Raw genomic sequence first — 72089 nt, 5'->3', positions numbered from 1 at the left:
GGTGCTGATGGCTGTCCACCATTTTGGCTACTGTGCCTCTCATGTAGTGTAAATACAGAGTAAATAGTCCCGCCATGTGTCGTTTTACGTAAAATCTTTGTGGTGGAAGTGCTGTGTAGTTCCGTGTTTCCATCACGGTGCTCCGCAACGGCCGCCTCATCACGCTTCCGACCATGTCAGTCGGTGTAGGCACATCGTCTTCACTCCCTGCCCCTCCGGTGGCTCCCACCTACATCGTTCTGCCTCCTGCTCGTGATCCTGGCGTCTTTTCCGGCCAGGATGGGGTTGACGTCGACAAATGGCTCGACCTTTACGAACGGATCAGCGCCAGCTACCGGTGGGACCCGACCGTTACGCTCGCCAACCTGCCTTTTTTTACCTCGATGGCCCACCGCGGGTGTGGTTCGAGACGCACGAGGCGGACATTACAAGCTGGGACTCTTTCAAGGAGAAGATCCGCGACCTTTTCGGTGACAGCACTGGTCGGCAGCTTGCTGCACGGAATAAACTAGCGACCCGTGCGCAGACATCATCCGAGTCGTACGTCTCTTACATTCAGGACGTTATCGCTCTTTGCCGCCAGGTTGACGGGCACATTCCCGAGTCCGAGAGGGTTTCCCATGTGCTCAAAGGTATCGCCGACGATGCTTTTAACCTGCTGGTGTATACCAACGTTGATACCGTCGACACAATTACAATGAGTGCCGGTGGTTTGAACACGCCAAGAGCCGCCGTATAATCCAGAGATCCACCCGGCTGCCCAATACAGCTTCAACTTCATCGTGGGATGCCGTTCGCCTGCCGCCCAGCTGTGACCACGTTACGCCCATTGTTCGTCGCTAGATTGCAGCTGCCTTTCCTGCACCTATTCAACCACTGGTGTTTACATCCCACGCCAGTGACACATCAGAGCGATCGGTGTCTCTCATTCAAGCAGTAGTCAGGCAGAAGTTTGCCAATCTCGGCGTTCTATCAGCCTGCCCATTGACTCGTTCTGACGCTTGGCCTTATTCCTTTGGACCCACTCGACGATCCTACACATCTCCCGTCTCCTTCCGCAATCCTGTGGAATGACGAATGCCCGACGATCAGCCATATGCTTCTCCTGTCTTCAGGCCGGGCAAATTTTTCGTTATTGTCGTTGCCGTTGGACCTACGCATCTCGCCAGACCTCCATGCACCCTACTCCTTCTAGGCGTTCAGCCTCTGGTTCCTCTACTTACTACTTGTCGTCCTTCCACGAGCCTCTTCCCTCTGACGTCACTGCTCCTGTTCGCCGCTTCTCCCGCTCCCCGTCGCCGCAACGCCACCAATCTCGCTCTCCGCAGCCTCGCCACATTTCCTCGCCGTCTTTCACTGGACACTCGCCGCCGGAAAACTAGATAGTGCAGCTTATGGAGGTGAAGCTGCAATGCCATCGTTCCCCGCAAATCCTCTGCTGACTCTCACCACTCACCATAGGCTCCTAGAAGTCAAAATCGACAATGTTCCTATGACCGCCCTCATCGACACTGGCGCACACTTGCCCATTATGAGCGCCCCTTCACGCCGCCACCTGCAGAAGATTATGACGTCGTCTACGAAACATACAATATGTGTTGCCGATGGTGGTGCTGTTCAAGTGATCGGAATGTGCACCGCCCATGTCAGCATTGCGGGTCTTCACACTGTTGTCCTTCTTGCCGTCCTTGCTCACTGCCCCGTGACCTTATCCTTGGCCTTGACTTTCGTTCGGAACACTTGGCCTTAATTGATTGTTCTTCTGAAACACTCTGCCTCGATCTTCCACTTGTATCATATACCTGTGAAACACCCGTCAGCAACTAAAGCCCCTCCGCTTTTGTTCGCCTACCGCCTCGTGCCGTCACGTACGTTTGTCTGTCATCGACCCCTCCCGTTCCTCACGGCGACTATATCGTCACTCCGATTACAGACGTCCGCCTGACACGCAATGTTACTGTGCCACCTGCCATCGCCACATTGGCTGATAACTGTGTGTTCCACCCGCTATTAAACTCTGGTCTGACCCCCCAAGTGTTGCCCCACAAGATGTCGCTTGCCCACCTCACCGCTATAACAGACCATGACGTCAAGGTGGTCGCCATCCCTGCTCCTGAAGAAGCTGAAGTTTCCCCGTCACCAAGTTTTGACGACAGCATTTTGCGCAACATGACTGGATCAAACCTTTCGCCTGACCAGGTCGACGCACTCTGCCGAGTTTTGGCCTCGTACAGGGACATTTTCGACATACGTGATCGACTCCTGGGCCAGACTAAGATTGTCACCCAGCGAATCAACACTGGCGACACTTTGACCATTCACCGTCCACCTTACCGTGTGTCCGCATCACAGCGCGAAGTGATTCAAAAAGAAGTGGCTAAAATGCTTGCGGAGGACATTATTGAACCATTATCTAGTCCTTGGGACTTCCCCGTCGTATTAGTAAAGAAGAAAGACGACTCATGGCGTTTCTGCATTGATTATCCGCACCTCAACAAAATCACCAAGAAGGGCGTGTACCCTCTTCCACGTATTGACGCCCTTGACTGCCTCCATGGTGCCAACTTCTTTTCATCCCTGGACCTTCGATCTGTCTACTGGGAAATCCCTGTACACAACCTGGATCGCCAGAAGACCACCTTCATGACCCCTGACGGCCTTTACCCATTCGAGGTCATGCCTTTCGGTCTCTGCAATGCACCAGCCACCTTTGAGAAAATAATGAACACACTGCTTGAAAGATTTAAAGGGTCCACGTGTTTATGTTACCTGGGCGACGTGATAATTTCTCCGCCACTTTCGCAACACACCTTGAGCGGCTTTCGACCATTCTAGCAATTTTCCAACGAGCTGCCCTGCAGTAAATTTCTCGAAGTGCCACTTCGCTCTTCACCAACTTACTGTGCTGGGCCACCTCGTTCACGCTTCCGGTGTCCGACCAGACCCAGCGAAGGTATGGACTATCACGAACTTCTCCGTTCCACAGTCTGTCCATGACGTTCGTAGTTTCGTGGGGCTGTGTGCCTACTTTGGCCGTTTCGTGACAAACTTTTCGGTGCTCACACGTCTACTCACTGACTTTCTCAAGCTATACGTCCCGTTTTTTGAGGTCCTCTACAAGCTGACACATTCTCTGAGCTCATCGCCACCCTAACGACTCCACCTAGCTATTCTTGCCCATTTTGACCCAGCTGCTCCCACAGAATACTCACAGACGCTAGTGGTCACGACATCGGTGCTGTTTTAGCCTAAAACCAACGAGGCATTGATCGTGTTATTGCGTATGCAAGTCGTCTCCTTTAGAAATCTGAACGCAATTACTCGATAACGGAACGGGAATGTCTTGCCCTTGTCTGGGCGGTTTCGCAATTCCGTCCTTCCTTGTATGGCCGCCTTTTCCATGTTGTCACTGATCATCACGCTTTCTGTTGGCTTTCCTCACTGAAGGTCCCGACTGGACGACTTGGTCGTTGGGCGCTGTGCCTTCAGGAGTGCACTTACTCAGTTACCTACAAGTCTGGCCACCTTCATATGGACACGCACTGCTTGTCCCGCTATCCTGTTGACCAACCACACGGATCGGAAGTCAAACCTAGCCCCTGCGTTATGTCCATGTCCCAGTTTCTCCAGATTGGTGACGAACAATGTCGTGATGCTTCTTTGCGATCGCTCATTGAGCGGCTGGAATCCACACCTAATGACGCCTCACTACGCATGTTCGTCCTCGTGAATGACACACTTTACCATCGTACCGTCCAGTCCGATGGCCTCGAGTTGCTTCTCGTTTTGCCTAAACATCTGTGTTCGACGGTCCTGCATGAGCTTCACGACGAAACAACTGCTGCTCACCTTGGCGTATCCCGCACGTAGGACCGTGTCCGGCGCCGCTTCTTCTGGCGCAGTCTCGTCCGGTCTGTTCGACGTTACGTGACTTCCTGCGATAAATTCCAACTTCGGAAACGTCCTGCCCCACACCCTGCTGGACTGCTTCAACCACTGCCCATCCCGACCGAACAATTCTTCCATGTTGGTTCAGACCTTCTCGGTTCTTTTCCTAAGTTAAGATCTGGCAAGAAGTGGGCCGATGTTGCTATCGATTTTGCGACAAGGTATGCAATCGCTAGAGCACTCTCCACCAGCACTGCTAATGACGTTGCCGACTTTTTGCTCCACGGTGTTATTCTGCACAATGGCGCCCCTAGTCAATTGCTCACAGATCGAGGCCGCGCATTTTGATCTCAAGTAATCGACGATCTTTTGCGCTCCTCCTCAACGCAGCACAAGTTGATCACTGCCTACCATCCCCAAACAATGGCCTCACCGAGCGCCTATATCGCACCCTCACGGACACGCTCTCAATGTATCTTTCATGTGACTACCGTGACTGCGACCTGGCGCTACCTTACGTGACCTTCGCCTACAATTCATCGCATCACGAAAGCGCCGGTTATTCACCCTCTTATATGCTCTTTGGCCGTGCACCAACGTTACCTATGGGCACCCTACTTCCGGCTGCTGCCGCGCCGCCTAGTGAATATGCACGTGATGCCATCCCTCGTGCCAATCACGCGCGTCATATCGCCCGCTCTAAGCTGTCGGCTTCGCAAGCGACCCAGAAGCGCCTCTATGACGACGTTCGCTTCGCCACGTTGCCTTAGAACTCCTGTTGTGTCCGATCCGCCGTGTTGGCTTGCCCGTGAAGTTGTTATCTCGGTACACGAGTTCTTACCGAATAGTCCGCCAGGTCACGGACGTCACCTACGAGTTTGTTCCCGTCTCTCCGACTTTGCCACCTGCGATCGCTCCCAGTGACATAGTTCACGTCAGCAGACTGAAAGCATACCGACCTTCTTCTAACGACAATGTTTGAAGTGCACCGAGATGGCGCTTCTACAGCCGGGGGTAACGCTACGAGAGAGATATTCTGTCTGGGGCCGGCGACAAAGAAGACGGTTCTGTCGGGTGCTGGTGGCTGTCCACCATCTTGGCTACTGCGTCACTCACGTAGTGTAAATAGAGTGCAAATAGTCCCGCCTTGTGGCGTTTTTCGTAACAATATTGAAATGAGTAAACTCAAGTGGTACAGACATTCGCGACGTGGCTGGGACGCCACGCCGCCTGCACGCCTCGAGGGAGTTCCCATTGGCTGTGACGCCATGGCACGAACGCACTTCCACGGCGCGGAGCAAGCGAAAGGTAACACCTGCTGCCGCAGTAGCGCCCCAGGTGTTGCTTGAGGAAGAGGGCTTAGACGCAACACCACATAACCCTCACTCTCGGAATCCTGGGTTATCCGCACGTTTCTTGTCAGTGCTAGCTCTCGCCTGTATTATAACTTGGCCTCGGTAAGGTCAAATCCAAACGAGCCAAGCGTATCAATGGACTCGCATGCCCGCAAGGAGATTATATCTCGAAGCACGGCTCAGCGGCGTCTAAAGGCACATTAATGCTTCCGCAGTCACAACTCAGAAGAAGTGCTGAGCTTGCCTGCGCTTTTTTTACAGCGAAGCTGTTTATCTGTGCCCCTTGTATGCATCCCCTGCATGCGCTCCCAGGGGGGGGGGGGGTACCTACCCTAGGCGGCTTGCGTCCGTATCATAGTCAGGAATGGAGATGATACGTGTTGACACGAACGGAACATTCAGCTTCGACCATTCGGGCGCCATAGGTGTAGTCCGTCATTTATTGTGCGTTTACAGTGCGCATATATTCAAGTGTGCGCCCATTCACTTATTCTTGATACGTTGGCGATATAGTGGGCGTAAGGTTTCCTGCCATTGGGGACAGATGTGTAGAGATAACGTGCACGAAACTTACTATGACAAGAAGCGGCGCTACTCCCTTTGTCATTGTTTAACGAGTGGTACTCACTCTTGCCGACGTTCTGGGGATAAAGCCCTTTCTTTGAAGGTAACGATACAAGGCTGGCGGATGAGCAAATTTCTGTATCCTCGCGGAAAGCCGTACATCGCGAAGTATCACGAAGTGCCGGTAATACGTTCGGACAGTTGCAGCAGCGGTCCGCGAACTTGGCCACACAGATTCATTCTAGTCCTTAACATGTCTGTCACTATTTTTGCAGCCAACTACTGCACACGTCTTCAATCCACATGATTCAATCTAGCATGATTGGAGCACAGTGTGTTAGCGAAAACTCAGATGCATTTCCGACAGCTGATCGCACAGAACCAAGGTAGAAGCGGTAATAGTTTCGTATTCGTGCGCGGTCGCGGAGGAGAGGTATTGCGCGCGGCCGTGAGCGCATCACGTTTCTCTAAAACAAACTGCTCCGCGAAAAGTGTCAATAACGCAACGCGTGTCGGAGGCGCGGGGCTGGCAGCAGCGGTTGTGGCAGATGCATGGGAGGCCCAATGACCGTGGCGGCTCTTGTGTCATGCCTTATGAAAAAAATCTATATTGTCCTTAATGCATGCAGCCCATGTATGCAGCCTACACAGCTTCGTTGGGAATCCGTCGCCATATGAATGCTGCGGCGCCACGATGTTTTTTTTTTCTTCATGCCACTTTCCCGCTGCCTCAACTGCAGTGAGAAAGCCGGCGAACGTTTGAAATATATTCAAATTAATAAATTGAAGCGGTACAGACACTTTGCAAACAATCAGTGATGAATTATTCGCATTTTTCTGCGAAGCTGTGGATGACAAGGATCCCGGGATTTCTTCGTCTCCACAGGCAAAAACAACCAATCACAGCGGGAGGCACGCAGTGCACACACCACTGCGTTCCTTTCACCACCACCAGATTGCGCTCGTCTGCGCGCATCCGCGGCAGCGGTGGCGTCGGCCGTGAGGGGAGAAGGAAAAAAATTCAGTGCCATTCCATTCTGTGAAGGTGGATGACCAGCGAAGCTGTTTGTGTGGTGATTGACCGTTGCTACGCTGAAATGTTCCAAGTTTGCGGGATCGGGGATGCAGGATCGCATTTTTTTCCGCCTCGCGGTCCTGGTAGGCACCACGCTTACGCTTGGTGTCCGCGACCCACTCATCGTCAGAGGTCTCCTTCCGCCTCCACCGCGCCCATTCCCTTTTCTTCGCGAAACCCTGGAGATTTCAGCGGGCGCCACTAGTTGGTGGAATGCTTTGTAGCGATGTACTTTTCGCTTTGGAGCGATGCAACTTTCAGCCGGCACCGCAAGGGGCGCCACGATCCAAAGCGACGTGCGCTAATGCGCTGACAACAAACCTAAACAGGATATAGGAGAGACTATGACGGTTTCTTTCTCGCTGTTTTTTTTTAGGGACAGAGACGCCAAACACAGCGCGCGTACAAGCATTTACGCAATCACGTGGACGCGAGGGTGAGCTACGTCACGTAACGAAGAAGCAAACATAAGGTCCTGCAAAAAGCGCCGTGTGGAGCACAAGTTTTTTACGATACAGAAGCTTAAAAACGCCGCCATCTTGACGTTTTCATACGACGCCACAAGGTGCCGCGTACGCCACCATCCCGGTATTTCCATAAGATGCCACAAGGTGGTGCGATGCGTATGAAATTGTTTTAGAATCCCGAAATATAAAAATGCCGGCATCCCGACGTTTTCATACGACGCCACGCGGTGGCGGGACGCGTCTGAAATTTTTGATCTACTTTCGGTTGCCGGCCGCGATCTCCTGGAACCTAGTCTATAACAGCTTCGCTGTAAAAAAACAACCAGAAAGGTCGCCTTCACACATAGCGTTTCCCGGTAAAGGTTACGGTTGCATAAGCTGCAGTTGTCGGGAAGCGGCAACTGTAGCATACGAAACAGCGAGTGACATCACTACACTTTCATATGTAAACGAGGAACACGCCTATAAATCCATTTCATCTGTGTTCTTGTAGCTCTATGGAAGGGCCGCACGCAGTTAGGACTCCCGAAGGGCAACATGAATACGATGAGTGTAGACGAGAGCAGCAATGTCTGTATCTACAACGGAGTCGTGTTCAGGCTAGGCAGGACGCAGCGGTTCCTGCCCAAAGCAAGCCACCCACATTTAGGACGCCTGAAAAGCAGCAGCAAAAGTAGCAGCGAAAGGATAAGCAACGTCAATATGCGCAACGCCAGGGTGTTCAGGCTCGGCAGAACGCTGTTCTAGGCTATATCACATTGGTCTATCAAATCCGGTGATATCACTGCGGTGCTGGCCAACCAACTTCACAGCGTGGATTGGAGCCCATTTTTTTTTACTTCATTCGGAAGTATTACTGCGCATTGCGTCTTTACTAAGTGCTTACTAAACAGCACTACAGCACTTGGGAACTTAGTTTTCGAAATTGAACCATCATCCCTATTCACAAACCAGCAACGGTAAAAAGGGTCGATAAAGGCGTCGAAATTTATTATACTATAAGATTCCGAGAGGCCGCTTAACGTCTACCACAATGATTTGCCTAACCAACCCTTGAGAGCAACAGTACCTTCCCAGTGATCTCATTTTTTCTGGACATTAGCTGACAAAGTTGTATAGAAAGACGTTCATCAATCATGTAATATTATAAGCCGATGGGTTACCTTCGGCCAGTGAACGTTAATCATCATGCCCATTGACATTGCTCAGGTTCTCTATAAGTTCGTGCCCTCCATAAGCTATTCTTCATAACACGAATTTGAAAATGGCTCGTGACGAGTGTAAAGACCCCTAGCGCTTTGCGGAACACGCACATTCACCGTTTACCCTTTCTGACGTTCCAGCACTGTCGCTAATACAGGTGCGCCATTTTGAATCCGTAAACATTTGTATGCCAACCCAACGAGAAAATCTTTCCGTCCGCCCACCCGTCCGTCCGTCCTTCCTTCCGTCACGTAAGGCGATCGCTTTGAAGGTAGGGCCCGCAGCAGGGAGCTAATTCTCCTTCGTGCTGCCGCTCGCTTCAGCGCGAACTTAACAGCTTCCCAATTGCAGATCGCTTTCAAGATAGTGCGCGCGCGTCCGCGTCATAGGCAGCCACCGCTGGAGTATTTTTATCATGGTTCATAATCGTTCGACGCAGGTTGATAAGGTGATCCATAGCGATAACGACGTGTCATGATCTGAACGTCATCAGCGCACCTGGCGCGCCACCTGCAGTAGTTTGCTTGCGTCATCAATTCACCTTGCACCACCGTCCGCAGCAGTTCTTGGCGCCACCGCGCTGTCGTTAGTATTGGTCGAATCAAGTTTCATAACATTGATAATGATGCCCATGGGTGTTTCTGCGTGAATTTTTTTCTTTGCGGACACTTGTATAAAACTGTATCACTTTTGAATTGAATAGGGTTGTCAGAAATCAATGTAGCTGATTATAGGCATAGCTTTAAGAAAGGAATATTAGTTGATCTCACTTTCAGAGCAATTGATAAAAATTAAATTATCGGGGTTTACGTGCCAAAACCACGATCTGATTATGAGGCACGCCGTAGTGGGGGACTCCGGAAATTTGGACCACCTGGGGTTCTTTAACGTGCACCTAAATCTAAGTACACGGATGTTTTCGCATTTCGACTCCATCGAAATGCGGCCGCCGTGGCCGGGATTTGATCCCGCGACCTCGTGCTTTGCAGCCCAACACCATAGCTACTAAGCAACCATGGCGGGTTTTCAGAGCAATTACTCATAGTACGAAACTAAACATGTTGTCTAAGATGCAGTTGAAGCTTCTTGCACATTCACAAATACATAGTCATAAACGAGCGCACGTTTTTGATGCGAAAGAATCAACTGGCCCATTAGGTGAAAATTCCGGCGTCGGTAGCAGAGAAACGGCACCTAAATTCCCATTGGCTACGACGCCACGTCACGAGCACGCCTTGATGGAGCAGAGCAGCCGAAATGGAACGCCAGCTGCCATGAAAGGGGGCCAGGTGTTTCGTTGGGGGAGAGGGCATTACCGCGACGCCGCGTCACCAGCGCGCCGTATCTCTCTCTCTCACCCCACTGGGCTTAGCTGCTGCGCGCGCCTGCCGGCGTTGGTGGCCGCTGCTGCTTCCTTGGTGTCTGGTCGCACAGGACGCCGGTGGCATGTGGCGTTGGCACCACAGGCTGCTGCTGCATGCTGACTAGGGCAGCACGTACCGCTATGGAGTCTGAACCATCTACATCGTCTGCGGCCGCGACCTCGGCAATAGCGAAACGTGGCCGTCCACGCCAGTACATCGCAGACGAAATAAGAGAGCGGAAGAACGCAGCAAAACTGAACTCGAGGGCCCGCTCAGCAGCGTTCAAATGAAAATGAATGCTTTGGCATTCACAACTCATAAGAAATGCTCTAAAAGGACTGCTGTGGCTGCACCAGTGAAAGCAGAGCGTACTGCGAAACGTGATGTTGGTAACTTCATACTTTTTTCCGCTCTTTTGTGTCTGTTTCCTCCCTGCATTTGGTAAACGTGTCACACGAGTTATAAATAGTAACCTCAGCATATTTGAAGGGACTAAATTGGAGAGCTGGACGAGCTGCTATAAAAAAAGAATTTTAAAAACATCTCGACATGTTGTTGAGGTGCGCATTGTCAACAATATATCTATTTTCATGACCGAGTGTTAGACCAATGCGGAATATTATGCGGTGAATACTATTATAATACGACGAGAGGCCCAGGGCTGTTGGTGCCGAGCGACTTTTCACCGCGATCTCTGGCGAGCCTGCTCTTCAATATACGCTCCAAAAAGAGTTTTTTTCCCTCCTCGCGTAATATTTTAGTCGATATGGCAACTGCCACACCGCAATGGCAACAGCCACATCGACATTGCAACCGTGCCTTCCGCAAAAGATAACGCATCAGCAACAGCTACGAGTCGTGAGACTCATCCAATCACCAGCCTTGGCCGGGCTCGCAATACTGATGTGTTCTGTGGCCTGCACGGTGCAGAAATCGACGTATAGATAGTGGGACTTAACGATTATCCTCACCAACGTTATGTTTCACCTGTTCGGCACCCAAAGCGTTTTGTTGCAAAGGCATGGCGACGAGTTAACCAGCTATAGGACATTTTCACAGAAAAGCTACCCGAGAGGTTCGGCGACCCCTCTGGGTTAAATCTTGCCAAGAAAATGGCTCCAGCGGGTATCTGCAGAGCCCTACGTTTCATACATAGATGTCGACTTGGACCGTTTTCCTAAAGCAGACGACATGTCTGAAACAAAGTGGCGGGCATACGGAAAGGAACCGCACAAGACGCTTTTCACTGGCTTGTTTTGGGCAACGTATCGAATATCGGAAACATTATAAAACATTGGCTGGGGTTTAACAACTGTAAACCCAGTTATCACGAAGGAAAGGTCTGTTTGGCTTGGTTTTTCAAAGGCTGCACACAGTGTTTCATTAATGCACGCTTACGCGCTCGGTAAGCTTCTCTACAACGTGCTAATCTTGCCTCCCTTTGCTCCGGTGTTTCAGTAGCCAACTTTGCGTTTGCTTGAGATTTCCCAGCCTGCCATCTAACTACATCTACTGGATGATTGGATTCAGCCGGTCGCTTGCGCTGAAGCGCACGCACAGACGGCCCAGCCCGTGCGCCATCAATGACGAGACTGAGCGACCGAGCGCCGGCGAAGCAGCCGTTACATACTTGCCTAGTCACGTGGTACCGCAGCGGCGAGGCTTCTAGCGAGCGCAGCTGCGACGCCTCTCCGCAGCGGATCACGTGGCGTGACGTCACACCTCCCACACTTGCGTTCCGGGGGCTCAAGGTCATTGCGACGCGATTGATGTACTTGCAACACACGGTGTAGTAGAGCTGTCGCTCTAAATATGCTGTTGGGTTGGACAAGCTAAGAGCCGTCACATAACGCTTGCCCAATACTGCCCCCAATATGGGTCTGTTCCGAACCTTCGCTGCGGTTGGTCACCTCACCCGATTACATCACTCTCATTTTCCCCAGCCCCGTCACTTTCCCTTCTGAACCATTCCTTCTCGCGTCCAACCTAAAAACTAGGCATCGCAGATTGTGAATGTGAGCCTGCACTGTCAACCTTGACCTCAGATCCTCTGCTGACGTTATGCCCCAACGAAAACATTTTTCTGCGCTTACGTGGACGGCATTACAGGCACTGCAGTAATCAACATATCTCCACACCTTTCCATTACTACTTCTGCCTTCCAAAAACTATTTGGAACAGTTGCTAGAAGGCAGCACCCTGCCCAACACGAGCAATTTGCGTTGCCGATGGCATTACTACTACAGGAATTGCACATTTAGCGGCACGTTAAAGAAACAAAGGTTGGAATAATCAATAGAGTCCGCCACTAGGCGTGCCTGATAATCGGATCGTTTTTGGCACGTAATAGCCCACAATTTACATTTCAAATATATTTTGGCGCGCATTGCTACATATAGAAAATATTGGCGACGCATATTTTACCTGCGCAAGCGGAAGTCTATTGTTGTTTGGTCGTGCTACTGCGACAAGTTCGTCTTAGACTGTCACCTCGTACACCAGACGCTCGGTGTCAAACTTCGCAATTTCACTACCGACGCTAGCCTAATTACTGACGTAGATAACGAGTATCTCCATCGGAACACCACGTAACTCAAAGTTAGCGAGCCTACAGTGCTTGCATGTAGGCTCCCTACTCAAAGTTAAAAGGAGGCTCCATCATAACATCCTGGACCCTAGTTCGTCTGCCTTGGCGTCACCAGTGGTTTTGGGTAAGAAGAAGAGTGGAACATGGGGCTTCTGTGTGGAGCACCTTCATTTGAACAAAGTTACTAAGAGAACCGTGTACCCTCTACGAAGTATAGACGACGGATTTTACTGCACTTACGCTGCCAGCTGTATTAATAGATCTTTTCTCAGAATATCTCAGGTGGCTGTCGACGATATGGACTGAGAAAAGACCGTATTTATAAAGCCTGACAGCCATTGCAAGTTTAATGTGACACCCTTATCATTGTGCGACGCTCTAGTCACCTTGCTTTAGAACTTTAAATAGTCCACATTACTGTGCTACATCGACGACGTCAACATCTTCTAGCGAACGTTGAATACTCACTTTAAGCGCGTCTCAGCCATACTTGATGTTTTCTCGCAATGCCAGCTTGCAACTAAATTGATCACAATGTCGTTTTGGCCACCACCAAATTACTCTCCTGGGCCACCTCGTCGAAGCGTTTTGAGTGCAACGTGACCGTAAAAACATTTGTGCCACCAGAGCTTACCCCTCTTTCACGTCAGCCACATACGCTGACTTGTGTTTGCTAGTCTGTTAAAGAGGGGGTTTTGTGTTCATGTCGCAGACATGTTTTCACGAGCACGCGTGTGCTGCTGTGACTAAGAACTATGTACACTCAAATAATACTGCAACGAGGGTGAAGATGCCAGTGTATTGCATCTTGATGGCACCAAGAAGCGTATGTTAGCCACGAAGACCGACATATTGAAGATATTATTTCCCGCTGAGTTGCATAAAGTGGACGTCCCTCTGAGAGCCATCGTAACTGAAAAAGAGCCTTGGCAAAGGCAAATGTTAAAATCTCTTCACAAACACCTTGAAATATTACCTGTCAGCAACCGTTCTTGTGACGCAATTCTAATGAACTGGTTAACTGCCCACCGGCACATGAAAACACCGGGGACAGTTCTATGCCTTCTCAATTGAGGTGGAAGAGCTTTTGCACTCTCTCTCTCAGGCTGAGCTTTTAATTTCCGTCAGAGAGCATATCGAGTAGTCTGGTCCCGTTCACATTAAAAAAACCGCTGGCCTTACTGTTGACAATTTCGTGGGGATGCGAACATTGGATCTTTCTTACGCCCTTGTTTTTTACCAGGGCACATTTGTCCAAAAACATTGCGTCTGCATTGGTTCGCGCATAGCGCCTCTTTTAAGTGATTTGTTTTTATCTGTTGTTGATAGTCGTTTTTTTTGTTATTTGACAATGCTTGTATAGCGAAGATTTGTGGGCATGTCGACGACTTTCTTATTGTGCTGAAAGGACTACAGCCGGAGCGTTGTAGCGTTGCTGTAAGAAGTGTTCTGTGTGTTCTTTTTTTAAATTTGCATATAACAAGTTCACTCATGAATTGCCAGAAACTCGGTCGCCTATAATTATTAGAGATTCGTATAATTCTAAACTATAGTTTCGCGCATTCGAAGTTAGTAACAAGAAGCACAGCTACTAACTGCCTGAGAGCTGCGCTGGCTAACTCCTGTGAGCACCAGGTTGCCTCCAGCATTCAGCAACAAATGAGCCGACGACGTACAGCCGAGTATGCCGAAAACACATTGGTGTCAGTCACAGAGAGCTTCATAAAATACGTAAAAGCTCACCCGGCAGCCGCTCGGTGGAATATAACGCACGTGCCAGTGGGCGCCCCGTGGCTGTGCCATACATACAAGAGGTGTCCCACCATCTAAATAAGGTGCGAACAAGTGCGGTGTTGGTATTATTTTTCCAGCACCACAAAGTCTCGCAAGAATGTGCAGGTTGGTCAACAATGGCGAAAGAAGAGAGACATGCACCAAGAAGCGTGCCACTCGCTTTGTTAACTGCAATGTGGGGGTGGACTACAAGATTCCACTTTCTTGTGCGAAATGCTATATTGTACAGACAAGCAGACGCCCGAACAATTCGTTTATGGAGCACTGGACCGCTGTAAGCACTCTAGCAGGCGCTGGCCACTTGGCTGACCACCGCCAAAGATGTAATTGCTCCCCGTGTTTACATAACACGCATTTGCTCAGGGTGTTTGCCAGGCAGTTAGATGGGGAACTTTTTGTGGCGCTGTGCATTCTGCTGATGAATGAGTAAGTGCATCACATCTGGCACTCACTGATAAAGTCTTGTGCCTTCTTGAAAAGCTTGTCAATACTTTGTAATGGCTCGTTGTGGGCGCTTATCGGCTTCCCTTGTGGCACATTTGCTTTCGCGTTTTTCTGCGCACTTATTTAAGCATACGGTGTCCTCTTTGCATCAATAGCTGAATAAAATATGACAGATGAAGTCTATTTCTCTGTCTTGTCCCACATTTTGTTCCGTCAGCCTTGATCGAGCGAGTAACTGTCACAGCAAATGTACATACGCTTGAAATTTTGTTGAAGATTTTGCTGCAATTCCTCGACACCATACTGATCTCACTGGACCCTAATGACATTTAATATTTGCGTACAGATGCCAGCAATCATTGCCTAGGCACTGCCCTAGCCCCGCGTCAACACGACCACAATCGCGGTATTGCTTGTTCCATCAGCGTTTATCATCATCGAAACGCGTGTTCTGTTAGAGAACGGCAATACCTTGCTGTTGCCTGGGCGGTTGTGAAGTTCCGACCCCACCTCTGCGGTCGACATTTCTCTGTAGCGCACTAACCATCATGTTCTCCGCTGAATCTCATCCATAAAAGGCTTACTCATCGGGCTTTGATGCTCCAAAAGTTTTCGCATTCGCTTTTTACAAATCTGGGCGCCTGCACCAGGACGCTGACAGTTCGCCGCGTTAACAAGACGACAACCCTGAGCATTTTAACACCGACAGCAATGCTTGCATATTCTCCGTGTCGTAGATCCTTCGTACCGTCGATGAGCAATGTCGTGACGCCACTGTCAAAGTACTCGCCGATCGTTTTAAATACTGGACGGCTGATGCTATCCTACTTCCTCTTGGTCCTGCGTGACGGTATTCTGCAATGCAGCATTTTTTGTGTCGCAGGCTCTGATTCTTTCTATCATGCCTCAACTTTAACACCGGTGCTAATCTGTTCTAAAGGGGCGTCGCGACGTTACCGCTTCCGGGCACCGAGGCCTATCGTTTTTTTATATTTTTTGTAGACAACGCCTTGCTCGTCCCCTACGACGATACGTCGCCTCTTGTGCACTATGTCAAGGTCGTAAGTAGGCAGCCCTGCTTCCTGCAGGATACCTGCTGCCACTCGACATCCCAAAAAGATTTTCCATCGTGTCGGCGAACACTTACTTGGGTCTGTTCAGGAATATAAATATAGAAATAGGTGGCTTTCTTTCATTGGTTCTTTAGATTCCGAACATGGGTTCTTCCCATTAGTAGCGCTGCTGATGCAGCGGACTTCCTTCTACAAGATGTTATTTTGATGCGATGGTGTTCTCGTCAAGTACTCACAGATCGTAGCCGTACTTTTTTACCATGGCCCTCAATTGAATCATCGTGTTCTGCTAAATCCATCACAAGCTTTCAACGTTCTACCATGCACAAACCAACGGCCTCGCTGAGCGTTCTAACGGAAATCATAGATATGCTCTCAAAATACGCTGCAGTTGCCCGCCGTGACTAGGACCTTAAGGCTGTTTCACATGCTGTGACTGGAGCGACATAAATTGTTGCACTCGCACGCGTCGCAATGCGATTTTTAGAGGGCTCATTTCACACGATTGCGTTTCAACGATCCGGCTGGTGGTACGCCCAGGGTAGCTTGCTGCCAAATTTTGTGGCATACCTCGCATAATTTTTCAAATTTAATGAAAAAACCTGTGCGTTACAAAATTATTGATCAGTCTTTAATAGGAGCAAATTATGCGCGTGTTTTGTGATTTAACAACAATTCCAAGTTTGATTTGTCCATCGGTTATCCATCCTTCCCTTTACCCGTAGGTAATTTACCGAGATATTCATCTCAAGAGTACTCAAAATGCTCTTTTGAAAGGGGCAGATATTTTATTTCCAACAGGAGATACTGGGTATACCTGACCTTATTAGATAACTTCTTCTGCTATGGTTTGTATTTACAGGCAACCGCTGACATTAATAGGGGCAAAAAATATTTTTACAAAAAGAAGAAAACAAAACCCATTACGCAAAAAAGTTGCCTTTTTAGTGAAGCAACCGCTTAAGATGCAACCGCTAACATTGATCTGCGTCTTCAGCTTCACTGCCTTGTGCGGACTTTTCTCAGCCTCTATTTGAAATGAGAAGCCAAATCATAACTCACCGATATTTTTTTACAAAAAAAAACCACAGCAAGACAGCAGCATGGTAGAGCTACACTAACCACGGCGCCAACAAAAGCCAGCAAAAGTCGCCTTGGCGATGACGTAGGAAACTCGAAGAAGAAAGGTGCTAACAGTGACGACTGTCGTGATGTCACTGAAATTAGCCAGTCGAATTCATTCTCGGCAATATATTTAGTTCTATTTACTTGGAGTTGTATACAATGCGGTGGGGCTTAAGGACCTTTTTTTTGTATTGGCCGCAACGCAATACCTACAGACTATAAGGCTGGTGTTCTGTTTCAACGATTCTGTAATAAATATCCCTCTCTCTTCAAGAAGCGGTTTTAAGAGGGTCTTATAGGCTGTAAGAGCTGCGGCTCAATTCGGAACTGTAAACATTGACATTTTTGATACAAGTAATTGTAATTGTAATTACCCGTTTTCTGATTTAACCTGTACAAGGCTGCGCTAAAGAAGATAAGTGCGACGTATTTAGTGATAGAAACGATTTCATGATTAAATATTGATTATATCTCTTTGTTCTATTTTTTTCTGTAGGTTTCTTCTGTTCTTTCTCAGTAATTTCGTAACTCGTTCACACCGTAATTCACGCAAAATTACGTCGGCTTCGTTTTCTTTGCCGTTGACGCACGGTTGACCAATTTTTCTTTTTTGTTTTACTCAATCGGCCAGGTCTGCCTCCCACAAATAGTGCAATGTATGGTGGTGTGAGTAATTATCGGCTATAATGGTGCTAATTAGGCTCGTCCCGTTAATTTTAATTGCCCTGCAACAAATTCTCGCTTCATGTGGGCAACGCTGTAGCCGCCATTCATACCCCTATTCCTCACGCGAGCTCCGCTTTGCTCATGCGAACTCATTACATTTTCCAAAAGTGTGCCATGCGGCGGCTTTGTCTCAACATTTCGATACCTGCAGTGGTGCACCTGTGCAGGGGTGCAGCAATATGGTTAGGTTTTGACATTATGGTGCTGATGAAGCCTGTACCATTGCCTTTAGGTACTCTGCAACTAAGTTTTGTACCTTGTGTCATTGAAACCTACATTATGATATCTCTTTCTATTCTGTACGACTGTTTGGAGGCGCAGAGGGCCGTTTCTCTTTTCGGGAAGTGGTTACAAGGTACCAAGACCCTAGATACGCGAAACCTTATGCGAAGTGCGCTTAGACGACCTTATCTTCAATTTTCACCGAAACGCAAGACTCTTCGAAGAATGGTTGCTATCCCCACAAGTGTCCAAGCGGCGGGCAAAGTATAATACAGAAGTATTACATGTCTCATTACGCGGAATCCGGTCGTTGTGGCCGACGACGCATTCCGCGAATGGCCGACGGCGCGAAGAGTAAAACCACGTAATAGATGCTCAGATTCACGTCAAATTTCTCGGGGAGTTTCCTGCAAACAAATTAAATAAATTGCTTTGAAAAGAAAAATTCCTAAGCATTCGTCTGGCTAGGAATTGAACCCGGGCCTCCGAGGTGTGAGATGAGCACGCTTCCCTACGCATGATAACGATTGCGTGACGTACGTGCATCGATGAAACCCTGCGTAAAACACTTTCGTATTAAACAAATTATTAAATTCAGCAGTATGAATTAGTGAGAAAACACTAGTGTCGGAGATCTTATCTAATATTAAGATTAAACTTTAGCTCCGGAGAAGCTCCAATGTGCATTTTACAAATACTTGGTAGATGCAGAAATGCTTTTGAATACCGTCTGCAGAAATGCTTTTCAATGCCCTCTGTTAGATTGCCGGAGGATTATATTGCTCTAATTTTACCTACAACTTTATGAGTTAGGAGATGCAACATTTTACGAAAATATCCCAAACACGGCAAGGTATAAAGAAATTGATGCGGGAAGTTTCAAATTCGTAACTTGGCGCCAATAACAGATACCGCAAATCTGTAGGTTGCAGTTTAACACCAAATAAAGCAGAAAAATTGAGTATATCAATTTACAAACTTCGTAACAAATGCGCAAAGTCCTATTCACAAGTTAGTGGTATGTTTGACATGCTGTATACACATAGATTCGTGAGTTTTTGAAGTCGTAATTTCTACAATTTTCAATAATTTTATGATTGCTGCCTCAATAAAAAAGCCGGGAGATCCCACGCCCTGTGGGAATCGATGTTATGCGAAGCAGTGTGCGGGGAGCATAACCAGTTAACGAAACGACCGTGAAAGCACCAAGACGTAGGCGGCTCTTTCATGACCTACATGACGTGCATGTCATGACATTATAGTCATTAGTCCTCAGGAGTCCATTTAGCTACACCTAAGAGACCTTAGCGCGGAAGCCTTAGTCATACTCGTGCCTAAGGCTTCTACCACCATACTTTAGTGTTTCCTTCACTTAGTACCGATGTCCGAACCCATTCCAGGGGTTTTTGAGTGTTAATGTTTTTTGCTGAGTCATGGTCATTATTGCTGAATAATGCTCTTGACTATGATTTGTATCATCATCATTTAGTGTTTCCTTTACTTAGTGCCGACGTGCGAGCCCACTTCAGTGGTTTTTGAGGTTTAATCTTTTTCGCTGAGTTATTGTCATTTTTGCTCAGTCATACTCATGACTATGATTTATACCAGCATCCTTTAGTGTTTAATTCCCTTAGTATCGACGTTCGAGCCCATTTCAGTAGTTTTTGAGTCTTAATGTGGTGTCCCTGAGTCATTGACGTTTTTTCTGAGTCATGCTCATGACTATGACTTCTACCAGCATCATGTAGTGTTTCCTGCGCTTAGTATCCAAATCCGAACCGATTTAAGCGGTTTTTGAGTGTTAATCTCTTCGCTGGATCATTGTCATGACCTACACGACACACATGTCATGACATTTATGTCATGAACTGTCACTTATGTTTGTCATACACTCCTGTCATCCTATACCAATTTTGGTACCTACCAAGTTAACGAAACGACCATAAGAGCACCAAGACGTAGGTGGCTGTTTCATGACCTACACGACAGGCATGTCATGACATTCACCATGACATGACATATCATTTATGTTCGTCATATACTCTTGTAATAGTATGCCAATTTGGGTACATATACAGTTAACCAAACGACCATGAGAGCACAAAGCCGTAGGCGGCTAGATAGATGGATAGATAGAAAGAGAGAGAATGTTCGCCAAGAAATGCTTCGCATTTAAAAAATCTCCTGCTACAGACACTAACTTTTTAGCATTTTTTTCACATGCAACAAACCTCACTAAAACCGGTGCAGTAGTTGATGAGAGAGAGAGACAAAGAATCTCTTTATTATGAGGGCAGAGATTATTGGCGGCCTGTCTACAACCGATGAACTCTCTTAATATTGAGACGGAAGGGGACTAAATTAATCGTGTACTTTGGACGAAACTTCGTAAACCTAGCTGCAAAATAAATGGTGGCAATATCACACCAACTGTTACTCTGTCGTGGCGCGTCCTCGTAATTGTTATGGCATAAGAAAAAGGAGCACTATCCCGAAGTGCCGACGTCAATAAAGCCAGCTAGACTACTGGCAAACTCCACATTCCACGCTACAAACTCTTCACAAATGTCCTAGAAACACTGACTCATTTGATCAACATTTTGTGATTATTAATTGCCGGAAGCAGCCCTTTGGCAATTTAATTGCGATTGTTTCTATCTCAGCGCATTGTCTTTAATTTACACTGTCATAATTTTGCAGAAATACTGGAAATAGGGCTAATTTTGGTTGGCCATTTATGTCAAGCGCCTCAGCATATTGGCGTTAGAGAACAGTAACCCGGCACAAGGCGTTTCAGAGAAGGAGTTCTTTGGTTTCAGACGCGTTACCAGATATGAGTCACCGTTTTTCATGGGTGCGTGAAACAAAATTATCCGTACCGCGATTTTACAGCAAAGACGGCTCGGCGAAGTGGTTGTCGGAGAAACAATTTATGAGTTCCGAGGTATTTATTATGTATACCAAGATTTAGGCATTTCTTCAGTTTCCGCAACAAGCGTTATCTATGCCTCCACATTCAATCCTAGTGCGTTGCGGTGGAGCACGCCTTAGTGAGTGGAGCCAGCGCTAATCGGCGTCCTCATAACTGCTGCAACAAACGCTGCATTTGCTTGAGTAGCGTAATTTAGCGCTTTCACAGGAAGAAAAACGGTTTGATTTGGTGCCTCTCGACGCGATACAAGAACAGGTGTTTCTCGCAAGTGTACCAATGACACGATTACGCTCCGTTACCGATTGATTGGCGTGATTCATGGAAATGCGTCCGTATTGCTGCATTTGACAATTACGAACATGTCGAACTGCGATCCATAATTTAACAGACACATCAACTAACTGATGCAGAGAAGCTCCTAATAGTTAGCTTGGTTATAGCTCACTGTAACTTAGCTGACCGGCTTTCAAGTCACCTTCAGTTTTCGTTCGCGAAAAGGTGAAAGTGACGCCTGTCGACCACTTGCTTTGTCGCTCGCAACGATTTTTTCTTTGACTCTTCTTCGGGAGACTGTGGTTTAAACATGAAGAAATTCAGACCACTGAGAAATGCTTAGGAAAATTTTACGGCACATTGCCGTGTCATACATAGCAAATATCTACAAGGATTCCACAGCTACCTTGGTTCTCCACAAGAAAAGTGGAAAGATACCTATCAAGAAAGGGGTCAGGCAAGGAGACACAATCTCTCCAATGCTATTCACTGCATGCTTAGAAGAAGTATTCAAGCTCTTAGACTGGGAAGAATTAGGAGTGAGGATCGATGGCGAATATCTCAGTAACCTTCGATTTGCAGATGACATTGTCCTATTGAGCAACAATGGAGAGGAATTACAACAAATGATTGAGGACCTTCATCGAGAAAGTGCAAGAATTGGGTTGAAGATGAATATGCAGAAGACAAAGATAATGTTCAATAGCCTGGCAAGCGAACAAGAATTCAGGATCGCCAGTCAGCCTCTAGAATCTGTAAAGGAATATGTTTATCTAGGTCAATTACTCACAGGGGACCCTGATCATGAGAAAGAAATTTACAGAAGAATAAAATTAGGTTGGAGTGCATACGGCAGGCATTGCCAAATCCTGACTGGGAGCTTACCACTGTCGTTGAAAAGAAAAGTGTACAATCATTGCATTCTACCGGTGCTAACATACGGGGCAGAAACTTGGAGGTTAACAAAGAAGCTCGAGAACAAGTTAAGGACCGCACAAAGAGCAATGGAACGAAAAATCTTAGGAGTAACGTTAAGAGACAGGAAGAGAGCGGTGTGGATCAGAGAACAAACGGGGGTAGACGATATTCTAGTTGACATTAAGCGGAAGAAATGGAGCTGGGCAGGCCATGTAATGCGTAGGATGGATAACCGGTGGACCATTAGGGTTACAGAATGGATACCAAGAGAAGGGAAGCGCAGTCGAGGACGGCAGAAAATCAGGTGGGATGATGAGGTTAGGAAATTCGCAGGCGTAAGTTGGAATACGCTAGCGCAAGACAGGGGTAATTGGAGATCGCAGGGAGAGGCCTTCGTCCTGCAGTGGACATAAATATAGGCTGATGATGATGATGATGATGATGATGATGATGATGATGATATATCAGATGTCGTGTTACTGCATGCGTTTAAAGGCACGCTTGGCCTTGTCCGTTCAACATTATAATCTGACGCTGTTTCGTCTACTTAAAGTGGTGAACGCTCTCGGTGCAAACGTGATGCGGCAATCACGACACGCAGTAGATCACTTCGATGGCAATCAGTGCCAGCGTCCCCGAAGGCCTTTGGCCGGCAACATGAACGGAACTCGGTCGCAATAACTAGAATGCTGCTAAGCCGAGCTCACCCACCAGAATCAGGCAGGGCCACTTGGCAAGGCTTTCACTCACTCAGGCTGTCTCGTAAATTGAAAACATCGATGAGAATTCATCGCATCAGCAATTGCCGAAATGCTACTTTGCATGGGAGGTGGAACAAAATATTCCTGAAATCGGTTTACCCATTCCCATGTATATCGATAAGAGCTATATAAATGAGCTTCGAAGTAAATGTTGCTACGTGATCAATTATGTCTCTGCCGTAGTGCAACTACCTTCTTTGATCGGCTTTGGTCCCTTTCGAGGGAGTCATTTTCCTCTCAGTTTACTGCTAATGCCACTGTGCACGCTCTTACCCATTGTCTTATCATCACTGATTAACTTTCACTTATTCAGGTTTTTTGTGACACATAATTGTGCGAAGTAGTTTAGTAGCAAGGTATTTCCAATTGTTTCAAACACATTGCATGGCCGTTAAATTAGTTTCTCGCACATTGACGGAATAATGCCATTGAACCTTTTTTTTTTCTCTTGGCGAATGACTTATGGCAAAAGCCTGAGAGAGGAGGAGGAGGAAAAAAAATTATTAAATAGGTAAGAGGTTTAACGGCAGGTCTGGGTGGGGCCCTCAGTCCAGGGCTTCACTGGCTGAGCTGAACTTGGTTCAGGAGGGCCAGTTGGCTCTCCCGCTCCTCGCTTGCGAGCATTGCCTTCCACTGCAGTACGAAGTCTGTAAGCCTTAGAAGGGGTGAGTTGATATATCTCGGTCTAGCCCCACAGTGCCACGTTGTGTGAGCCAGCGTTGATTTTGCTCCAAACCACAGGCAGGTGTCTGTGTAATGCGCCGGGTTCATGTTGCATAGGATATTTTTGTGTCAGTATGCGTTTGTTTGGATGCGATGCCAGTTCCGCGTTTGTATTCTGGTTAGTTTGGAGTGTGCAAGGCCGAATGTCCGTCTCTCCCTTCTCTGATTTTCGAATATGTTGCAGACTGCGGACGGAGGTTCCTCTAGGGTTCTGGCCGCCGCTCGGTTGTTACTTCCTCGAGCTATGCGGTCTGCCCTTTCGTTCCCATACAGTTCGTCGTGCGCTGGGCACCACATCATGCCGTGATCCAGGTTGAGGCGTGAACCAAGTATTTTTGTAGTGCTGCGCGGTATACTTCCCCGCATGAACAGTCGACACGCTGCCTGCGAGTCTGTAAGCACGTAAGCCGGTTGACCCTTAAAGCCGGCGTCCCGTATGGCCAGCGCTATGGCTGCAGCCTCTTCTGTGCATACCGAGGTCGTCTTCTTCACTGTGGCAGTTATCGTAGTGACTTGGTTGGTTGTGGTGATTGTGTAGAAGTCTCTGCGAGTAGTTGCACTCGCGTCCATGTAGTAGGCGACCGGATTATTGTCGAATCGTTTCTGCAGAAACCTAGTCCTGGCCTCTCTGCGGCCAGCGTGGTGTTTAGCATTCATGCTTCGTGGAATGGGCGCCGCAGAACAGGGGTCGAGGTTCGTATCCCAGCCATCGAAGGATAGACCGGCCCTGCGGCGTAGAGCTCAGCCTTTCTCTTTGTGATATCAGAACTGCAGTGGCATGTTCTTCATATTTGTTGTAAATTCCAAACCACTCCAGGCGATCCGTCCTGACTGTGTTCGGCAGACCCAGAGCAGATTTGTATGCCGTTCTGATAAGGGTTTTCACTTGCCTCATTTCAGTTTTGTTGAGGTTTTGGAAAGGGAGGCCGTAAGTGATGCGGTTAATCACAAACGCTTGCACCAGTCTGATAGTTTCGTCCTCCACGAGACCGTTGCGGCGGCGTCCCACTCGACAGATCATGCGTGCCACGTTCTTAGCGCTTGGTTTTAAACTCCGAATTGTGGCATTGACGTTGGCGTTATCTTGTATAAGTAATCCCAGCACTCTCATGTGGGCGACTTCGCGAATGGCGCGACCATTCAGATTCAGATCCTTGGGGTGGCAATTTTCTTACGACACTTGCTACGTACTATCGCGAACTCAGATTGTTCGGGTGCGCACGTCATAATCGCGTGCTTGGTAAAGTTTACCACTTTGTCTATGGCCTCCTGTAGTAGGTCTTGTTTCTCTCCATAGGAACCCCGGTATACACAGAGCATTATGTCATCGGCATAGATTGTACATCCGAGGACTCGTACTTGTTCAAGTTCTAGGGCTACTCGCCTCATGCCAATGTTGAAAAGAAGCGGTGACAAGATTGAGCCCTGTGGAGTCCCTCGATTGGGCATTGCAAATATGTCAGAGAGAGTGCTGCCCAAACCAATCGTTGCCTTCCTCTCGCGAAGGAAGGTAAGGACATACCAAAACATCCTCCTTCCGCAACCTATGTTTTCGCAACCTATGTTCATGAAATATTGTATCAAACGCTTTCTTGACATCAAGTGCCACAACTATCCTGGCATTCTTGTTTTGTAGCGGGTCCAAAATTTCGTCACGGAGCATGAGGAAGGCGTCCTGTGCCGACACATGTGACCTGAAGCCAAGCATAGAGTCAGGAAAAAGTCCATGCCGCTCGATGTAGTTGCTCAGTCTGGTTTCGTTCACCTTCTCAAAAAGCTTCCCAATGCACAACGTGAGCGACATTGGCCTGAGGTTATGTAGATCTCTAGGTTTACGCGGTTTTCGTATGAGTATGATTGTAGCCTCTTTCCTGTCTTCCGGTACCACCCCGCCGTCGAACCATACGTTATCATCGAAGTAGGTCGTGAGCTGCTTCAGTGACTCCCGGCTCGGGTTGCGCAGCATCGCATTCGTAACCTGGTCCAAACCCGGTGCGGTGTTTTTCCGGAAAGATTGTGCAGCTGCATAGAGCTCTATCGTTGCTATGGCCTCATCCAGCTCGGCGTTGTCAGGTCTCTTATAGCTGTATTGCATTGATTTTATGTCATGTGCTCCTATGTATATAATTTTAATGTCCTCAATGAGGGCATCGGTCGTGCCATCGTATTCATGTTCGATTAACTTCAGTGTTAGGCTTGTGGTGGTCCTTGTTCCTGGGGAATCTATCATACTGCGGAAAATAGCCCACGTTAACTTTGTGCTAAGCGTTCCTGTAAGTGTATCACAAAGCTGAAGCCAAATGGTGTCTTGTAGCTGCCGTGCGTGCTCATTGGATTCCTGCGCAAGCTGGGCTATCCTGATCCTGAGCTTTCTGTTATGTCTGTCTCATCCACCGTCTGGTCAGGCTTCTCCGCACTTCCCACAGGTGTAGTAAGTGCCCGCTGACTGCCGATGTTTCGACCGTTGTCTCAATTTCCCGTGTAGCACTTCTGTGTATGGCCTTGATGAATTCGGTCCATTCTCAAGTACTATCACATAGTGCGGTTTGCCTCTGTTTCTCTCTGTAAGCTACCAAATTGGTTATGGTGACTTTCCCTAATCTCTGCCGAACCCGCGTTGTAATAACTGAAACACTGATTATACAGTGGTCATTGCCGAGGTCTTCCACTAGGTTGGTCCAGGTGACGCTTCTGCCATTGTTGCCTAAAGTTAGGCCCGGTGACGTGTCCTTTGCTACACTGTTTCCCGTTCTGGTTGGTTCGCCAGGCCTCGTGAGCAAGACCAGCTCATGCTCTTCCGCGAGGTCGACTAGCCTTTGGCACTGGGGTGTATCTCAATTGTAGCACCAATCAGACTGCGGAGCGTTAAAGTCACCTAGGATAATCGCCCGGTCGTTTCGTTTCACTGTGCGCAAAGTGGCCATAACTGGCACGTCAAATTTAGACTTCCTGTCCATAGGTAGGCTGTAGACGTTGGCAATAACTGTTTTCGGTTTGCCGCGCTTACATGGCCAGCCCGTGAGGACTTGGTGTTGGATGCTGTAGTTAGGGACGTAGTCCACGCCCGTGTCAGCATTGCTATCTGAGGATTGTCAGGGGGCGTGTGCAACTTGTATCCAATGAGGTTCGGTATCCCCTTACGGGGTTCTTGTAGGCATATGATATCCGGGGGAACACGCGTCGCATCTATGAAGCGCGAAAGTGTTGCGTGTTTCGTTCTAAGGGTGCTGCAATTCCACTGCCAGACCTCGAGGTTTTCAGCTACTCTCGTGTGGTGATTAGCCATCGATAGTTCTTTCGCTGTCGGTCAGCACTATCTGTTTGGGCATGGGTGTCGGAGTTCCTGGGCTGGCATTTCTGCGTTTGTTCGGTCCCTCTTTCGTGGTGTGGGAAGAGGAGTCTTCTACCTGTCATTTGAGCTTGTACAGCTCCGCAAAAAGAAGCTGTATTTGTTCCGCTATACTGTCCAGCTTATCGCCTTTTTCTGTCGCCTGTGGCATCGTGTTCGTGGTTTCTGTTGTGGTTTTTTTAACACGAAAGTGTTTTATGCCGGGGTCCACCAAGACTTCACTGACGTATTTCCGTCACGGAAATACGTCATACGGAAATACGGAATGACGTTCTTACAATGTACACGAACATAATACAAAGAAAGAAACCAGAAGAAAAAGTTCCACAAACATGCAAAATTTGGAAATCGAACCCACGACCTCTCGGTCCGCGACGATAGATCGCCGAGCGTTTAACCCATTGCGCCACAAACGCATTTGCAGAGAGCTACACAGACGCGCCTTATATATCTAACACTCCTCCGTGTACCCGCGCTCTTGCTCGGGGCGGTGCCGCCGCCTACGAGCAGAAAAGAGAAGTACTGCATTATGACACTAACGCGCACCGACAGTGAACGCTTCGGTGGTCTCAGCACTACGACGCCTCGATGCCAGCATTCGAAGGGACGCTGGCATCAAGAATCACTACCAACGCCACCTAGGTGGCGGCGTTCACCGTACTCAGCACAGCGGAGCGTGGCCTCCGCAATTAGCTCTGAAAATGTTTCTGAAGTTGATCGCGGAGGCTGCAATTACGACGCGCTGTACGCGCTGATTTGACTCGGTGACGATTCAGTTACGTGCTTTGTCTTGCGCGTTGTATTAGTGTGTCAGTTACGTGCTTCGTCTTTCGCGTTGTGCTAGCGTGTGCAGCGTAGTGCAGCTTCCATATGCACGACGGTTGCTCATGGTCATCGACGTTGGTAGTCGTGATGGAGGAGACGTGCCACCAGGCGTCAGCGTGGGTGCATCAACGCCTAAGGGCGCTTTAGCCACAAAACACCAATAGACATTATATATCAATGTGCAATAAACATTACACTACTTCTGTGAAGACACGTTTCACTTTCGTGTTCTATACCGATTCCTATATAAGAGGGATCAACCACATTTTTTTTGTATAGGAGCCATTCCTTTGTTTGAAATCAGCTAGCTCCCTTCGATTTTCTCCAATACTAGCTTTTAACATTCTGTTCTTCTCTAAAAGTTTTTGATATGCTGGACTCTGAGGTATTGGATCGGCAGTGGGAGACACTACTCGCGCCCAGCTTACCTGTTGTATGCCTGTGGCCGCTGTGTGATGTTTAGCCTGTGGAGCCCTCTTCTGTTTGGGTGCTGGAGTCTCGATATTGCGCGCCCAAGATGTTGACCTAGATCTGTGATGATTTCGTCGTCTGGTACTCGACGTCGATTTTGCTTGCCAAGGGTCAGAGCGGGACCTTTCTTGCAGTTGAGGGAGCTCTGGGAAATCGCTGAGCTTTATTCTTCGTCTTCATTTGCAAACCACCGTGAGTGGTGTTGTTGAGCAGATTCGTGATTTTCGCTCGTTTGTCTACCTTTTGCTCGCATTCGCTTGAGGCGTTTCTGGCAGCTGCAGTCGCCCGTGAGGTGCTGCTCCCTCCAGACGGCACATCGTGATGAGCAGTCGTGTCTGTCTTCAGGCTCACGAACCTCACAGAGTGTGCACACTTACGTGTCCGGTTGCGGGCAAACGTCCGTGTGATAGCCGACACTGTGACAAGTCTAGCAAACTTGCACCAAGTTGCGGTATGGATGGCATGTCATCTCCCCACCGTAAGAGTAGACGAACCGTGATAGGACCGTTCCAAGGAAAGTGATAGCTGCGCTCTTCGAGTCCCCTAGAATTCTTGCTTGGATTATTTCTATCCCTTGTGTCCGGACTCAGAGGTTTGCCTTAATTGTCCCTCCGGGCGTATGCGGGGGTAGTCCATGAATGACTTCTTTGACGGCGCCTTCTCCGGTGGCAGCGTTGGCATTGAACGCGTGCTTCTTGCCATTGACTGTGAAGGCTGTGATCGTGCGCAGGAGATCAGCAGTCTCTTGCTCTAGTGTTGAAACTATTGCGATGTTTGAGCCTTGTTTTATGCGCAGTATAAATTGCTCATCCCTTACTTTTTTGTCGCAGGCTGCGATCACTGCTTCTGCTAGCATTGGGCTGGTCAGAGTCTTCAACGGAAGTCCTTGGTGTGGACGGAGAATAATCTTGCAGTCGTCCCGCGGCAGTGGTGGGAGCTTGTTCTGTCGCGCCCTGCGTCTGCGGTTGGGGTGTGATTTCTTCTACCCTTTTATTGCGATAGCAATTATATGGACACTCAAAAGCAGATTTCTGCCGTCGGCGTCGCCGTCGCCGTGAGGTTCCGTATGACGTCAATGGAGATGAAATCGTTGCCGCGCGCCGAACGTTGTATGTGCGAGTGAAAGGGCGCGAGGGGCGCGCGCTTTCACGGGGAGTGAACGGACGGCGGAGAACAAACGCGCGTTCTGCGCCGTGCTCCCTTACGGGCTGCAGAAGTAGGCGTCTCTTTCCTCCTTTACAATCACCATATATGTAGAGCAAACGCGCCTTCTTCCGACGCGCGAGAGGCCGTGGGGGAGGGGGGGAGGGAAGGGAGGCGACGTTTAGCTGCGGCACCAAGTGCCTATTTATATCAGAGGCTCCGGCAACAGTCACCAACGCCGCACGCATTTTGAGCGAACGCGGGCAAAACGCCGACGGCGTCGACAACAGTTCTGCGTGTTGCCGGTGCTGCTGCATGTCCAAGTTTATACAGCTGATAAAGCTAATATCAATACTCTGTATAGCTCTCTACAAATTTGCTATCGCAATTGATGCTTCGCCTTTTAGGTGAAACTGCGACAACTTTTTGCGAAGGTTCGTTCCGTTTCGCCTGTAGGCGTTCCTTCGCTTGTTGTCGTTTTATTGCGATAGCAATTATATGGACACTCAAAAGCAGATTTCTGCCGTCGGCGTCGCCGTCGCCGTGAGGTTCCGTATGACGTCAATGGAGATGAAATCATCGCCGCGCGCCGAACGCTGTATGTGCGAGTGAAAGGGCGCGAGGGGCGCGCGCTTTCACGGGGAGTGAATGCAAAGCGGAGAACAAACGCGCGTTCTGCGCCGTGCTCCCTTAAGGGCTGCAGAAGTAGGCGTCTCTTTCCTCCTTTACAATCACCATATATGTAGAGCAAACGCGCCTTCTTCCGACGCGCGAGAGGCCGTAGGGGAAGGGGGGGGGGAGAGGGAAGGGAGGAGACGTTTAGCTGCGGCACCAAGTGCCTATTATTGCGATAGCAATTATATGGACACTCCAAAGCAGATTTCTGCCGTCGCCGTCGCCGTCGCCGTGAGGTTCCGTATGACGTCAATGGAGATGAAATCACCGCGCGCCGCCGAACGCTGTATGTGCGAGTGAAATTGCGCGAGGGACGCGCGCTTTCACGGGGAGTGAATGCACGGCAGAGAACAAACGCGCGTTCTGTGCCGTGCTCCCTTAAGGGCTGCAGAAGTAGGCGTCTCTTTCCTCCTTTACAATCACCATATATGTAGAGCAAACGCACCTTCTTCTGACGCACGAAAGGCCGTGGGGGAGAGGGCGAGGGAAGGGAGGAGACCTTTAGCTGCGGCACCAAGTGCCTATTTATATCAGAGGCTCCGGCAACAGTCACCAACGCCGCACGCATTTTGAGCGACCGCAGGCAAAACGCCGACGGCGTCGACAACAGTTCTGCGTGTTGCCGGTGCTGCTGCATGTCCAAGTTTATACAGCTGATAAAGCTACTATCATTACTCCGTATAGCTCTCTACAAATTTGCTATCGCAATTGATGCTTCGCCTTTCAGGTGAAACTGCGACAACTTTTTTGGCGAAGCGTCAGCACCGCCTGCCATCCCTCTTCGTCGGGTTCTCTCGTAGTTCGCCGCGGATAGTCAGCGTCCGGGAGAAGCGTTGGAGAAGTATGTTTTCGAGAAGTCAAAGACTCAGAGAAATCCATGTCTTCTTCCTCTGTGGGAAGTTTCCGTTAGGCCGACGCACCGTTTGAGTCGACTGCCACAGCAGAGGCGAGGAGTTGAGACGCCATATGCGTCGGTGTCGTGTGACGGACGCTGCACCGAGGCGGCGTGGCGGCAACCGCCGCGCCTTAGCCCTCATTCGGGCTATCGCCGACACTGCGTGGCTGATATCTTCTCAAGGTCCTGGAGCCGTCAAAAACGTACCTAGGCCCAGAACGATGGTGTGCCTGGGTTCCCTAGAAGTTCACGGTGCCGATGAAACACAATTTCAGTCGGTTACTGGAACTATAACCAACGAAAACATGGATATTGCGGAGCTCGATGTGGGTGCTGCTTTACTCGTCGACGCCCGCGAAAGACCCTCTACCTGAGCGAGAATGCGTCAGGATATGGAAAACCGCCAAACGCACTTCCGACGCGTTTTTACCACGAACTTGTGAATAAACTTTATTGCAGTATCGTGGAGACCAGTTGTGCCTCGAAGGTGGAGCCCTTAGCTCAGGGTCCCATAGGAGCAGCCACTGCCTCGGTACGGTCGACCAGCCATTGCTGGCCATTCACCGTCGCGTCGGTCAGTCGCTCCTCCCGGGAGGTGAGGGTGGGGTTTGGAACGAGAGGGACGTTGGGAATTTCTTAGTAAAGCCAGACCACATGCAGTTGAGTTAGAAACCATTGAGTTTTCAAGGTACACCCTTTGCGGCGTAAACTGCGTCTCTTCGTTTCTCTGCAGTGTCTTTATGAAGTTTTTAATGCGTAAGCATATTTATGGTTACCCAGCGAGACAATTTGCCGAGCGTCCGCCCGTCCTTCGCCTAAGACGATCGCTTCCAAGGAAGCTAGAAGACGGCGACGAACTGCGAGCACTTGCACGAGCGCGAGAAGCAGTTTGGGAATGCTGGCATGATCAGCTCCATCGGATCCGGCTGTGGAACAAGACAACAAAGAACTTGCGAGCAGTGGCGCGAGTGCATCTCTGTGACTATGTGACGTGTGCAATGAAGCATGCACAAGGAACAGTTTCCTTTGGTAAGCCAGAACTGTGGAGCAGCCGTGGCTTCCGATCGGAACGTCTTCAGCGCACCTGGCGCCGCCGCCTGCAGTAGTTTGCTTGCCTCATCAGTTCACGTTGCGCTGCCTTCCGCAGCAGTGCGTGTCGCCGCTGCGCTGTCGCATTTACCGTAATGGCGTCAGGACGACCGCAGCCGCTGACCGCTGCTAGGGTTACCATCAGTGTAGAGTGTCATGTCAGCACTCAACACCACGTCGTTACTACGAAATGCTCACGCTTCATCAGATAACTCCCTGAAGAGGTTGTAGGCTAATCTTTAAATTCGAAGCAATTCTTGACGAACATTTGCTACTTTGACAGTATCTATCGATCTATCTATCTATCTATCTATCTATCTATCTATCTAGCCGCCTACGTCTTTGTGCTCTCATGGTAATTTCGTTAACACCGTATGTACCAAAATTGGAATACTATGTCAAGAGTATATGACGAACCTAAATGATATGTTATGACATGAATGTCATGAGATGCGTGTCATGTAGGTCATGAGGACGCCGATCAGCACTGGCTACACTCACTAAGGCGTGCTCCACCGCAACACACTAGGAATTAATGTGGAGGCATAGATAAAGCTTGTTGCGGAAATTGCAGAAATACTTAAATATTGGTACACCTATTAAAACCACTTCCCCGAGCCGTCGTCGCTGTAAAATCGCGGTACGGATAATTTTGTTTCACGCACCCATGAAAAACGGTGACTCATATCTGGTAACGCGTCTGAAACCAAAGAACTCCTTCTCTGAAACGCCTTGTGCCGGGTTACTGTTTTCTAACGCGACTTCGCTGAGGCGCTTGACATAAATGGCCAGCCAAAATTAGCCCTATGTCCAGAATTTCTGCAAAATCATGACAGTGCAAATAAAGACAATGCGCCGAGATAGAAACAATCGCAATTAAATTGCCAAAAGACTTGTTCGGGCAATGAATTATCAAAAAATGTTGATCAAACGAGTCAGTGTTTTTAGAACATTTGTGAAGAGTGTGTAGAGGGGCATGTGGAGTTCGCCAGTAGTCTAGCGGCTCCATGGACTCTGATTAATCTGGTTGATAATCTCATGCGCTCGTCTACTACAGCGTTAGCTACGTTTTGTGGTGCTTCCGCAACATTGCAGAACGATCCCGGCAGCCAAATAGAGCAATGTACCCCAGAGTGCGCAAACTAAGGGTGATAGTATGGGGTCATCTTGAAGAACAGCTCTTCAAGCTCAGTGAAGCCGAGTTTCTTCGCCGCTGGTCTACGCGGTACCTAACCGTGTCTCGAGGCAAAGTTTTGCTGTAACCAGAATAATGCCCAAACTTTGTTTGCCTGAGTAGAAACTACCAGTCTGTGCTTCGGATGTCATTCATGAATCCGAGGCTGACATTTATGATTTTGCATGTACACTGTCGTAGTGTTTGTGATGTGTGGCAAAGTTAATGTCAAGCAGACGCAATTTACTGTGTTGTTTGCTCATCTGTTCTGTTTATATGAAGTAGGATGTATTGCATGTGTGGTACGTTATATTGCATTGTATACGTTCATACAACAGTTGTACGCGTGCCTACGGGTACATAAATTTCCTTGTCAGCTATTTTGCATGTACACTGTCGTAGTGTTTGTGATGTGTGGCAAAGTTAATGTCAAGCAGACGCAATTTACTGTTTTGTTTGCTCATCTGTTCTGTTTATATGAAGTACGATGTATTGCATGTGTGGTACGTTATATTCCATTGTATACGTTCATACAACAGTGGTACGCGTGCCTACGGGTAAATAAATTTCCTTGTCAGCCATAACATGAAGTACGATGTATTGCATGTGTGGTACGTTACATTGCATTGTAAACGGTCATACAACAGTTGTACGCGTGCCTACGGGTAAATAAATTTCCTTGTCAGCCATAACACTTACAAGGACGCGCCACGTTAGAGTAACGGTTGGTGTGATATTGCCACCATTTCTTTTGCAGCTAGGTTTACGAAGTTTCATTCAAAGTACACGATTAATTTAGTCCCCTTCCGTCTCAGTATGCAGCGAGTTCATCGGTTGTAGACAGGCCGCCAATAATCTCTGCCCTCATAATAAAGAGCTTCTCTGTCTCTCTCTCTCAACAACTACTGCACAGATTTTAGTGAGGTTTTGTTGCATGTGAAAAAAAAGATACTAATAAGTGAGTGTCTGTAGCAGCATATTTTTTTAATGCGAAGCATTTCTTGGCTTCATTTGCTACTTTGAGAGTATGTATTGATCTAGCCGCCAACGACTTTGTGTTCTCATCGTCGTTTCGTTACCTTGGTATGTACCAAAATTGGCATACTATGAGAAGAGTATATGACGAACATAAATGAGATGTCATGAAGGTCATGAAACAGCCGCCCACGTCTTGGTGATCTCATAGTCGTTTTGTTAACTTGGTAGGTACCAAAATTGGCTGTGCTTGCGTTGTAGTGCACGTTAAAGAACCCCAGGTGGTCAAAATTAATCCGGAGCCCTCCACTACGGCGTGCCTCATAATCAGAACTGGTTTTGGCACGTAAAACCCCAGAAAAAAGAAGAAGAACCAATATTGGCACAGTATGACATGAGTGCATGACGATCCTAACTGATACGTCACGACATAAATGTCATGACGTGCGTGTCATGTAGGATATGACAATAGCCCATCAAAAAGCATCAACACTTTAAAACCACTGCAATGGGTTCGGACGTGGGTACCAAGTGAATGAAACACTAAAGGATGGTGGTAGAAGTCATAGTCATGAGCATGACTCAGATAAAATGAAAATGACTCAGCGAAAAAAGATTAACACTCAAAAGCTACTGAAATGGGTTCTGACGTGGGTACTAAAGTGAAGGAAACATTAAAGGATTGTGGTAGAAGTACTATTCATGACCATGACTCAGCAAATATGAGAATCACTCAGCGAAAAAAGATGGGTTCGAATGTGGTACTAAGTGAAGGAAAAGGCTAAGTAAAGGGTGATGGTCGAAGTCCTAGTCATGAAAGGTCTCTTGCGCATAGCTAAAGGCACTCCTGAAGGCTCATGACATGAATGTCATGACATCCATGTCATGTAGGTTGTGGAAGAGCCGCCTACGTCTTGGTGCTCTCTTGGTCATTTCGTTAACTTGGTAGGCTTCCCACACACTGCTTTGCATAACATCGATTCCCACAGGGCATGGGATCTGCCGGCTTTTTTTTTTCTTTCAACTAATTTCTGTTCGTTTTACTATCAAATGCGGTCGGAAAGTCGGTGATGAAAATGGTAAATGTTTCAAATATATTTCTACGAGAGATACATTCTGCTTGGGGCAGACGACAAAGAAGATGGTTCTGTCGGGTGCTGGTGGCTGTCCACTATCTTGGCTACTGTGTCTCTCAGGTAGTGTAAATACAGTGTAAATATTCCCGCCTTTTTTCGTTTTACGTAACACGTTTGTGGTGGAAGTGCTGGGTAGTTCCGTGTTTTCATCACGGTGCTCCGCAACGGCCGCCTCATCACGCTTCCGACCATGTCAGTCGGTGCAGGCACATAGTCTTCACCCCCTGCCCTTCCCGTGGCTCCCACCTACATCGTTCTACCTCCTGCTCGTGTTCCTGGTGTATTTTCCGGCCAGGATGGGGCTGACGTCGACAAATGGATCAACATTTACGAACGGATCAGCGCCAGATACAAGTGGGACCCGACCCTTATGCTCGCAAACCTGGTTTTTTTACCTCAATGTCCCACTGCGGGTGTGGTTCGAGATGCACGAGGCGGACATTACAAGCTGGGACTCTTTCAAAGAGAAGATCCATGACATTTTGGGTGACAGCAGTGGTCGGCAGCTTGCTGCGCGGAATGAACTTGCGACTCGTGCACAGACATCCTCCGAGTCATACGTCTCTTACATTGAGGACGCTATCGCTCCTTGCCGCCAGGTTGACGAGCACATGCCTGAGTCCGAGAGGGTTTCCCATGTTCTTAAAGGTATCACCGACGATGCTTTTAACCTGCTCGTGTATACCAACGTTGACACTGTCGACACAATCACCAAAGAGTGCCGGTGGTTTGAACACGCCAAGAGCCACCGTATAACCCAGAGATTCACCCCGCTGCCCAATACAGCTGCAACTTCATCGTGTGATGCCGTTCGCCTGCCACCCAGCTGTGACCACGTTACGCGCATTGTTCGTCAAGAGATTGAAGCCGCCTTTCCATCTATTCAATCACCTGTGCTTACATCCCACGCCAGTGACCCTCTAAGCAATAGGTGTCCCTCATTCAAGCTGTAGTCAGGCAGGAGTTTGTAAATCTCGGCATTTCATCAGCGTGCCCGCTCACTCGTCCTGACGCTTGGCCTTATTCATCTGGACACACTCGACGATCCTACACCTCTACTGTCTCCTTCCACATTTTGCTGAATGGAGAACGCCCGACGATCAGCCCATATGCTTCTCCTGTAATCAGGCCGGGCACATTGCTCGTTATTGCCGTCACCGTTGGACCTACGCATCTCGCCAGACCTCCATGCACCCTACTCCTTGTAAACTTTCAGCCGCTGGTTCCCCTACTTACTACTCGTCGTCCTTCCACGAGCCTCTTCCCTCGGATGCTACTGCTCCTGTTCGCCGCTTCTCCCGCTCCGCGTCGGCGCAACGCCACCAATCCCGCTCCTTGCATCCTCGTCGCTTTTCCTCGCCGTCCTTCTTTGGACGCTCGCGGCCCCAAAACTAAATAGTGCAGCTTATAGAGGTGATGCTGCAATGCCATCGTCCCCTGCAAATCTTCTACTGACTCTCCCCACTCACCATAGCCTCCTAGAAGTCAAAGCCTACAATGTTCCTATGACCGCCCCCATTGACACTGGCGCACACTTGTCTATTATGAGCGCCCCTTTACGCCGCCATCTGCAGAAGATTATGACGCCGTCTACGACACAGACAATACGTTTTGCGGATGGTGGTGTTCAAGTGATCGGAATGTGCACCACCCATGTCCGCATCGCCGGTCGTCACACTGTTGTCCTTTTTTGCTGTCCTCGCTCACTGCCCCCATGACCTCATCCTTGGCCTTGACTTTCTTTCGGCACACTCGGCCTTAATTGAGTGTTCTTCTGCAACACTCTGCCTCGATCTTCCTCTTGTATCAGATGCCTGTGAAACACCCGTCAGCCGCTTAAGCCCCTCCGCTTTTGTTCGCCTACCGCCTCGTGCCGTCGCGTACGTGTGTCTGTCATCGACCCCTCCCGTTTCTGACGGCGACTATGTCGTCACTCCAATTACAGACGTCCGCCTGACGCGCAATGTTATTGTGCCACGTGCCATTGCCACATTAGCTCATAACTCTGCGTTCCTCCCGCTATTAAACTTTGCTCTGACCCCCCAAGTGTTGCCCCACAAGATGTCGCTTGCCCACCTCACCGCTTTACCAGGCCATGACGTCAAGGTTGTCGTCATAAGTGCTCCTGAGGCAGCTGAAGTTTGCCCGTCACCAAGTTTTCACGGCAGCATTTTTCGCAACATGATTGGATCAGACCTTTCACCTGACCACGCCGACAAACTCTGCCGGGTTTTGGCCTCCTACAGCAAAATTTTCGACATTCGTGATCGACCCCTGGGCCAGACTAAGATTGTCACCCACCGAGTCAACACTGGCGACTCTTTGCCCATTTACCGTCTACCTTACCGTGTGTCCGCTTTAGAGCGCAAAGTGATTCAAAAAGCAGAGGCTAAAATGCTTGCGAAGGACATCATCGAACCATCATCTAGCCATTGGGCCTCCCCCGTCGTATTCGTAAATCGGCACCTCAACCAAATCACCAATAAGGACGTGTACCCTCTTCCACGTATTGACGATGCCTTCGACTGCCTCCATGGTGCCTTCTTTTGATCCCTGGACCTTCGATCTGGCTACTGGCAGCCGGCAGATTCCACGCCTTGTGGGAATCGATGTTATGCAAAGCAGTGTGCGGGGAGCCTACCAAGTTAACGAAACGACCAAGAGAGCACCAAGACGTTGGCGGCTCTTCCATAATCTACATGACATGCATGTCATGACATTCATGCCATGAGTCTTGAGGAGTCCCTTTAGCTACACCCAAGAGACCTTTCATGACTATGACTTCGAGCATGAACCTTTTTTAGCCTTTTCCTTCACTTAGTACCACTTCCGATCCCATGTTATTTCGCTGAGTCATTCTTATATTTGCTAAGTCATGGTCATGAATAGTACTTCTACCACAACCCTTTAGTGTTTCTTTGACTTTGTACCCACGTCCGAACCCATTTCAATGGTTTTCGAGTGTTAATCCTTTTTCGCTGAGTCATCGTCATTTTTGCTGAGCCATGCTCATGACTGCGACTTCTACCAGCATCCTTTAGTGTTTCATTCACTTTGTACACACGTCCGAACCCATTCCACTGGTTTTTGAGTGTTAATGTTTTTCGCTGGGTCATTGTCATGACCTACATGACACGCAGGTGATGACGTTGATGTCGTGACCTTTCAGTTATGTTCGTCATACACTCCTGTCATACTATGCCAATTTTGGTACTTACCAATTTAACGAAACGAATGAGAGCACCATGACGTGGGCGGCTGTTTCGTGACCTACATGACACGCATGTCATGACATTCATGTGATGACATATCATTTAGGTTACTCATATACTCTTGTCATAGTATGCCAATTTTGGTACGTACGATGTTAACGAAATGACCATGAGAGCACAAAGACGTAGGTGGCTAGATAGATAGATAAATAGATAGATAGATAGATAGATAGATAGATAGATAGATAGATACTGTCAAAGTAGCAAATGTTCGCCAAGAAATGGTTCGCGTTTAAAAAAAATCCTGCAGATCCCATGCCCTGTGCGAATCGATGTTATGTGAAGCAGTGTGCGGTAGCCTACCAAGTTAACGAAACGATTATGAGCGCACGAAGACGTACGCTGCTCTTTCATGACCTACATGACACGCATTTCATGACATTCATGTCATGAGTCCTCAGGAGTCCTTTTAGCTACACCTGAGAGACCTTAAGGCGAAAGCCTTCGACATGCTCATGACAATGACTTCTACATCATCCTTTAGTGCTTCCTTCACTTAGTACCCCATCTGAACCGATTCCATGGCTTTTGAGTGTTAATCTTGTTTTCACACTGAGTCATTGTCATTTTTTGGTCAGTCATGGTCATGACTATGACTTCTGCCATCATCCTTTAGTGTACCCACGTCGGAACCCATTTCAGTGGTTTTTGAGTGTTCATGTTTTCTCACTGAGTCATTGTCATTTTTCCTCAATCATGGTCTTGACTATGCATTCTACCATCATCTTTAGCGCTTCCTTCACTTAGTACCCACGTCCGAACCCATTTCAGTGGTTTTTGAGTGTTCATGTTTTCTCACTGAGTCATTGTCATTTTTCCTCAATCATGGTCTTGACTATGCATTCTACCATCATCTTTAGCGCTTCCTTCACTTAGTACCCACGTCCAAACCCATTTCAGTGGTTTGAGAGTGTAATCTGTTTTTTTGCTAAGTTATTGGCATTTTTTCGGAGTCCTGGTCATGACTATACCATCATCTTTAGCGTTTCCTTCACTTAGTACCCACATCCGAACTCATTTCAGTGGTTTTTGAGTGTAAATCTTTTTTCGCTGAGTAATTGTCATTTTTGATGACTCATGCTCATGAAGATGACTTCTACCAGCATCCTTTAGTGTTTCCTTCACTTGTTACCCACGTCCGAACCCATTGCAGTGGCTTTTGAGCGTTAATCTTTTTCGCTGGGTCATTGTCATGACCTACATGACACGCATGTCATAAAACATTTATGTCCTGACCTATCAGCTATGTTATTCATACAATCCTGTCATACTATGCCAATTTTGGTACCTACCAAGTTAACGAAACGACCATGCGAGAACCAAGGAATAGGCGGCCTTTTCATGACCTACATGACACGCATGTCATGACATCCATGTCATGACATATGATTTATTTGTCATATACTCTTGTCATAGTATGCCAATTTTGGTACATACCAAAATAACGAAACGACCATGAGAGCACGAAGACGTAGGCGGATAGATAGATACTGTGAAAGTAGCAATGTCCACCAAGAAATGCTTCGCATTTAAAAAGGCGAAAGCTTGCCCTAGGCCGCACAAAGCTTAAGACACAGCGAAGCTGGCCTATTGATATCGAGCGGCTAGCCTCCAATGCATTCGGCGTCGCCAAGCAACAGCGTTCTTGGCACTTTGTCAACCTTGATTAGCCTGCCTGCGTTTGTGCCATGCCAGGAACGTTGTCGCTCGTTGGCGCCGACGCGCCCTGCGCTAGTCACGCGAAATGTCACGAAAGGGAAGGTACCTACGAAAATGATCGCTCGAGAATACCTTCCTACATGCGTAGTTATGTTAAACCAAGTTAGCATCGAGCAGCAGCTAAGTTAATACCTAGCATTAGCAGGCAGTAAGACTTCAGGATCGACAGCTTCACGGTGCCTAAGCTTTCCATGACCGACTGCAAATTTGCCCGTTTTTTTCTACACGCGCACATGATCCTGAAGGCACTAGCCCTTGACAGCTCTGGTTTAACAATCTGCTACTACGATCACTAAATTTTAAGTGTTCTTATTTTCAAATGCAACTAACCTCATCTAAGTCAGTATAGTAGTTTCTGAGAGAGAGACAAGATCTTTATTTAGAAGGCAAAGTTTTTTTTCAGGGTTTTATGGAACCGATGACAAGCTACTCTGCAATTAACGATTTAACCGTTCCCATGTACTATGAATTGAGCGTCGTAAGACTAGCTGCCAAATAAACGTTGGCAATCCTCGTTAGGCCTATGCCATCGCAGCACATTCAGGGGCAATGCGCCGTCAATGGCATCCTCTTGGTATCCTCAATATCCCTCTCTACACACTCTTCACAAATTTCCTAGCAACAATGACTCATTTGATCAACAGTTTTTAATTATTTTTGCCCGAAACAGTGCTGTCGCAATATATTTGCTATTGTTCGAACTTGGTGTATGGTCTTTATTTAGTCTCATAACTTTGGTGGAATAATGCAAATAAGGGAAATTTTGGCCCGTCATTTCTGTCAAGCGTCTCAGCGAGAAGGCATTAGGCAACAGTAACCAGGCGCAACGCATTTAAGACGCTTTGCCGGCTATAGGTCACAGGTTTTCACGTGTCTATGAAACAAAACCATACGTTCCTCAAGCCGTACCGAAATTCTACAGGAACGATTGCTCTTCGAAGTGGTTGTAAAAGAAACTAATTTATGCGTTCTCATCTATTTAGATAGGTATCAACAAGATTCAGGTATTTCTGCAATTTCAGTAACCAGATTACGCTAGGCGTCAACATTCATTATTTGTGGCTTGCGGTGGAGCACGCCTTAGTAAGTCTAGCCGGCACTCATCGGCATCCTTATACCTAATGCAACAACTGTCGCATGTGCTTGAATAGCGTTATTAAGCGCTTTCAAAGGAATGTAAACGGATTTCAATTGGTGCTTCTCGACGTGACACTATGACAACGTGCGTTTCTCGCAAGTGAACCAATGACACAATAACGCTCCGCCACCGACCGAATTGTGTTATAGATGGAAAAGAATCAGTATTGCTGCATTTCACAATTACGAACATGTCGAAGTCGAAAGCTGTGATTAATATGTTAACAGATATGTCAACTAACAAAGCAGAGAAGCGCAACACGGCGCCAAATAGTTAGCTACGCTATAGCGCTATAGTTCACTCTAACTTAGCTGACCGCTTTTCAAATCACCTTCAGTTTTCGTTCATGAACAAGTGCCAGGGACACTTATCGACCATCTGCTTTGTCACGCACAAGTATTTGTTCCTAGATTCTTCTTCGGGAAACTCTGCTTTAATCACGCTAAAATTCACACGACTAATAAAGATTACGTGAATTACGCGACACGTGAACTTTCAAGCGCAGCGCATCCATGTAAACGAGGCTAATGCACTAGGAAAGCGCGTCACAATAATGCCCCCAACAGGGGTGGATTGAGACGAGCAAGTCGACTTTCGGAGTACATGTAAACGCCATCGCTTCGCATTAGCAACTATGGGAAGAGAATTGACGCTGCGCCGTGCTCCCTATTGGGCAGCAGAAATAAGCGTCATTTTTCTTCCTCAATAAAATCACTACTACTTCTAAGAGAATTTGCTGGGGATCTGCTGCACTAGCCGAGCTGCGGGAAATCAAGATCGCTGCGAACACGGCGACCCCGAAGGCGACACCAGAAGCGCTGCTTTGGCTACGACGTGCGACACCATGTGCCGCCACCATCGCATAACCTGTAATGCGCTACATGTAAACGCTGGGGCATGGCATTACTCGTGATGCGCTAGGTAGTGTAACGCACTACTGCCGAATTCTGTCGCATTCGTGGAAACGGGGTTATCACGAGCGCGTCTCTGTGGCGACGTGACACACGCAGTCAGGCACGCACAAAGCACGTCTTTAGCAAGCCATAACCGTGGAGCAGCCGTGGCTTCAGGGAAGCGTGCTGTTCTCGCACCGCGAAGGCCCGTGCTGGATTCCCTCCCAGTCCGAAATTCACCAAATTTTCTTTTCAAAGCCACTAATTTACTTTGTTTACAACAGCCTCCCAGAGAAATGTGACGTCAGTCCGAGCATTTTAGTCGTGTTATTACTCTTTGCGGCGTCCGCCATTTCACGTCACGGCCCAGTTTCGCCAAGGTCCCTGCAAGGGTCACCGCAAGTTCATGGTTTTTGCCTTAATAAACGAGCTTGAAAGGAACAGCTCCTTTGTAATGAATTATGTCTATGCCGTATCTTAACTACATTCAGTTAAGTGACTCACGGAGTTCGAAAGGAGCCAGCTTAGCTCTTAGCATCCTCCAAGTGCCACTGTACACGCTTCGTCTTTTCAGCACGGATTCATGTGATTAAGATTTTGCGATACCTTTAAACCCGAAGTTGACTTGTAGCGAGATGTATGCAATGGTTTCAAACACGGTGCATGCCCTATAACTTAGTTTCTCGCAACTTGGCGAATTAAGACCAATGAACCTTTTACGGTGCTAGCACCTTACGACATTATGTTTCTCAAGAACCACACCGGAAGTCGGCCTCAGGCAACCGGAAGTTGATGTGTGCGCTAAACCCCGAGATTAATACAAGCCCCTCTAAAAAAAGGTAATGGTTCAAGCTAAGAGTTGTGCTGGATAGATATGATATGGGAGCGTAAGTTTATTTAAGGAAAGGGCCATATAGCTGTCAGGTCTCCCTCGTCATTATGATAGTTAACTATCATCAGCAATGGCACGAAAGTGATATTCTTCGTGCACAGCCGGTTCGTTGGAGCCCGTCGGCTTAACCGCGCGAACGCCCTCGTGCCACTGCTCAAGCATTCGCCGTCGTCTTCCACAGCTGGCTCTGTTGTCGCTCATCATCCCATGATAAATGGGGAGGCTGCATTTAGAGGAGTATTAGTCATTAGGTGGTATGAGCCATTGACTGTTCGTGTCCTAACGCCTGCACCGGCGGCGCGTTAGCACGCGTCGTCAGTTGCTCCTCTGGGTTTGGTAGGAGAAGGACGTTCCTTAACCTAAGGCCTAGGGTCTAGCACCATTAAAGACCCTTTAAGGGAACAGTTAGGTCGCCTACAGTTTTTTCTGGTTTTTTTTGCATATCACTTATGGGAAACGCCTGAGTGAGGATGCATTAGGAAACGGCCACCTGCACAACACATTTCTGATGCATTTGAAGCTACGAGCCACCAATTCTACGAGGGTGCGTGAAACACAACTATCACTACCGCGATCGTAACGCGAAGCTTTCTTGCCGTGAGGTCATACATTTTCATAGCGTCTAGTTGAGACTAGCAAATTGTTTATCGGTGAAGCGAATATATATTATATGCTAAAAAGAGCAAAATAATTGCCTTTAAAAGTTTCGACCACTGTCACTGCGCAACAGTGGCCTGAATACGAAAATAAAACAAATCCTTAAATTCACGACGTCATACTAACATACCGGGGCGGCGATTTCGGCGATAAACTGGAAAAATTCATGTTTGGCTTTCATTTTCGCGGCATACAAAATCAGTTGTGAGACGTTGACCGATGCGACACCTTCATTTCAGAGCAGCCGCCCGAGACAGAGCTGAAGTACAAGACGAGCCAAAAGGTGTTGATGAGTCGTATGTACAAATGATGAGGACGATACGCACAAATGGCGCTCGCACAAGATGATAGGTCGTGTGTACAGATGATGACGACAATATGCACAAAGATCACTCACACTAACTTCAAGCCCTTCACGAAAGCCATCAGCAAGACCGTAACAAAGAAGGGTAGGTATGGCGAATATATGGTTTCAGGCGAGAGACGTGAACTATTTCTGCAGGGCGGTAGCGGCGGTCAGTAGCTGAGCTGACAGGAGTGACGCGATAGGTCACAGCCAAAGTTCTTTGCAAAACTTTGTATGGGCCTAGATATCTATGAACAAAGTTTTCGCAGAGCCCCGGTGGGCGAACTGGTGTCCACAAAGGAACTTCATCGTCTGAGCGGAACGAAGCTACACGACGCATCGCTTCTAGAAAACTTTCCTTTGGCCCTGAATGGTAGCGGTGTTTCGTGGCAGCGGGCGATGCGAGCAGAAAATTCTTCTGTAAGGGACGTGGATGGAGCAGCAGGTGCTGAAAGGAATGTAGTGTCCAAGAGGGAAGGCTGACGGCAGACCATACACAACTGAGAAGTGACTGTTAGTGGGACAGCAGTATTATAAGCATACGTCACGAAAAGTAGAACGGTGTCTCAGTTTGTGTGATCGCGTCAAACATACATAGACATCATGTCCGACAAAGTTCGATGAAAATGCCCTGTCAGACCATTTGTTTGCGGATGGTACGCTGATGTGGCCTCAAGGGCGGTGTCACAGGCCACGGTGTTGGCGTCGCAGGCGACGCCAACACTCCGCGGGTTCCGGCAGGCCTATCGGGTTCCGGCAGCGGGTTCCGGCAGGACGCGCGCGCACTATCTTTCAAGATAGTGCGCGCGCGTCCGCGTCATAGGCAGCCACCGCTGGAGTATTTTTATCATGGTTCATAATCGTTCGACGCAGGTTGATAAGGTGATCCATAGCGATAACGACGTGTCATGATCTGAACGTCATCAGCGCACCTGGCGCGCCACCTGCAGTAGTTTGCTTGCGTCATCAATTCACCTTGCACCACCGTCCGCAGCAGTTCTTGGCGCCACCGCGCTGTCGTTAGTATTGGTCGAATCAAGTTTCATAACATTGATAATGATGCCCATGGGTGTTTCTGCGTGAATTTTTTTTCTTTGCGGACACTTGTATAAAACTGTATCACTTTTGAATTGAATAGGGTTGTCAGAAATCAATGTAGCTGATTATAGGCATAGCTTTAAGAAAGGAATATTAGTTGATCTCACTTTCAGAGCAATTGATAACAAATTAAATTATCGGGGTTTACGTGCCAAAACCACGATCTGATTATGAGGCACGCCGTAGTGGGGGACTCCGGAAATTTGGACCACCTGGGGTTCTTTAACGTGCACCTAAATCTAAGTACACGGATGTTTTCGCATTTCGACTCCATCGAAATGCGGCCGCCGTGGCCGGGATTTGATCCCGCGACCTCGTGCTTTGCAGCCCAACGCCATAGCTACTAAGCAACCATGGCGGGTTTTCAGAGCAATTACTCATAGTACGAAACTAAACATGTTGTCTAAGATGCAGTTGAAGCTTCTTGCACATTCACAAATACATAGTCATAAACGAGCGCACGTTTTTGATGCGAAAGAATCAACTGGCCCATTAGGTGAACATTCCGGCGTCGGTAGCAGAGAAACGGCACCTAAATTCCCATTGGCTACGACGCCACGTCACGAGCACGCCTTGATGGAGCAGAGCAGCCGAAATGGAACGCCAGCTGCCATGAAAGGGGGCCAGGTGTTTCGTTGGGGGAGAGGGCATTACCGCGACGCCGCGTCACCAGCGCGCCGTATCTCTCTCTCTCACCCCACTGGGCTTAGCTGCTGCGCGCGCCTGCCGGCGTTGGTGGCCGCTGCTGCTTCCTTGGTGTCTGGTCGCACAGGACGCCGGTGGCATGTGGCGTTGGCACCACAGGCTGCTGCTGCATGCTGACTAGGGCAGCACGTACCGCTATGGAGTCTGAACCATCTACATCGTCTGCGGCCGCGACCTCGGCAATAGCGAAACGTGGCCGTCCACGCCAGTACATCGCAGACGAAATAAGAGAGCGGAAGAACGCAGCAAAACTGAACTCGAGGGCCCGCTCAGCAGCGTTCAAATGAAAATGAATGCTTTGGCATTCACAACTCATAAGAAATGCTCTAAAAGGATTGCTGTGGCTGCACCAGTGAAAGCAGAGCGTACTGCGAAACGTGATGTTGGTAACTTCATACTTTTTTCCGCTCTTTTGTGTCTGTTTCCTCCCTGCATTTGGTAAACGTGTCACACGAGTTATAAATAGTAACCTCAGCATATTTGAAGGGACTAAATTGGAGAGCTGGACGAGCTGCTATAAAAAAAAAGAATTTTAAAAACATCTCGACATGTTGTTGAGGTGCGCATTGTCAACAATATATCTATTTTCATGGCCGAGTGTTAGACCAATGCGGAATATTATGCGGTGAATACTATTATAATACGACGAGAGGCCCAGGGCTGTTGGTGCCGAGCGACTTTTCACCGCGATCTCTGGCGAGGCTGCTCTTCAATATACGCTCCAAAAAGAGTTTTTTTTTTCTTCCCTCCTCGCGTAATATTTTAGTCGATATGGCAACTGCCACACCGCAATGGCAACAGCCACATCGACATTGCAACCGTGCCTTCCGCAAAAGATAACGCATCAGCAACAGCTACGAGTCGTGAGACTCATCCAATCACCAGCCTTGGCCGGGCTCGCAATACTGATGTGTTCTGTGGCCTGCACGGTGCAGAAATCGACGTATAGATAGTGGGACTTAACGATTATCCTCACCAACGTTATGTTTCACCTGTTCGGCACCTAAAGCGTTTTGTTGCAAAGGCATGGCGACGAGTTAACCAGCTATAGGACATTTTCACAGAAAAGCTAGCTACCCGAGAGGTTCGGCGACCCCTCTGGGTTAAATCTTGCCAAGAAAATGGCTCCAGCGGGTATCTGCAGAGCCCTACGTTTCATACATAGATGTCGACTTGGACCGTTTTCCTAAAGCAGACGACATGTCTGAAACAAAGTGGCGGGCATACGGAAAGGAACCGCACAAGACGCTTTTCACTGGCTTGTTTTGGGCAACGTATCGAATATCGGAAACATTATAAAACATTGGCTGGGGTTTAACAACTGTAAACCCAGTTATCACGAAGGAAAGGTCTGTTTGGCTTGGTTTTTCAAAGGCTGCACACAGTGTTTCATTAATGCACGCTTACGCGCTCGGTAAGCTTCTCTACAACGTGCTAATCTTGCCTCCCTTTGCTCCGGTGTTTCAGTAGCCAACTTTGCGTTTGCTTGAGATTTCCCAGCCTGCCATCTAACTACATCTACTGGATGATTGGATTCAGCCGGTCGCTTGCGCTGAAGCGCACGCACAGACGGCCCAGCCCGTGCGCCATCAATGACGAGACTGAGCGACCGAGCGCCGGCGAAGCAGCCGTTACATACTTGCCTAGTCACGTGGTACCGCAGCGGCGAGGCTTCTAGCGAGCGCAGCTGCGACGCCTCTCCGCAGCGGATCACGTGGCGTGACGTCACACCTCCCACACTTGCGTTCCGGGGGCTCAAGGTCATTGCGACGCGATTGATGTACTTGCAACACACGGTGTAGTAGAGCTGTCGCTCTAAATATGCTGTTGGGTTGGACAAGCTAAGAGCCGTCACATAACGCTTGCCCAATACTGCCCCCAATATGGGTCTGTTCCGAACCTTCGCTGCGGTTGGTCACCTCACCCGATTACATCACTCTCATTTTCCCCAGCCCCGTCACTTTCCCTTCTGAACCATTCCTTCTCGCGTCCAACCTAAAAACTAGGCATCGCAGATTGTGAATGTGAGCCTGCACTGTCAACCTTGACCTCAGATCCTCTGCTGACGTTATGCCCCAACGAAAACATTTTTCTGCGCTTACGTGGACGGCATTACAGGCACTGCAGTAATCAACATATCTCCACACCTTTCCATTACTACTTCTGCCTTCCAAAAACTATTTGGAACAGTTGCTAGAAGGCAGCACCCTGCCCAACACGAGCAATTTGCGTTGCCGATGGCATTACTACTACAGGAATTGCACATTTAGCGGCACGTTAAAGAAACAAAGGTTGGAATAATCAATAGAGTCCGCCACTAGGCGTGCCTGATAATCGGATCGTTTTTGGCACGTAGTAGCCCACAATTTACATTTCAAATATATTTTGGCGCGCATTGCTACATATAGAAAATATTGGCGACGCATATTTTACCTGCGCAAGCGGAAGTCTATTGTTGTTTGGTCGTGCTACTGCGACAAGTTCGTCTTAGACTGTCACCTCGTACACCAGACGCTCGGTGTCAAACTTCGCAATTTCACTACCGACGCTAGCCTAATTACTGACGTAGATAACGAGTATCTCCATCGGAACACCACGTAACTCAAAGTTAGCGAGCCTACAGTGCTTGCATGTAGGCTCCCTACTCAAAGTTAAAAGGAGGCTCCATCATAACATCCTGGACCCTAGTTCGTCTGCCTTGGCGTCACCAGTGGTTTTGGGTAAGAAGAAGAGTGGAACATGGGGCTTCTGTGTGGAGCACCTTCATTTGAACAAAGTTACTAAGAGAACCGTGTACCCTCTACGAAGTATAGACGACGGATTTTACTGCACTTACGCTGCCAGCTGTATTAATAGATCTTTTCTCAGAATATCTCAGGTGGCTGTCGACGATATGGACTGAGAAAAGACCGTATTTATAAAGCCTGACAGCCATTGCAAGCTTAATGTGACACCCTTATCATTGTGCGACGCTCTAGTCACCTTGCTTTAGAACTTTAAATAGTCCACATTACTGTGCTACATCGACGACGTCAACATCTTCTAGCGAACGTTGAATACTCACTTTAAGCGCGTCTCAGCCATGCTTGATGTTTTCTCGCAATGCCAGCTTGCAACTAAATTGATCACAATGTCGTTTTGGCCACCACCAAATTACTCTCCTGGGCCACCTCGTCGAAACGTTTTGAGTGCAACGTGACCGTAAAAACATTTGTGCCACCAGAGCTTACCCCTCTTTCACGTCAGCCACATACGCTGACTTGTGTTTGCTAGTCTGTTAAAGAGGGGGTTTTGTGTTCATGTCGCAGACATGTTTTCACGAGCACGCGTGTGCTGCTGTGACTAAGAACTATGTACACTCAAATAATACTGCAACGAGGGTGAAGATGGCCCTGACATCATGCCAGTGTATTGCATCTTGATGGCACCAAGAAGCGTATGTTAGCCACGAAGACCGACATATTGAAGATATTATTTCCCGCTGAGTTGCATAAAGTGGACGTCCCTCCGAGAGCCATCGTAACTGAAAAAGAGCCTTGGCAAAGGCAAATGTTAAAATCTCTTCACAAACACCTTGAAATATTACCTGTCAGCAACCGTTCTTGTGACGCAATTCTAATGAACTGGTTAATTGCCCACCGGCACATGAAAACACCGGGGACAGTTCTATGCCTTCTCAATTGAGGTGGAAGAGCTTTTGCACTCTCTCTCTCAGGCTGAGCTTTTAATTTCCGTCAGAGAGCATATCGAGTAGTCTGGTCCCGTTCACATTAAAAAAACCGCTGGCCTTACTGTTGACAATTTCGTGGGGATGCGAACATTGGATCTTTCTTACGCCCTTGTTTTTTACCAGGGCACATTTGTCCAAAAACATTGCGTCTGCATTGGTTCGCGCATAGCGCCTCTTTTAAGTGATTTGTTTTTATCTGTTGTTGATAGTCGTTTTTTTTTTTTGTTATTTGACAATGCTTGTATAGCGAAGATTTGTGGGCATGTCGACGACTTTCTTATTGTGCTGAAAGGACTACAGCCGGAGCGTTGTAGCGTTGCTGTAAGAAGTGTTCTGTGTGTTCTTTTTTTAAATTTGCATATAACAAGTTCACTCATGAATTGCCAGAAACTCGGTCGCCTATAATTATTAGAGATTCGTATAATTCTAAACTATAGTTTCGCGCATTCGAAGTTAGTAACAAGAAGCACAGCTACTAACTGCCTGAGAGCTGCGCTGGCTAACTCCTGTGAGCACCAGGTTGCCTCCAGCTTTCAGCAACAAATGAGCCGACGACGTGCAGCCGAGTATCCCGAAAACACATTGGTGTCAGTCACAGAGAGCTTCATAAATTACGTAAAAGCTCACCCGGCAGCCGCTCGGTGGAATATAACGCACGTGCCAGTGGGCGCCCCGTGGCTGTGCCATACATACAAGAGGTGTCCCACCATCTAAATAAGGTGCGAACAAGTGCGGTGTTGGTATTATTTTTCCAGCACCACAAAGTCTCGCAAGAATGTGCAGGTTGGTCAACAATGGCGAAAGAAGAGAGACATGCACCAAGAAGCGTGCCACTCGCTTTGTTAACTGCAATGTGGGGGTGGACTACAAGATTCCACTTTCTTGTGCGAAATGCTATATTGTACAGACAAGCAGACGCCCGAACAATTCGTTTATGGAGCACTGGACCGCTGTAAGCACTCTAGCAGGCGCTGGCCACTTGGCTGACCACCGCCAAAGATGTAATTGCTCCCTGTGTTTACATAACATGCATTTGCTCAGAGAGTTTGCCAGGCAGTTAGATGGGGAACTTTTTGTGGCGCTGTGCATTCTGCTGATGAATGAGTAAGTGCATCACATCTGGCACTCACTGATAAAGTCTTGTGCCTTCTTGAAAAGCTTGTCAATACTTTGTAATGGCTCGTTGTGGGCGCTTATCGGCTTCCCTTGTGGCACATTTGCTTTCGCGTTTTTCTTCGCACTTATTTTAGCATACGGTGTCCTCTTTGCATCAATAGCTGAATAAAATATGACAGATGAAGTCTATTTCTCTGTCTTGTCCCACATTTTGTTCCGTCAGCCTTGATCGAGCGAGTAACTGTCACAGCAAATGTACATACGCTTGAAATTTTGTTGAAGATTTTGCTGCAATTCCTCGACACCATACTGATCTCACTGGACCCTAATGACATTTAATATTTGCGTACAGATGCCAGCAATCATTGCCTAGGCACTGCCCTAGCCCCGCGTCAACACGACCACAATCGCGGTATTGCTTGTTCCATCAGCGTTTATCATCATCGAAACGCGTGTTCTGTTAGAGAATGGCAATACCTTGCTGTTGCCTGGGCGGTTGTGAAGTTCCGACCCCACCTCTGCGGTCGACATTTCTCTGTAGCGCACTAACCATCATGTTCTCCGCTGAATCTCATCCATAAAAGGCTTACTCATCGGGCTTTGATGCTCCAAAAGTTTTCACATTCGCTTTTTACAAATCTGGGCGCCTGCACCAGGACGCTGACAGTTCGCCGCGTTAACAAGACGACAACCCTGAGCATTTTAACACCGACAGCAATGCTTGCATATTCTCCGTGTCGTAGATCCTTCGTACCGTCGATGAGCAATGTCGTGACGCCACTGTCAAAGTACTCGCCGATCGTTTTAAATACTGGACGGCTGATGCTACCCTACTTCCTCTTGGTCCTGCGTGACGGTATTCTGCAATGCAGCATTTTTTGTGTCGCAGGCTCTGATTCTTTCTATCATGCCTCAACTTTAACACCGGTGCTAATCTGTTCTAAAGGGGCGTCGCGACGTTACCGCTTCCGGGCACCGAGGCCTATCGTTGTTTTATATTTTTTGTAGACAACGCCTTGCTCGCCCCTACGACGATACGTCGCCTCTTGTGCACTATGTCAAGGTCGTAAGTAGGCACCCTGCTTCCTGCAGGATACCTGCTGCCACTCGACATCCCAAAAAGATTTTCCATCGTGTCGGCGAACACTTACTTGGGTCTGTTCAGGAATATAAATATAGAAATAGGTGGCTTTCTTTCATTGGTTCTTTAGATTCCGAACATGGGTTCTTCCCATTAGTAGCGCTGCTGATGCAGCGGACTTCCTTCTACAAGATGTTATTTTGATGCGATGGTGTTCTCGTCAAGTACTCACAGATCGTACCTGTACTTTTTTACCATGGCCCTCAATTGAATCATCGTGTTCTGCTAAATCCATCACAAGCTTTCAACGTTCTACCATGCACAAACCAACGGCCTCGCTGAGCGTTCTAACGGAAATCATAGATATGCTCTCAAAATACGCTGCAGTTGCCCGCCGTGACTAGGACCTTAAGGCTGTTTCACATGCTGTGACTGGAGCGACATAAATTGTTGCACTCGCACGCGTCGCAATGCGATTTTTAGAGGGCTCATTTCACACGATTGCGTTTCAACGATCCGGCTGGTGGGACGCCCAGGGTAGCTTGCTGCCAAATTTTGTGGCATACCTCGCATAATTTTTCAAATATAATGAAAAAACCTGTGCGTTACAAAATTATTGATCAGTCTTTAATAGGAGCAAATTATGCGCGTGTTTTGTGATTTAACAACAATTCCAAGTTTGATTTGTCCATCGGTTATCCATCCTTCCCTTTACCCGTAGGTAATTTACCGAGATATTCATCTCAAGAGTACTCAAAATGCTCTTTTGAAAGGGGCAGATATTTTATTTCCAACAGGAGATACTGGGTATACCTGACCTTATTAGATAACTTCTTCTGCTATGGTTCGTATTTACAGGCAACCGCTGACATTAATAGGGGCAAAAAATATTTTTACAAAAAGAAGAAAACAAAACCCATTACGCAAAAAAGTTGCCTTTTTAGTGAAGCAACCGCTTAAGATCCAACCGCTAACATTGATCTGCGTCTTCAGCTTCACTGCCTTGTGCGGACTTTTCTCAGCCTCTATTTGAAATGAGGAGCCAAATCATAACTCACCGATATTTTTTTACAAAAAAAAAACCACAGCAAGACAGCAGCATGGTAGAGCTACACTAACCACGGCGCCAACAAAAGCCAGCAAAAGTCGCCTTGGCGATGACGTAGGAAACTCGAAGAAGAAAGGTGCTAACAGTGACGACTGTCGTGATGTCACTGAAATTAGCCAGTCGACTTCATTCTCGGCAATATATTTAGTTCTATTTACTTGGAGTTGTATACAATGCGGTGGGGCTTAAGGACCTTTTTTTTTTGTATTGGCCGCAACGCAATACCTACAGACTATAAGGCTGGTGTTCTGTTTCAACGATTCTGTAATAAATATCCCTCTCTCTTCAAGAAGCGGTTTTAAGAGGGTCTTATAGGCTGTAAGAGCTGCGGCTCAATTCGGAACTGTAAACATTGACATTTTTGATACAAGTAATTGTAATTGTAATTACCCGTTTTCTGATTTAACCTGTACAAGGCTGCGCTAAAGAAGATAAGTGCGACGTATTTAGTGATAGAAACGATTTCATGATTAAATATTGATTATATCTCTTTGTTCTATTTTTTTCTGTAGGTTTCCTCTGTTCTTTCTCAGTAATTTCGTAACTCGTTCACACCGTAATTCACGCAAAATTACGTCGGCTTTGTTTTCTTTGCCGTTGACGCACGGTTGACCAATTTTTCTTTTTTGTTTTACTCAATCGGCCAGGTCTGCCTCCCACAAATAGTGCAATGTATGGTGGTGTGAGTAATTATCGGCTATAATGGTGCTAATTAGGCTCGTCCCGTTAATTTTAATTGCCCTGCAACAAATTCTCGCTTCATGTGGGCAACGCTGTAGCCGCCATTCATACCCCTATTCCTCACGCGAGCTCCGCTTTGCTCATGCGAACTCATTACATTTTCCAAAAGTGTGCCATGCGGCGGCTTTGTCTCAACATTTCGATACCTGCAGCGGTGCACCTGTGCAGGGGTGCAGCAATATGGTTAGGTTTTGACATTATGGTGCTGATGAAGCCTGTACCATTGCCTTTAGGTACTCTGCAACTAAGTTTTGTACCTTGTGTCATTGAAACCTACATTATGATATCTCTTTCTATTCTGTACGACTGTTTGGAGGCGCAGAGGGCCGTTTCTCTTTTCGGGAAGTGGTTACAAGGTACCAAGACCCTAGATACGCGAAACCTTATGCGAAGTGCGCTTAGACGACCTTATCTTCAATTTTCACCGAAACGCAAGACTCTTCGAAGAATGGTTGCTATCCCCACAAGTGTCCAAGCGGCGGGCAAAGTATAATACAGAAGTATTACATGTCTCATTACGCGGAATCCGGTCGTTGTGGCCGACGACCGCATTCCGCGAATGGCCGACGGCGCGAAGAGTAAAACCACGTAATAGATGCTCAGATTCACGTCAAATTTCTCGGGGAGTTTCCTGCAAACAAATTAAATAAATTGCTTTGAAAAGAAAAATTCCTAAGCATTCGTCTGGCTAGGAATTGAACCCGGGCCTCCGAGGTGTGAGATGAGCACGCTTCCCTACGCATGATAACGATTGCGTGACGTACGTGCATCGATGAAACCCTGCGTAAAACACTTTCGTATTAAACAAATTATTAAATCAGCAGTATGAATTAGTGAGAAAACACGAGTGTCGGAGATCTTATCTAATATTAAGATTAAACTTTAGCTCCGGAGAAGCTCCAATGTGCATTTTACAAATACTTGGTAGATGCAGAAATGCTTTTGAATACCGTCTGCAGAAATGCTTTTCAATGCCCTCTGTTAGATTGCCGGAGGATTATATTGCTCTAATTTTACCTACAACTTTATGAGTTAGGAGATGCAACATTTTACGAAAATATCCCAAATACTGCAAGGTATAGAGAAATTGATGCAGGAAGTTTCAAATTCGTAACTTGGCGCCAATAACAGATACCGCAAATCTGTAGGTTGCAGTTTAACACCAAATAAAGCAGAAAAATTGAGTATATCAATTTACAAATTTCGTAACAAATGCGCAAAGTCCTATTCACAAGTTAGTGGTATGTTTGACATGCTGTATACACATAGATTCGTGAGTTTTTGAAGTCGTAATTTCTACAATTTTCAATAATTTTATGATTGCTGCCTCAATAAAAAAGCCGGAAGATCCCACGCCCTGTGGGAATCGATGTTATGCGAAGCAGTGTGCGGGGAGCATAACCAGTTAACGAAACGACCGTGAAAGCACCAAGACGTAGGCGGCTCTTTCATGACCTACATGACGTGCATGTCATGACATTATAGTCATTAGTCCTCAGGAGTCCATTTAGCTACACCTAAGAGACCTTAGGGCGGAAGCCTTAGTCATACTCGTGACTAAGGCTTCTACCACCATACTTTAGTGTTTCCTTCACTTAGTACCGATGTCCGAACCCATTCCAGGGGTTTTTGAGTGTTAATGTTTTTTGCTGAGTCATGGTCATTATTGCTGAATAATGCTCTTGACTATGATTTGTATCATCATCATTTAGTGTTTCCTTTACTTAGTGCCGACGTGCGAGCCCACTTCAGTGGTTTTTGAGGTTTAATCTTTTTCGCTGAGTTATTGTCATTTTTGCTCAGTCATACTCATGACTATGATTTATACCAGCATCCTTTAGTGTTTAATTCCCTTAGTATCGACGTTCGAGCCCATTTCAGTAGTTTTTGAGTCTTAATGTGGTGTCCCTGAGTCATTGACGTTTTTTCTGAGTCATGCTCATGACTATGACTTCTACCAGCATCATGTAGTGTTTCCTGCGCTTAGTATCCAAATCCGAACCGATTTAAGCGGTTTTTGAGTGTTAATCTCTTCGCTGGATCATTGTCATGACCTACACGACACACATGTCATGACATTTATGTCATGAACTGTCACTTATGTTTGTCATACACTCCTGTCATCCTATACCAATTTTGGTACCTACCAAGTTAACGAAACGACCATAAGAGCACCAAGACGTAGGTGGCTGTTTCATGACCTACACGACAGGCATGTCATGACATTCACCATGACATGACATATCATTTATGTTCGTCATATACTCTTGTAATAGTATGCCAATTTCGGTACATATACAGTTAACCAAACGACCATGAGAGCACAAAGCCGTAGGCGGCTAGATAGATGGATAGATAGAAAGAGAGAGAATGTTCGCCAAGAAATGCTTCGCATTTAAAAAATCTCCTGCTACAGACACCAACTTTTTAGCATTTTTTTCACATGCAACAAACCTCACTAAAACCGGTGCAGTAGTTGATGAGAGAGAGAGACAAAGAATCTCTTTATTATGAGGGCAGAGATTATTGGCGGCCTGTCTACAACCGATGAACTCTCTGAATATTGAGACGGAAGGGGACTAAATTAATCGTGTACTTTGGACGAAACTTCGTAAACCTAGCTGCAAAATAAATGGTGGCAATATCACACCAACTGTTACTCTGTCGTGGCGCGTCCTCGTAATTGTTATGGCATAAGAAAAAGGAGCACTATCCCGAAGTGCCGACGTCAATAAAGCCAGCTAGACTACTGGCAAACTCCACATTCCACGCTACAAACTCTTCACAAATGTCCTAGAAACACTGACTCATTTGATCAACATTTTGTGATTATTAATTGCCGGAAGCAGCCCTTTGGCAATTTAATTGCGATTGTTTCTATCTCAGCGCATTGTCTTTAATTTACACTGTCATAATTTTGCAGAAATACTGGAAATAGGGCTAATTTTGGTTGGCCATTTATGTCAAGCGCCTCAGCATATTGGCGTTAGAGAACAGTAACCCGGCACAAGGCGTTTCAGAGAAGGAGTTCTTTGGTTTCAGACGCGTTACCAGATATGAGTCACCGTTTTTCATGGGTGCGTGAAACAAAATTATCCGTACCGCGATTTTACAGCAAAGACGGCTCGGCGAAGTGGTTGTCGGAGAAACAATTTATGAGTTCCGAGGTATTTATTATGTATACCAAGATTTAGGCATTTCTTCAGTTTCCGCAACAAGCGTTATCTATGCCTCCACATTCAATCCTAGTGCGTTGCGGTGGAGCACGCCTTAGTGAGTGGAGCCAGCGCTAATCGGCGTCCTCATAACTGCTGCAACAAACGCTGCATTTGCTTGAGTAGCGTAATTTAGCGCTTTCACAGGAAGAAAAACGGTTTGATTTGGTGCCTCTCGACGCGATACAAGAACAGGTGTTTCTCGCAAGTGTACCAATGACACGATTACGCTCCGTTACCGATTGATTGACGTGATTCATGGAAATGCGTCCGTATTGCTGCATTTGACAATTACGAACATGTCGAACTGCGATCCATAATTTAACAGACACATCAACTAACTGATGCAGAGAAGCTCCTAATAGTTAGCTTGGTTATAGCTCACTGTAACTTAAACTGTAACTGAAACCGGCTTTCAAGTCACCTTCAGTTTTCGTTCGCGAAAAGGTGAAAGTGACGCCTGTCGACCACTTGCTTTGTCGCTCGCAACGATTTTTTCTTTGACTCTTCTTCGGGAGACTGTGGTTTAAACATGAAGAAATTCAGACCACTAAGAAATGCTTAGGAAAATTTTACGGCACATTGCCGTGTCATACATAGCAAATATCTACAAGGATTCCACAGCTACCTTGGTTCTCCACAAGAAAAGTGGAAAGATACCTATCAAGAAAGGGGTCAGGCAAGGAGACACAATCTCTCCAATGCTATTCACTGCATGCTTAGAAGAAGTATTCAAGCTCTTAGACTGGGAAGAATTAGGAGTGAGGATCGATGGCGAATATCTCAACAACCTTCGGTTTGCAGATGACATTGTCCTATTGAGCAACAATGGAGAGGAATTACAACAAATGATTGAGGACCTTCATCGAGAAAGTGCAAGAATTGGGTTGAAGATGAATATGCAGAAGACAAAGATAATGTTCAATAGCCTGGCAAGCGAACAAGAATTCAGGATCGCCAGTCAGCCTCTAGAATCTGTAAAGGAATATGTTTTTCTAGGTCAATTACTCACAGGGGACCCTGATCATGAGAAAGAAATTTACAGAAGAATAAAATTAGGTTGGAGTGCATACGGCAGGCATTGCCAAATCCTGACTGGGAGCTTACCACTGTCGTTGAAAAGAAAAGTGTACAATCATTGCATTCTACCGGTGCTAACATACGGGGCAGAAACTTGGAGGTTAACAAAGAAGCTCGAGAACAAGTTAAGGACCGCACAAAGAGCAATGGAGCGAAAAATCTTAGGAGTAACGTTAAGAGACAGGAAGAGAGCGGTGTGGATCAGAGAACAAACGGGGGTAGACGATATTCTAGTTGACATTAAGCGGAAGAAATGGAGCTGGGCAGGCCATGTAATGCGTAGGATGGATAACCTGTGGACCATTAGGGTTACAGAATGGATACCAAGAGAAGGGAAGCGCAGTCGAGGACGGCAGAAAATCAGGTGGGATGATGAGGTTAGGAAATTCGCAGGCGTAAGTTGGAATACGCTAGCGCAAGACAGGGGTAATTGGAGATCGCAGGGAGAGGCCTTCGTCCTGCAGTGGACATAAATATAGGCTGATGATAATGATGATGATGATGATGATGATATATCAGATGTCGTGTTACTGCATGCGTTTAAAGGCACGCTTGGCCTTGTCCGTTCAACATTATAATCTGACGCTGTTTCGTCTACTTAAAGTGGTGAACGCTCTCGGTGCAAACGTGATGCGGCAATCACGACACGCAGTAGATCACTTCGATGACAATCAGTGCCAGCGTCCCCGAAGGCCTTAGGCCGGCAACATGAACGGAACTCGGTCGCAATAACTAAAATGCTGCTAAGCCGAGCTCACCCACCAGAATCAGGCAGGGCCACTTGGCAAGGCTTTCACTCACTCAGGCTGTCTCGTAAATTGAAAACATCGATGAGAATTCATCGCATCAGCAATTGCCGAAATGCTACTTTGCATGGGAGCTGGAACAAAATATTCCTGAAATCGGTTTACCCATTCCCATGTATATCGATAAGAGCTATATAAATGAGCTTCGAAGTAAATGTTGCTACGTGATCAATTATGTCTCTGCCGTAGTGCAACTACCTTCTTTGATCGGCTTTGGTCCCTTTCGAGGGAGTCATTTTCCTCTCAGTTTACTGCTAATGCCACTGTGCACGCTCTTACCCATTGTCTTATCATCACTGATTAACTTTCACTTATTCAGGTTTTTTGTGACACATAATTGTGCGAAGTAGTTTAGTAGCAAGGTATTTCCAATTGTTTCAAACACATTGCATGGCCGTTAAATTAGTTTCTCGCACATTGACGGAATAATGTCATTGAACCTTTTTTTTCTCTTGGCGAATCACTTATGGCAAAAGCCTGAGAGAGGAGGAGGAGGAAAAAAATTTATTAAATAGGTAAGAGGTTTAACGGCAGGTCTGGGTGGGGCCCTCAGTCCAGGGCTTCACTGGCTGAGCTGAACTTGGTTCAGGAGGGCCAGTTGGCTCTCCCGCTCCTCGCTTGCGAGCATTGCCTTCCACTGCAGTACGAAGTCTGTAAGCCTTAGAAGGGGTGAGTTGATATATCTCGGTCTAGCCACACAGTGCCACGTTGTGTGAGCCAGCGTTGATTTTGCTCCACACCACAGGCAGGTGTCTGTGTAATGCGCCGGGTTCATGTTGCATAGGATATTTTTGTGTCAGTATGCGTTCGTTTGGATGCGATGCCAGTTCCGCGTTTGTATTCTGGTTAGTTTGGAGAGTGCAAGGCCGAATGTCCGTCTCTCCCTTCTCTGATTTTCGAATATGTTGCAGACTGCGGACGGAGGTTCCTCTAGGGTTCTGGCCGCCGCTCGGTTGTTACTTCCTCGAGCTATGCGGTCTGCCCTTTCGTTCCCATACAGTTCGTCGTGCGCTGGGCACCACATCATGCCGTGATCCAGGTTGAGGCGTGAACCAAGTATTTTTGTAGTGCTACGCGGTATAATTCCCCGCATGAACAGTCGACACGCTGCCTGCGAGTCTGTAAGCACGTAAGCCGGTTGACCCTTAAAGCCGGCGTCCCGTATGGCCAGCGCTATGGCTGCAGCCTCTTCTGTGCATACCGAGGTCGTCTTCTTCACTGTGGCAGTTATCGTAGTGACTTGGTTGGTTGTGGTGATTGTGTAGAAGTCTCTGCGAGTAGTTGCACTCGCGTCCGTGTAGTAGGCGACCGGATTATTGTCGAATCGTTTCTGCAGAAACCTAGTCCTGGCCTCTCTGCGGCCAGCGTGGTGTTTAGCATTCATGCTTCGTGGAATGGGCGCCGCAGAACAGGGGTCGAGGTTCGTATCCCAGCCATCGAAGGATAGACCGGCCCTGCGGCGTAGAGCTCAGCCTTTCTCTTTGTGATATCAGAACTGCAGTGGCATGTTCTTCATATTTGTTGTAAATTCCAAACCACTCCAGGCGATCCGTCCTGACTGTGTTCGGCAGACCCAGAGCAGATTTGTATGCCGTTCTGATAAGGGTTTTCACTTGCCTCATTTCAGTTTTGTTGAGGTTTTGGAAAGGGAGGCCGTAAGTGATGCGGTTAATCACAAACGCTTGCACCAGTCTGATAGTTTCGTCCTCCACGAGACCGTTGCGGCGGCGTCCCACTCGACAGATCATGCGTGCCACGTTCTTAGCGCTTGGTTTTAAACTCCGAATTGTGGCATTGACGTTGGCGTTATCTTGTATAAGTAAGCCCAGCACTCTCATGTGGGCGACTTCGCGAATGGCGCGACCATTCAGATTCAGATCCTTGGGGTGGCAATTTTCTTACGACACTTGCTACGTACTATCGCGAACTCAGATTGTTCGGGTGCGCACGTCATAATCGCGTGCTTGGTAAAGTTTACCACTTTGTCTATGGCCTCCTGTAGTAGGTCTTGTTTCTCTCCATAGGAACCCCGGTATACACAGAGCATTATGTCATCGGCATAGATTGTACATCCGAGGACTCGTGCTTGTTCAAGTTCTAGGGCTACTCGCCTCATGCCAATGTTGAAAAGAAGCGGTGACAAGATTGAGCCCTGTGGAGTCCCTCGATTGGGCATTGCAAATATGTCAGAGAGAGTGCTGCCCAAACCAATCGTTGCCTTCCTCTCGCGAAGGAAGGTAAGGACATACCAAAACATCCTCCTTCCGCAACCTATGTTTTCGCAACCTATGTTCATGAAATATTGTATCAAACGCTTTCTTGACATCAAGTGCCACAACTATCCTGGCATTCTTGTTTTGTAGCGGCTCCAAAATTTCGTCACGGAGCATGAGGAAGGCGTCCTGTGCCGACACATGTGACCTGAAGCCAAGCATAGAGTCAGGAAAAAGTCCATGCCGCTCGATGTAGTTGCTCAGTCTGGTTTCGTTCACCTTCTCAAAAAGCTTCCCAATGCACTACGTGAGCGACATTGGCCTGAGGTTATGTAGATCTCTAGGTTTACGCGGTTTTCGTATGAGTATGATTGTAGCCTCTTTCCTGTCTTCCGGTACCACCCCGCCGTCGAACCATACGTTATCGTCGAAGTAGGTCGTGAGCTGCTTCAGTGACTCCCGGCTCGGGTTGCGCAGCATCGCATTCGTAACCTGGTCCAAACCCGGTGCGGTGTTTTTCCGGAAAGATTGTGCAGCTGCATAGAGCTCTATCGTTGCTATGGCCTCATCCAGCTCGGCGTTGTCAGGTCCCTTATAGCTGTATTGCATTGATATTATGTCATGTGCTCCTATGTATATAATTTTAATGTCCTCAATGAGGGCATCGGTCGTGCCATCGTATTCATGTTCGATTAACTTCAGTGTTAGGCTTGTGGTGGTCCTTGTTCCTGGGGAATCTATCATACTGCGGAAAATAGCCCACGTTAACTTTGTGCTAAGCGTTCCTGTAAGTGTATCACAAAGCTGAAGCCAAATGGTGTCTTGTAGCTGCCGTGCGTGCTCATTGGATTCCTGCGCAAGCTGGGCTATCCTGATCCTGAGCTTTCTGTTATGTCTGTCTCATCCACCGTCTGGTCAGGCTTCTCCGCACTTCCCACAGGTGTAGTAAGTGCCCGCTGACTGCCGATGTTTCGACCGTTGTCTCAATTTCCCGTGTAGCACTTCTGTGTATGGCCTTGATGAATTCGGTCCATTCTCAAGTACTATCACATAGTGCGGTTTGCCTCTGTTTCTCTCTGTAAGCTACCAAATTGGTTATGGTGACTTTCCCTAATCTCTGCCGAACCCGCGTTGTAATAACTGAAACACTGATTATACAGTGGTCATTGCCGAGGTCTTCCACTAGGTTGGTCCAGGTGACGCTTCTGCCATTGTTGCCTAAAGTTAGGCCCGGTGACGTGTCCTTTGCTACACTGTTTCCCGTTCTGGTTGGTTCGCCAGGCCTCGTGAGCAAGACCAGCTCATGCTCTTCCGCGAGGTCGACTAGCCTTTGGCACTGGGGTGTATCTCAATTGTAGCACCAATCAGACTGCGGAGCGTTAAAGTCACCTAGGATAATCGCCCGGTCGTTTCGTTTCACTGTGCGCGAAGTGGCCATAACTGGCACGTCAAATTTAGACTTCCTGTCCATAGGTAGGCTGTAGACGTTGGCAATAACTGTTTTCGGTTTGCCGCGCTTACATGGCCAGCCCGTGAGGACTTGGTGTTGGATGCTGTAGTTAGGGACGTAGTCCACGCCCGTGTCAGCATTGCTATCTGAGGATTGTCAGGGGGCGTGTGCAACTTGTATCCAATGAGGTTCGGTATCCCCTTACGGGGTTCTTGTAGGCATATGATATCCGGGGGAACACGCGTCGCATCTATGAAGCGCGAAAGTGTTGCGTGTTTCGTTCTAAGGGTGCTGCAATTCCACTGCCAGACCTCGAGGTTTTCAGCTACTCTCGTGTGGTGATTAGCCATCGATAGTTCTTTCGCTGTCGGTCAGCACTATCTGTTTGGGCATGGGTGTCGGAGTTCCTGGGCTGGCATTTCTGCGTTTGTTCGGTCCCTCTTTCGTGGTGTGGGAAGAGGAGTCTTCTACCTGTCATTTGAGCTTGTACAGCTCCGCAAAAAGAAGCTGTATTTGTTCCGCTATACTGTCCAGCTTATCGCCTTTTCCTGTCGCCTGTGGCATCGTGTTCATGGTTTCTGTTGTGGTTTTTTTTAACACGAAAGTGTTTTATGCCGGGGTCCACCAAGACTTCACTGACGTATTTCCGTCACGGAAATACGTCATACGGAAATACGGAATGACGTTCTTACAATGTACACGAACATAATACAAAGAAAGAAACCAGAAGAAAAAGTTCCACAAACATGCAAAATTTGGAAATCGAACCCACGACCTCTCGGTCCGCGACGATAGATCGCCGAGCGTTTAACCCATTGCGCCACAAACGCATTTGCAGAGAGCTACACAGACGCGCCTTATATATCTAACACTCCTCCGTGTACCCGCGCTCTTGCTCGGGGCGGTGCCGCCGCCTACGAGCAGAAAAGAGAAGTACTGCATTATGACACTAACGCGCACCGACAGTGAACGCTTCGGTGGTCTCAGCACTACGACGCCTCGATGCCAGCATTCGAAGGGACGCTGGCATCAAGAATCACTACCAACGCCACCTAGGTGGCGGCGTTCACCGTACTCAGCACAGCGGAGCGTGGCCTCCGCAATTAGCTCTGAAAATGTTTCTGAAGTTGATCGCGGAGGCTGCAATTACGACGCGCTGTACGCGCTGATTTGACTCGGTGACGATTCAGTTACGTGCTTTGTCTTGCGCGTTGTATTAGTGTGTCAGTTACGTGCTTCGTCTTTCGCGTTGTGCTAGCGTGTGCAGCGTAGTGCAGCTTCCATATGCACGACGGTTGCTCATGGTCATCGACGTTGGTAGTCGTGATGGAGGAGACGTGCCACCAGGCGTCAGCGTGGGTGCATCAACGCCTAAGGGCGCTTTAGCCACAAAACACCAATAGACATTATATATCAATGTGCAATAAACATTACACTACTTCTGTGAAGACACGTTTCACTTTCGTGTTCTATACCGATTCCTATATAAGAGGGATCAACCACATTTTTTTGTATGGGAGCCATTCCTTTGTTTGAAATCAGCTAGCTCCCTTCGATTTTCTCCAATACTAGCTTTTAACATTCTGTTCTTCTCTAAAAGTTTTTGATATGCTGGACTCTGAGGTATTGGATCGGCAGTGGGAGACACTACTCGCGCCCAGCTTACCTGTTGTATGCCTGTGGCCGCTGTGTGATGTTTAGCCTGTGGAGCCCTCTTCTGTTTGGGTGCTGGAGTCTCGATATTGCGCGCCCAAGATGTTGACCTAGATCTGTGATGATTTCGTCGTCTGGTACTCGACGTCGATTTTGCTTGCCAAGGGTCAGAGCGGGACCTTTCTTGCAGTTGAGGGAGCTCTGGGAAATCGCTGAGCTTTATTCTTCGTCTTCATTTGCAAACCACCGTGAGTGGTGTTGTTGAGCAGATTCGTGATTTTCGCTCGTTTGTCTACCTTTTGCTCGCATTCGCTTGAGGCGTTTCTGGCAGCTGCAGTCGCCCGTGAGGTGCTGCTCCCTCCAGACGGCACATCGTGATGAGCACTCGTGTCTGTCTTCAGGCTCACGAACCCCACAGATTGTGCACACTTACGTGTCCGGTTGCGGGCAAACGTCCGTGTGATAGCCGACACTGTGACAAGTCTAGCAAACTTGCACCAAGTTGCGGTATGGATGGCATGTCATCTCCCCACCGTAAGAGTAGACGAACCGTGATAGGACCGTTCCAAGGAAAGTGATAGCTGCGCTCTTCGAGTCCCCTAGAATTCTTGCTTGGATTATTTCTATCCCTTGTGTCCGGACTCAGAGGTTTGCCTTAATTGTCCCTCCGGGCGTATGCGGGGGTAGTCCATGAATGACTTCTTTGACGGCGCCTTCTCCGGTGGCAGCGTTGGCATTGAACGCGTGCTTCTTGCCATTGACTGTGAAGGCTGTGATCGTGCGCAGGAGATCAGCAGTCTCTTGCTCTAGTGTTGAAACTATTGCGATGTTTGAGCCTTGTTTTATGCGCAGTATAAATTGCTCACCCCTTACTTTTTTGTCGCAGGCTGCGATCACTGCTTCTGCTAGCATTGGGCTGGTCAGAGTCTTCAACGGAAGTCCTTGGTGTGGACGGAGAATAATCTTGCAGTCGTCCCGCGGCAGTGGTGGGAGCTTGTTCTGTCGCGCCCGCGTCTGCGGTTGGGGTGTGATTTCTTCTACCCTTTTATTGCGATAGCAATTATATGGACACTCAAAAGCAGATTTCTGCCGTCGGCGTCGCCGTCGCCGTCGCCGTGAGGTTCCGTATGACGTCAATGGAGATGAAATCGTTGCCGCGCGCCGAACGCTGTATGTGCGAGTGAAAGGGCGCGAGGGGCGCGCACTTTCACGGGGAGTGAACGGACGGCGGAGAACAAACGCGCGTTCTGCGCCGTGCTCCCTTACGGGCTGCAGAAGTAGGCGTCTCTTTCCTCCTTTACAATCACCATAAATGTAGAGCAAACGCGCCTTCTTCCGACGCGCGAGAGGCCGTGGGGGAGGGGGGGGGGGGAGGGAAGGGAGGCGACGTTTAGCTGCGGCACCAAGTGCCTATTTTATCAGAGGCTCCGGCAACAGTCACCAACGCCGCACGCATTTTGAGCGAACGCGGGCAAAACGCCGACGGCGTCGACAACAGTTCTGCGTGTTGCCGGTGCTGCTGCATGTCCAAGTTTATACAGCTGATAAAGCTAATATCAATACTCTGTATAGCTCTCTACAAATTTGCTATCGCAATTGATGCTTCGCCTTTTAGGTGAAACTGCGACAACTTTTTGCGAAGGTTCGTTCCGTTTCGCCTGTAGGCGTTCCTTCGCTTGTTGTCGTTTTATTGCGATAGCAATTATATGGACACTCAAAAGCAGATTTCTGCCGTCGGCGTCGCCGTCGCCGTGAGGTTCCGTATGACGTCAATGGAGATGAAATCATCGCCGATGATGATGATAAGTGGTTCTTGAGGGAAAGGGAAAGGTTGACGCTATCTTCTGCAGCCCTTGAGGGAGCACGGCTCGCGCCTAACGCTGTATGTGCGAGTGAAAGGGCGCGAGGGGCGCGCGCTTTCACGGGGAGTGAATGCAAAGCGGAGAACAAACGCGCGTTCTGCGCCGTGCTCCCTTAAGGGCTGCAGAAGTAGGCGTCTCTTTCCTCCTTTACAATCACCATATATGTAGAGCAAACGCGCCTTCTTCCGACGCGCGAGAGGCCGTAGGGGAAGGGGGGGGAGGGAGAGGGAAGGGAGGAGACGTTTAGCTGCGGCACCAAGTGCCTATTATTGCGATAGCAATTATATGGACACTCCAAAGCAGATTTCTGCCGTCGCCGTCGCCGTGAGGTTCCGTATGACGTCAATGGAGATGAAATCACCGCGGTAGGTAAGTGGTTCTTGAGGGAAAGGGAAAGGTTGGCGCTATCTTCTGCAGCCCTTGAGGGAGCACGGCTCAGCGCCAACGGGGAGGGGTAAGTGGGAGCGAAAGAAGGGATAGAGTGGAGACGCCATGGCTGGGCGAAGCAAAACCGGCAGGCATAGGCGGCACGTATCAGGCCGAGATGGAAGGCCTTGGTGTGCTGCAGAGTCTGCAGGGGTGTTGTGCCAGGCCGGTCAGGCCCGGGGTGGAGTGGGAGGCCGTGAGGCCTTCCCGCTTGTAGAAATGTCCTTAGAGGCGTGCGGAGAGCCCTGACGAGTCAAGGAACTCCACGACGCCTCGAAGTGCAGAAAGGTGGTGTCGGCCGGGGAAGAGCCGCCGAACGCTGTATGTGCGAGTGAAATTGCGCGAGGGACGCGCGCTTTCACGGGGAGTGAATGCACGGCAGAGAACAAACGCGCGTTCTGTGCCGTGCTCCCTTAAGGGCTGCAGAAGTAGGCGTCTCTTTCCTCCTTTACAATCACCATATATGTAGAGCAAACGCACCTTCTTCTGACGCACGAAAGGCCGTGGGGGAGAGGGCGAGGGAAGGGAGGGGACCTTTAGCTGCGGCACCAAGTGCCTATTTATATCAGAGGCTCCGGCAACAGTCACCAACGCCGCACGCATTTTGAGCGACCGCAGGCAAAACGCCGATGGCGTCGACAACAGTTCTGCGTGTTGCCGGTGCTGCTGCATGTCCAAGTTTATACAGCTGATAAAGCTACTATCATTACTCCGTATAGCTCTCTACAAATTTGCTATCGCAATTGATGCTTCGCCTTTCAGGTGAAACTGCGACAACTTTTTGGCGAAGCGTCAGCACCGCCTGCCATCCCTCTTCGTCGGGTTCTCTCGTAGTTCGCCGCGGATAGTCAGCGTCCGGGAGAAGCGTTGGAGAAGTATGTTTTCGAGAAGTCAAAGACTCACAGAAATCCATGTCTTCTTCCTCTGTGGGAAGTTTCCGTTAGGCCGACGCACCGTTTGAGTCGACTGCCACAGCAGAGGCGAGGAGTTGAGACGCCATATGCGTCGGTGTCGTGTGACGGACGCTGCACCGAGGCGGCGTGGCGGCAACCGCCGCGCCTTAGCCCTCATTCGGGCTATCGCCGACACTGCGTGGCTGATATCTTCTCAAGGTCCTGGAGCCGTCAAAAACGTACCTAGGCCCAGAACGATGGTGTGCCTGGGTTCCCTAGAAGTTCACGGTGCCGATGAAACACAATTTCAGTCGGTTACTGGAACTATAACCAACGAAAACATGGATATTGCGGAGCTCGATGTGGGTGCTGCTTTACTCGTCGACGCCCGCGAAAGACCCTCTGCCTGAGCCAGAGAGAATGCGTCAGGATATGGAAAACCGCCAAACGCACTTCCGACGCGTTTTTACCACGAACTTGTGAATAAACTTTATTGCAGTATCGTGGAGACCAGTTGTGCCTCGAAGGTGGAGCCCTTAGCTCAGGGTCCCATAGGAGCAGCCACTGCCTCGGTACGGTCGACCAGCCATTGCTGGCCAGTCACCGTCGCGTCGGTCAGTCGCTCCTCCCGGGAGGTGAGGGTGGGGTTTGGAACGAGAGGGACGTTGGGAATTTCTTAGTAAAGCCAGACCACATGCAGTTGAGTTAAAACCATTGAGTTTTCAAGGTACACCCTTTGCGGCGTAAACTGCGTCTCTTCGTTTCTCTGCAGTGTCTTTATGAAGTTTTTAATGCGTAAGCATATTTATGGTTACCCAGCGAGACAATTTGCCGAGCGTCCGCCCGTCCTTCGCCTAAGACGATCGCTTCCAAGGAAGCTAGAAGACGGCGACGAACTGCGAGCACTTGCACGAGCGCGAGAAGCAGTTTGGGAATGCTGGCATGATCAGCTCCATCGGATCCGGCTGTGGAACAAGACAACAAAGAACTTGCGAGCAGTGGCGCGAGTGCATCTCTGTGACTATGTGACGTGTGCAATGAAGCATGCACAAGGAACAGTTTCCTTTGGTAAGCCAGAACTGTGGAGCAGCCGTGGCTTCCGATCGGAACGTCTTCAGCGCACCTGGCGCCGCCGCCTGCAGTAGTTTGCTTGCCTCATCAGTTCACGTTACAGTGTACTAGTACACTGTATTCACGTTGCGCTGCCTTCCGCAGCAGTGCGTGTCGCCGCTGCGCTGTCGCATTTACCGTAAAGGCGTCAGGACGACCGCAGCCGCTGACCGCTGCTAGGGTTACCATCAGTGTAGAGTGTCAGGTTGCGTGTTCGAATCACGTCCGGGTCACCACTGTCGAGAACCGAGGGGTCGCAGCGGAGCGCCAGAACAAGGAGACCAGCTCGGCAGGCGTTTAGAACCGACTGGCGCGTGCGGTGCTTGCGCCGTTAGCACGCGCCGCCCAACTTTATTGTCGTCGTCATTCGCAGCCAGCCCCAAAGCGCTGGCCAAGAACGCCGACCTATGCGTCCCCGCTTAGCAGCGTCGGTGGGCGCTACATCAGCACTCAACACCACGTCGTTACTACGAAATGCTCACGCTTCATCAGATAACTCCCTGAAGAGGTTGTAGGCTAATCTTTAAATTCGAAGCAATTCTTGACGAACATTTGCTACTTTGACAGTATCTATCGATCTATCTATCTATCTATCTATCTAGCCGCCTACGTCTTTGTGCTCTCATGGTAATTTCGTTAACACCGTATGTACCAAAATTGGAATACTATGTCAAGAGTATATGACGAACCTAAATGATATGTTATGACATGAATGTCATGAGATGCGTGTCATGTAGGTCATGAGGACGCCGATCAGCACTGGCTACACTCACTAAGGCGTGCTCCACCGCAACACACTAGGAATTAATGTGGAGGCATAGATAAAGCTTGTTGCGGAAATTGCAGAAATACTTAAATATTGGTACACCTATTAAAACCACTTCCCCGAGCCGTCGTCGCTGTAAAATTGCGGTACGGATAATTTTGTTTCACGCACCCATGAAAAACGGTGACTCATATCTGGTAACGCGTCTGAAACCAAAGAACTCCTTCTCTGAAACGCCTTGTGCCGGGTTACTGTTTTCTAACGCGACTTCGCTGAGGCGCTTGACATAAATGGCCAGCCAAAATTAGCCCTATGTCCAGAATTTCTGCAAAATCATGACAGTGCAAATTAAAGACAATGCGCCGAGATAGAAACAATCGCAATTAAATTGCCAAAAGACTTGTTCGGGCAATTAATTATCAAAAAATGTTGATCAAACGAGTCAGTGTTTTTAGAACATTTGTGAAGAGTGTGTAGAGGGGCATGTGGAGTTCGCCAGTAGTCTAGCGGCTCCATGGACTCTGACTAATCTGGTTGATAATCTCATGCGCTCGTCTACTACAGCGTTAGCTACGTTTTGTGGTGCTTCCGCAACATTGCAGAACGATCCCGGCAGCCAAATAGAGCAATGTACCCCAGAGTGCGCAAACTAAGGGTGATAGTATGGGGTCATCTTGAAGAACAGCTCTTCAAGCTCGGTGAAGCCGAGTTTCTTCGCCGCTGGTCTACGCGGTACCTAACCGTGTCTCGAGGCAAAGTTTTGCTGCAACCAGAATAATGCCCAAACTTTGTTTGCCTGAGTAGAAACTACCAGTCTGTGCTTCGGATGTCATTCATGAATCCGAGGCTGACATTTATGATTTTGCATGTACACTGTCGTAGTGTTTGTGATGTGTGGCAAAGTTAATGTCAAGCAGACGCAATTTACTGTTTTGTTTGCTGATCTGTTCTGTTTATATGAAGTAGGATGTATTGCATGTGTGGTACGTTATATTGCATTGTATACGTTCATACAACAGTTGTACGCGTGCCTACGGGTACATAAATTTCCTTGTCAGCTATTTTGCATGTACACTGTCGTAGTGTTTGTGATGTGTGGCAAAGTTAATGTCAAGCAGACGCAATTTACTGTTTTGTTTGCTCATCTGTTCTGTTTATATGAAGTACGATGTATTGCATGTGTGGTACGTTATATTCCATTGTATACGTTCATACAACAGTGGTACGCGTGCCTACGGGTAAATAAATTTCCTTGTCAGCCATAACATGAAGTACGATGTATTGCATGTGTGGTACGTTACATTGCATTGTAAACGGTCATACAACAGTTGTACGCGTGCCTACGGGTAAATAAATTTCCTTGTCAGCCATAACACTTACAAGGACGCGCCACGTTAGAGTAACGGTTGGTGTGATATTGCCACCATTTCTTTTGCAGCTAGGTTTACGAAGTTTCATTCAAAGTACACGATTAATTTAGTCCCCTTCCGTCTCAGTATGCAGAGAGTTCATCGGTTGTAGACAGGCCGCCAATAATCTCTGCCCTCATAATAAAGAGCTTCTCTGTCTCTCTCTCTCACCAACTACTGCACAGATTTTAGTGAGGTTTTGTTGCATGTGAAAAAAAGATACTAATAAGTGAGTGTCTGTAGCAGCATATTTTTTTAATGCGAAGCATTTCTTGGCTTCATTTGCTACTTTGAGAGTATGTATCGATCTAGCCGCCAACGACTTTGTGTTCTCATCGTCGTTTCGTTACCTTGGTATGTACCAAAGTTGGCATACTATGAGAAGAGTATATGACGAACATAAATGAGATGTCATGTAGGTCATGAAACAGCCGCCCACGTCTTGGTGATCTCATAGTCGTTTTGTTAACTTAGTAGGTACCAAAATTGGCTGTGCTTGCGTTGTAGTGCACGTTAAAGAACCCCAGGTGGTCAAAATTAATCCGGAGCCCTCCACTACGGCGTGCCTCATAATCAGAACTGGTTTTGGCACGTAAAACCCCAGAAAAAAGAAGAAGAACCAATATTGGCACAGTATGACATGAGTGCATGACGATCCTAACTGATACGTCACGACATAAATGTCATGACGTGCGTGTCATGTAGGATATGACAATAGCCCATCAAAAAGCATCAACACTTTAAAACCACTGCAATGGGTTCGGACGTGGGTACTAAGTGAATGAAACACTAAAGGATGGTGGTAGAAGTCATAGTCATGAGCATGACTCAGCAAATATGAGAATCACTCAGCGAAAAAAGATGGGTTCGAATGTGGTACTAAGTGAAGGAAAAGGCTAAGTAAAGGGTGATGGTCGAAGTCCTAGTCATGAAAGGTCTCTTGCGCATAGCTAAAGGCACTGCTGAAGGCTCATGACATGAATGTCATGACATCCATGTCATGTAGGTTGTGGAAGAGCCGCCTACGTCTTGGTGCTCTCTTGGTCATTTCGTTAACTTGGTAGGCTTCCCACACACTGCTTTGCATAACATCGATTCCCACAGGGCATGGGATCTGCCGGCTTTTTTTTTCTTTCAACTAATTTCTGTTCGTTTTACTATCAAATGCGGTCGGAAAGTCGGTGATGAAAATGGTAAATGTTTCAAATATATTTCTACGAGAGAGACATTCTGCTTGGGGCAGACGACAAAGAAGATGGTTCTGTCGGGTGCTGGTGGCTGTCCACTATCTTGGCTACTGTGTCTCTCAGGTAGTGTAAATACAGTGTAAATATTCCCGCCTTTTTTCGTTTTACGTAACACGTTTGTGGTGGAAGTGCTGGGTAGTTCCGTGTTTTCATCACGGTGCTCCGCAACGGCCGCCTCATCACGCTTCCGACCATGTCAGTCGGTGCAGGCACATAGTCTTCACCCCCTGCCCTTCC

Source organism: Dermacentor silvarum, chromosome 7, assembly GCF_013339745.2.
Source record: "Dermacentor silvarum isolate Dsil-2018 chromosome 7, BIME_Dsil_1.4, whole genome shotgun sequence".
NCBI classification, from domain to species: domain Eukaryota; kingdom Metazoa; phylum Arthropoda; class Arachnida; order Ixodida; family Ixodidae; genus Dermacentor; species Dermacentor silvarum.
This window is presented reverse-complemented; position numbering follows the sequence as displayed.